The following is a 72,089-nucleotide window of genomic DNA, read 5'->3' on the forward strand; positions in this document are numbered from 1 at the left end:
ACGTGAAGATTTTTTATGTCTTCAGTTAAGGATTCAGATCGAGTCATTTCAGCACCCAACAGATCATTGCTTCTGTCTAACAGTTTTTGAATATGTTCCATAGCTTTCTGTTGTTCAGTTGCAATTTTAGCAAGTGTTTTGTAGCTGGGTTTTGAATCACAGTCAGAGTCATCATCACTAGATGTTTGATAGCGAGTAGTGCGTGTGTTTACCTTGGCACCGCGTGCCATGAAGCAGTAGGTAGGAGTGGAGTCGTTCTTGTCATTTGCATCAGTGTCGGTGATGAAGTCATTGTCTTCAGTGTTGAAGATGGACTTGGCGACGTATGTTGTAGCCAGACTCGCAATGCCAGAATCAGACTCCTCCTCAGATTCCACCTCTGCCTCCTCAGAAGCGGACTCCTCCTCTGAATCCATTTCCTTGCCAACAAACGCACGTGCCTTGCCAGATGAGCTCTTCTTGTGTGATGAAGACTTTGAGGAAGACTTGGAAGAAGACTTTGAGTATTTCATCTTCTTCTTGTCGTCAGAATCATATTCCTTGCTCTTCTTCTTCCTTCTGTTCTCATTGTCCCACTGTGGACACTCAGAGATGAAGTGTCCAGTTTTCTTGCACTTGTGACATGTTTTATTCTTGTAGTCATGAGCAGAAGCTTCATCATTCCTTGAGCTTGATCGTGAAGATTTTCTAAAGCCTTTCTTCTTGGTGAATTTTTGGAACTTCTTCACTAGCATTGCAAGTTCCCTTCCAATGTCTTCAGGATCATCAGAACTGCTGTCAGATTCTTCTTCAGATGAGGAAACGGCTTTTGCCTTCAAGGCACGAGTTCGCCCATAGTTTGGACCGTAGATATCTCTTTTCTTAGAAAGCTGGAACTCATGTGTGTTGAGCCTCTCAAGTATGTCAGACGGATCGAGTGTCTTGAAATCAGGACGTTTTTGAATCATCAGGGCTAGGATGTCAAACGAACTATCAAGTGATCTCAGCAGCGTCTTGACGATTTCATGTTTGGTGATCTCAGTGGCGCCGAGGGCTTGAAGTTCATTTGTGATGTCAGTGAGCCAGTCAAATGTCTGCTGGACATTCTCATTGTCATTTCGCTTGAAGCAGTTGAAGAGGTTGCGAAGAACACTGATTCTCTGATCTCTCTGGGTTGAGATGCCTTCATTGACCTTGGAGAGCCAGTCCCAGACCAGCTTGGATGTCTTCAAGGCACTCACACGGCCATACTGTCCTTTTGTCAGATGACCACAGATGATATTTTTGGCAGTAGAGTCCAGTTGAGTGAACTTCTTGACATCAGCAGCAGTGACACCTTCTCCAGCCTTGGGAACGCCGTTCTCGACGACATACCATAGGTCGATGTCAATGGCTTCAAGATGCATGCACATCTTATTCTTCCAGTAGGGATATTCAGTTCCATCGAAGACGGGGCACACAGCGAAGACTTTGATTATCCCTGCAGTCGACATAGCTAAAACTCCAGGTGGTTAAACCGAATCACACAGAACAAGGGAGCACCTCGCTCTGATACCAATTGAAAGTGCGTTATATCGACTAGAGGGGGGTGAATAGGCGATTTTTATGAAAGTCTTCAAAACGTGGAAGTTATGAAGACAAACAGTAAAGATATACCTATTACTATGCAGCGGAAGTTAGATTACACTAGGCAAGCCATGGTCAAGTATCAACAGAGTGAAGGCATAGTGACAAATAGCTGTAGTGTAATTAGGATCAGGTAGGAAGAATTTATGAAGCCAAACAAATTATTCAGTTACGTTGTGAAGACAAAAGATAGAGCAAGCATGCAATGGCTTCACAATGAGTAACAGTAAGAAAAGGAAGTGAAGATGAAACCGGTGACTCGTTGAAGACAATGATGTGTTGGACCAGTTCCAGTTGCTGTGACAACTGTACGTCTGGTTGGAGCGGCTAGGTATTTAAACCTTAGGACACACAGTCCCGGACACCCAGTCCTAAACACGCAGCTCAGGACACCAAGTCCTCACCGTATTCTCCTTGAGCTAAGGTCACATAGTCCTCGCCCAATCACTCTGGTAAGTCTTCAAGGCAGACTCCCAAACCTTCACAGACTTCGTTCACTGGCAATCCACAATGTCTCTTGGATGCTCTGAACGCGACGCCTAACCGTTTGAGGATTCACAGTCCTCAAGTGTAATAAGTCTTCAGATCACACAGACAAGAAGACTTAAGTGATGCCCAATTTACTCTGGCTCTGGGTGGTTAGGGCTTTCTCCTTGCTAGGAATTTAGTCTCAAAGGCTTCGAGGTGGGTTGCGCTCAAACGACAAAAGCCGTGCACTGAAATCTAAGCAGCCAACCATTTATGGTTGTAGGGGGTGGGCTATTTATAGCCACTTGGCAACCTGACCTGATTTGTCAAAAATGACCCTGGGTCACTAAGGAACTGACACGTGTCTCAACGGTCAGATTTCAAACTCTCATGGCAACTTTACTTGGGCTACAAGCAAAGTTGACTTGTCCGGCTCTGGACAAGATTCGCTCTCATTGTCTTCACTCGAAGACATAGGTTTTTGGTTTAGGCATCACTTCAGTCATTCTGACTGGTTCTCCTGGACCCCAGTTAACAGTACGGTGGTTCCTATGACTTAACACAAAAAAAAGAACTACGAAAGATCTAAGTCTTCAAGCTCCATAGGCTTCATAACATGTCTTCTTTTGTCATAGTCTTCAATGTGAATATCTTCATATACCACCTTTGGCTTCAATGTCTTCGTACATTTTTAGGGGTCATCTCTGGTAGTAAAACAGAATCAATGAGGGACTTCTACCTGTGTTATCCTGCAATTCTCACAGACACATTAGTCCCACAACTAGGTTTGTCATCAATACTCCAAAACCAACTAGGGGTGGCACTAGATGCACTTACATCATGCTAGTTTATTTCCTTTTTATGCTTTCTTCTTGTGTGTTTAATAAACCTTAAGAAAAACCAAAAAATTAGTTGTAGCTTTTAATTAGTTTACTTTCCATGCTTGTAATAGTAATTAAAAAGAAAACCCAAAAAGATTTCTTGTTCTTCTTTTGCTTGTTGGGAGCTTTCCCGTGTAAATAGTTTTATTTCTTTTCTTTTCTTTGGGGGTCGATAGGAGAAGAACATAATTAAATTGTTGAAGTGGCTCTTATATGCATTATTGTTGATTTGACAAAAGAGCCCATATTGCCTTGCTTTCTCATGTTTATTGAATGCTTGTAGATTCCAGCTTAGTCCAATGCATGTGCACTATTATTATTATCCACATCGTTCGGTCGTGCAAGTGAAAGGCAATTATGACGATATATGATGGACTGACCGAGATGAGAAAAGCTGGTATAAACTCAACCTCTCTTGTTTTTGTAAATATGATTAGTTCATCGTTCCTGATTCAGCCTATTATGAATAAACATGTTTGCAATGACAACTAGAGATCATAGTTTCTTGTGCCATGCTTAATTAGCTAGGAGCTTATAATGGTTTACCTTGTGTGCCAACATGCTATCAAAATGGTTGTGATGTGGTATGATAGGGTGGTATCCTCTTTTGAACGATTCGAGTAGCTTGACTTGGCACATGTTCACGCATGTATTTGAAACAAAATCAACATAGCCTCTACGATATTTATGTTCATGGTGCATTATATCCTACTCATGCTTGCATTCGGTGTTGATTAATTTTAATGCATGTTCATGACTGTTGTCGCTCTCTAGTTGGTCGCTTCCCAGTCTTTTTCTAGCCTTCACCTGTACTAAGCAGGAATACTGCTTGTGCATCCAACTCCATAAACCCCAAAGTTATTCCATATGAGTCCACCATACCTACCTATACACGGTACCTACCTGCCGTTCCAAGTAAATTTATATGTGCCAAACTCTAAACCTTCAAATAAACATTCTGTTTTGTATGCGCGAATAGCTCATGTATCAACTAGGGTTGTATGTATCTTCCATGTTAGGCGGGTTATTCTCAAGAGGAGTGGACTCCGCTCCTCACTCACGAGAAAATGGATGGTCACCAGTATGCCCAGTCCCATGCTTTATGCAAATCAAATCAAAATAATTGCAAACAAAACTCCCCCTGGGACTCTTGTTAGTTGGAGGCACTTGTTGTTTCGAGCAAGCCATGGATTAATGCCTGTTGGTGGAGGGGGGTATAAACTTTACCATTCTATTTGGGAACCTCCTATAATGTGTGTAGCATGGAAGATATCGCCATCTCTTGGTAGTTATGTTGACAATGAAAGTATACCGCTCAAAATATTATTCATCTCTATTTTAAAATCAAGCTCTGGCACCTCTACAAATCCCTGCTTCCCTCTGTGAAGGGCCTATCTATTTGCTTTCATGTTGAGTCATCATCCTCTTATTAAAAAGCACTAGTTGGAGAGCACCACTGTCATTTGCATTCATTACTGTTAGTTTACATTGAGTATGACTTGACTGGATCTCTTTTACCATGAATTACAATGTCTAGTCAGTCCTTGATCTTTAAAGGTGCTCTGCATTTATGTTTTGCAATCTCAGAAAGGGCTAGCAATATACCATCTTGACATATCACATTATGATTGTTTTGAGAAAGTGTTATCATCCGTGATTTATTATTATTGCTCGCTAGTTGATTATGCCATTGATATGAGTAAACATTAGACCTAAGCGTTATTGTGAATATGGTTATTTTATAATCTTTGTTGAAAACTTGAATGTTGGCTTTACATATTTACAACAACAAGACCAAATAGAGTTTGTAAAAGTCTTTCTTTATCACTTTTAGTTTATCAACTGAATTGCTTGAGGACAAGCAAAGGTTTAAGCTTGGGGGAGTTGATACGTCTCCATCGTATCTACTTTTCCAAACACTTTTGCCCTTGTTTTGGACTCTAACTTGCATGATTTGAATGGAACTAACCCGGACTGACGCTGTTTTCAGCAGAATTGCCATGGTGTTATTTATGTGCAGAAACAAAAGTTCTCGAAATGACCTGAAACTCCACGGAGCGTATTTTTGGAAATAATAAAAAATCCTGGCAAAAGATCAAGACCAGGGGGCCCACACCCTTGCCACGAGGGTGGGGGGGGGTGCCCCCTACCTCGTGGGCCCCCTAGAGCTCCTCCGACCTCAACTCCAACTCTATATATTCACTTTCGGGGAGAAAACAATCAAAGAGAAGGATTCACCGCGTTTTATGATATGGAGCCGCCGCCAAGCCATAAACCTCTCAGGAGGGTTGATCTGGAGTCCGTTCGGGGCTCCGGAGAGGGGAATCCGTCGCCATCGCCATCATCAACCATCCTCCATCACCAATTTCATGATGCTCACCGCCGTGCGTGAGTAATTCCATCCTAGGCTTGCTGGACGGTGATGGGTTGCATGAGATTTATCATGTAATCGAGTTAGTTTTGTTAGGGTTTGATCCCTAGTATCTACTATGTTCTGAGATTGATGTTGCTATGACTTTGCTATGCTTAATGCTTGTCACTAGGGCCCGATTGCCATGATTTCAGATCTGAACCTATTATGTTTTCATCAATATATGAGTGTTCTTGATCCTATCTTGCAAGTCTATAGTCACCAGATCACACTCAACAAAGTAAAACAAGATGAATTCAATCGCTAAGACCTACCACTGGCTGATTCCATAAGCACAGAAAGAAGGGTTTACGAATAAAAAAGCTGCTCATTAGGGTCTCTTTTCATATCCGGCTATGTGAAAACCCACGTATTCTTCTCTAAAACAGCCTACCTACCTTTTGCTTTTCCAAATAAGTAAATAAGCGGACCTCCTTTCCGGAGATCGAGTTTACTATGTGTTATGATTCGGAAACCCTAAAGTGACAATAATCGGAACCACTCCCGGTGATGACCGTAGTTTGAGGAGTTTGTCACCGTCCTGGGAACGGGGGTCCCCAGGCTTGCCTGCCTGTGGCCCGCGGCGTGGCTAAGCTAGCAAGCCATACGGCCCACCTTCATCAACAAGGCATCCAAGACCATCGCGAGGGGCCAAGCCTCGCGAGGCGGACGACGCAAGACCTCCTCTGGAGCGACCTAGCTAGGCAGGCTCATGAGGAGCGGAGATATCAAGGCAAGGCGAACCTCACGAGGCTCTCGTGACGTGAGCCATGATGATCGACACTAGGCGGGCGCCAGCGGCCACAGCGTCCTTGTTTCCTCTTTGGTGCTAAGGAAACCAACGCAGGTGAGGAGTACCGAGGAATCAGGCAAAGGTTGCCATTTTGGTGCAAAAAGACCAAAACCAGAAGGACGGCAAGATGGAGGTCATCGTGGAGCCCAAGACGGCATCACCACCAGAGCGTTTGGCAGGCGAAGACCACTTTTGCCAGGATAGATTGTACTAGTTGTCCCCCTTTAAATTTGCCCACCATTGTTGGCTCCCTTCCTGCTCAAGATTTGGGAAGAGGACCAGGGCCTCTATAAGTAGGACTAGCCACCACCATAGGCAATGGATGAGATCTTAGATCACTCTCACCCACACAAGTTAGCCAAGCACAAGAATACCTCAACCTCAGGAGGTTGTTCTTCCCATTATATTGTTCATCATCAGCCCAAGAGGCAATCCACCACCACCACACTGGAGTAGGGTATTACACCACAACGGTGGCCTGAACCAATATAAATCTTGTGTCTTTCTGTGTTGCGAGTTCGTCGAGTTCGTCCGCGAGATCTTAGCGAGTTAGGGCGTAGATCGGTGGGAGGAAAAGACTTCGTGCGCACCCCAGTGTTCGAACCTTAAGGGTTTGCCGGAACCCCACATCTGACATTTGGCGCGCCAGGTAGGGGTGCGCCATAGCTTTCCTTCCATCAGTTTGTTGCTCCGTCGCTCCATCGTCTCCATGGCGGACGCTCGCCGTGCTCGAGCTGAGCGTCGGGCTGCCCTCACCGCCCGCGTCGCTCAGACGGCTCCCATAGGCGGGCCACTACGTCGTTCTCTGTCTCTTGCCACCAACGCTGCCACCGGCCCGGTGGGGAATGAGCAGCAAGCGTCTTCGTTGCACCTTCGGTGCGGTAGGACGGCAGCACCTCCACTCCATCGCTGGCCCCAGCCGGCTCTTCATCTCATGCACACCGCGCTCCCATGGAGGCGCGGGCCACACTCATCGCCGCAAACGAGCTCCTGCGCTACCGCCCAGTCGACGACCTCAATGAGGAGTGGCTTGACCGTGCCGCCGAGCTCATCCGTGCCGCAGGGGGCTCCCCGATGCCGTCCCTCTCTCGGCCTCACCCTCAGCCAGCCGCGGGCGACGAGGCCCGAGGCGCGCCTCCACCACCCTAGCCCAAACACGGCACCTTGGCACCAAGGCATGCAGCCCCGCGGTGCAAACCACCACGACCAGTGCCCGCGCATGAAGAGAGAAGCTGCCAAGAAATCCCAAGGCCGCGAGAAGCTGCACCCGCACTTCCCGCGCCGCCTCGTCAAGACCGTGCGCCGCTTGCGGCGGCACCGCGCGGACCTCGACAAGACCAAGCTCCACCTCCAAGGTGGGACCCAGTAACCACGGCCGGCTGCCGCGCCTTCACCCCCGAGCTGCGCAGCGTCGCCTAGCCAGGCAAGTTCAAGCCAAATCTGCCTCCTCGCTACGACGACGCCGCCGACCCCGCAGAGTTCCTGCAGCTCTATGAGCTGAGCATCGAAGCAGCCAACGGCGATGAGAAAGTCATGGCGAACTGGTTTCCCAAGGCTCTCAAGGATGGGGCCCGCACCTGGCTCCTGAACCTGTAGCACGGCTCGATCTCCTCCTGGGACGAGATGCGCGACCGCTTCGTCGCCAACTTACAGGGCACTCGCGACCGCCCGCGACCGCGACCGACCTGTGCCGCATCAAGCAACAACCAAGGGAGACCCTCCAGAAGTACATCCAGTGCTTCAACAGCACCCACCTCAAGATCCCCAAGGTCACGGATGAGGCCATCATCTCCGCATTCTCCATCGGGGTCCGTGACGTCAAGATGAAGGAAGATCCCACCATCCACGAGGAGCTCTCCACGTCTCAGGAGCTGTTCAACCTAGCGATCAAGTGCGCGAGGGCTGAGGAGGGGCGCCTTTCCCTCCTTGAGCTGCCAGCCACAGGCACAGAGGAGAAGAAAGCCAAGGCCAAGGATGTGAAGCGCAAGGAAGCGGTAGTGCTAGCTGCGGAGCCCGACACCAAACGGGGCAGAGATCAACCCGAGTCATCCAAGAACAGCCGACCGTTCTACGCCTTCCACAACCTGAACACCCACAACACCAGCGACTGCCAAGAGCTCCGAGCCCTACGCGAGGGACGCTATGATCGACGCCCCGAGCCCAGCGACCGGGGCTACGGCCATGGAGGAAGACGAGGAGGCGGACGTTGGGACGACCGTGGCCCGTGCCAGGAATGGCGCGACAGGCCTCGTCAAGACCGCTGGCAGGACCATCCTCGCGAGGGGCCCTGGAGGGACCAGCCTCGTGAGGATCGCCCCCAAGTCAATGCCAGTCTTCCTCCACTCCCGCCAAGAAAGAACAACGACCATCATCAGGACGAGGGGGCTGGGGTCTTCCAGGAGCCGCGTGCAATCGCCTGCATCTTGGGCGGCGCCCAGGCCCCAGCCTCTCAGCTCATCTTCAAACGGTTCGCTTGCGAGGTGAACGCGGCGCTCCCCAAGCTTGAGGCCGCTTGCCCGCTCAAGTGGTCCCAGTGCGCCATTATTTTCGACTCGGCAGATCAGCTCAAGTGTGCGGCCACCACCGGCGTCCTCCCGATGTTGTGTTCCCCAGTCATCAGCAATGTGCAAGTTACCAAGACTCTCATCGACGGCGGGGCAGGGCTCAACGTCCTGTCCGCCGACACCTTCGACAACCTCCAAGTGCCATATGAGCAGCTCCAGCCTACCAAACCTTTCTAAGGAGTGACCGACGGCTCCACCACACCGATAGAGCAGGTCCGCCTGCATGTCACCTTCGGCACATGCGACAACTATCGCACCGAGCTCATCGACTTTGACGTCGCGCACATCCGCCTGCCGTACAATGCCATCCTCGGGTATCCGGCCCTGGCAAAGTTCATGGCGGTCACCCACGACGGCTACAACATCCTCTGCCTGGAAGTGGCGGGGTCATCACGGTCCCATGTGAAGAAAGGGATGCGGTGTGCTCCCTCGAGCGCGCCTTCCAAGCTACAGCAATCGACGACCCCGATAGCAGAAGTGAGGGCCCTCCGGAGACCATCCCCAAGAAGAAGAAGCTGCGCCGTGCAGGACCTCAGGAGGATGGCGCGCGGCGGGAGCCTCGTCAGGATCAGCGTCCGTCCCAGGGGCGCCTCCCTCCATCACATAGGAAGGCGCGCCCAGCGCCCTCCTCGGGCAGGGCTCGGGGGCTCTCTTCTGGAGGGCCTCGGGCCTTGCCAACCTCATGAGGGAGGTGCTTGGGCGCCACTTGGAGGCGTGCCACGCGACACGTTTTCCTCAGGAGGACACAGGGCAAGGGGTGCCCACCGCTCAGGAGTTCATCGCCAAGACCACACAGGAACTGCAAGACGCAAGAGCCATGCGCGGCGACAGCCGCTCATAGGGCGCTGCTCACCACCCAGGCGAGGGTGCTGAGCTGCATGTCTGCATCGACGTCCCAGGGCTCAACAGGGCCGTGTCTCAGGAGCACTTCTGGCCTTCGCGTGTGGGCGGTTGCAAGGGCCCGCCACACAACTACGTTCGCATGCCCCTCGGCTTGCGGAGCGTGGCGTCGGCCTATCAGCGCGCCGTGTGGCGTGACCTAGTGGCTCAAGAGGCCAGGCACCGTGTCGTCCTGGAGGAAAAGGAGACGGTCTTCGGGAAGTCTCCTGAGCCCCCAAAGCCTCCTGAGGCTCAGGGCTCCGGTGGCTCATGAGGAGTCCTTTCTCTAACGCACACCTTCAGCTGCACCAACTCTGCTTCGTCTATAGAACCAGGTGACATCTTCCAAGCTCGTTAAGCTGGGAGCGCTGCATTATTCCTAGACCGTGTGGGTCCGTCCCTACGGCATGTATCCCATTTGCTTATGTCTTTAGCTTACCTTGCTGGGGGTGCCCCTCGGGCTGCATCATCCCCAAGCCGTGAGGGCCGGACCTAGTGGCATGTATCTTCCTGCATTTACCCAAGCTAATTTGCCTTCCCTGCTTAACCTGCCTATGGTTATGGCCTGCTCAATTGCCGCCCACCGCGGATACATTCACCCCGTGCAATTCGCTTGGCGTTAAAAGGGGGGCGCCTGAGCATCGCGGCTCAGGAGCTCTTACTGGCTCTCCAGCCCTCACCCCCTGTCCTTGACCACGGCATCGCGACCTGGCGTACCAGCGGCGGCTGAGCTCGCTCGAGGGCCGGGTCCTGAGGATGTAGAGTGCTTGCACCTGACCGCCTTGCAGGAACACACAATCACCAAGACTTAAGACCAGGCGCAACCTGCCTTGAGGTAGGGCCTTGTGAGTCCCGCGTTGGCTCACGAGTGCCCAGATACACCTCGCAGCCCTGCCGTGCAAGCCACGTGTCTGGGCAGGGCTGTACACGCCCCGGGGGCTCCTCCCGAAGGGGGGCCCCCATCCCACGCACAAGTGGAAGCACCATGCTCCGCGCTGGCTGTTGACACTGCCGAGGAGCGGCTATGCCCGTGCACAAGCGGAAGCACTATGCTCCGCGCTGGTGATAAACAACTGAGGGCGGCCCCACGGTCGTACCAACCTTAGGGAGCCCAAAGCTCAGCATCCGGCCTCACCGCAACGCCTCCCTTCGGGAGAGCCGCGCGAGGAGGCTGGGCATGGGGGTTGCGCTCAGGCCACACCTAAGCGCATGCCACCCAACCAGGTCTCCCGGACCTAGGCGTCGCGCGCCCCTCCCGAGGCCTCGGCGAGGGCAGGTATGAAAATTGTTTGCGCGTCAAGGGGGACTCCTGAGCATCGCGACTCAGGAGCCTAACTGGTCACATAGCCCCTCACTCCTTGGTCCGTCCTGGTCTCCGGTCGGCCCAATGGCGGTTGAGGTATGCACGGGGCCGGGCCCTGCCTACGTAGAACATCAGCCTATCCTTGTGAACTCTCCCTATAAGCTGTTTGCGCGTCAAGGGGGACTCCTGAGCATCGCGACTCAGGAGCCTAACTGGTCACGTAGCCCCTCACTCCTTGGTCCGTCCTGGTTTCCGGTCGGCCCAATGGCGGTTGAGGTATGCGCGGGGCCGGGCTCTGCCGACGCAGAACGCAAAGCAAATAGGAAGGAAATCACAAAATCTCAAAGGAAATATTACAAACATATTGTCCTCGCACGTTGTCCTCATGATACCAAATGAAAAGTCTAAACGCCTCCCCGAGGCCTAATGCATGTTGCAGGAACGAAACAGGAGAGTAGCCACAGGTCACCCCTGGACGCCGCCATCACCTGCGGAAGGCGCCACTTCATGAGCGACGTTGTCTTCGGCTTCACCACCAGCTGCAAGATCGGCAACATCGCCGGACATAGGAGTGGAGACGAAGCCGCGGAACTTCTCCAACAAGGCCTCCACCTGACCTTGCACAGCTACGGCGGCAGCCTCGTATTGGTCTTCAACCACAGGCTCCAACAGCTCGTCAAGGCAAGTGTCGGGGTCGCGATGGAGCAGGTGGCTGAAGACGCGAGTCAATGCAGCTGAAGACAGGACACGAGCCTCCGCCTCCGCCATAGGACCAACATCATCAACGACTTCCTCGAGCACCTGCACCAAGAGAGGAAGCAGCTGGGCGGGGCCGTCCTCGTCGGTGGCCAGCGACCTCTCCGGGTCGTGCTCGTAAAGCGTCTTCAGCACCTTGCAGGACCTCTTCTCAAGATCGGCAAAGGCCGCACGGTCTTTGGTCAGGACTCGCGCCTTGGCGTCGAGCTCAGCCTCCCTCGCCTTCGCCTCCCGCTCCAGCTCTTCCAACCGGCTGCGCTTAGCGGCCTGTGTCCGCCCCAACTCCGCCAGCTCGGCATCACGGTTCTAGACGGTATCCTCCCGGGCCTTCATTTCCCCCTCCTTCGCTTGGTGGCAGCGTGCTTCTTCGGCGAGCTTGGTGCACAGGCCCTACAATTCATCCTCCAGCGCCTGGCAGCGGTCGCGGGCGACCTCGGCGTCTTTCAACGCCATCTCACGATCGGCTGCGGCGTTGGCGACACTTTTTTTCTCCTTCTCAGAAGCCGCAGCGGCTTGGCCCAGCGCCGCACGAACCGCCGAGTTGGAATGGAGCCAGCCTAAAGCCAACTCCAGGTGCCCGGCCACAAGGCGTGGATCTGCACCCATGAGATCCGCCTACAGCTGGGTCATCTCCAAGAGAGCACGTTCCAGAGTAGCAACAGGGGCAGAAGAACCTGGAAGTGGAGGTGCGGCAGTGGGAGCAGGCGACATCATCACCAGGACCTGGGAGACCGCGACCTTCGGAGCAGCTGGGACCTCGTCATCCGTGCCAGGCGCCGGCACTTCCGGAGCTAGCAGGGCCATGGGGGCTGGTTCCACATGGCGATGCTCCTCTTGGCCCCGTGAGGACGACCGGGCTGGGGAGATGCGGGCGCTGCTCCCACCTTTTCTTGAGGAAGGAGGCACGGACGCCGCATCCTCCTTCATCTTCTTCGCGGAAGACGTCGGCCTGACCAACCAAGGGCCAGCATCAGGAAATGAAGAGTGCAAATAGGGACAAGGTGAAGCTTGAGACACTTACTGGTCCACCGCGACATACTTTCGCTTAGGAAGCGTGAAGCCTGACAGCATCGGGGCGAAGACGGCATCGCGAGGCACCAATGACGTCCTACCCCTCGTCGGGATGGGGGGCTGCTCCCTCTCCCTTTAGCGGGCGTCGGCCTCGGCATCGTCAGGAAGGGCGCGGAGGATCTCGGCCTTGCTCAGAGGAGAAGTCTCCCCCACCTCTTCCAGAGTCTTCTCCGGGTCCACCTCCTCTTCCCCCTCCCTGCGGGGCTCGCCAGAAGACATCTCCACAGGTTCCGGTGCTGCGGGGGCTCCTAGGAGCACCGGCGGCACCAGCCCACGCACATCGAAGGTCGGCCTGGAGGCGACAAATTCCTCCCAATCCTTGCGCCAGAACAGGGAGACGAAGGCGCTTCGTGGGTACTCCTGGTTGTCCCCAACTATGAGGCGCAGGACAGCGACCAATTCATCGTCAGGCAGGGCCCCTGGCCTCTGGCGGGTCATGTTCCCCTCTTCTTCAAGCTCCCACGGGGGGCGTGAACGTGCCTGGAGTGGAGCTACTCGCTGGGTTAAGAACTCCCTCAGAAGCATGATCCCCATCACCTTTGCTGCCCTCGCGTTGCCCAGTTTTAGGTCGGTCACCATCTACACCAACACTAACATGGCCCGCTCATCAGCAAGCTCCGCCCTAGGCCATCCCCCGTGGAAAGACGGCGCCGCCGTGGGCAACGCCAGACGTGGGTCGGCGCACTTGGCGTCCATCATGACCCATTTGGATCGAATGTTGTCGGCCCTCTTCCCGATGCTCGAGATCGAATTGGCCTTGCTGGATGCAACAAAGTTAGCGCATCCAGAGATGTTACCCTCGCTGACACGGAGGAAGAAGAAATGGCGTAGGAGCGCCACGGACGGCATCACGCCTAGGTACACCTCACAATAGTAGGCGAAGATGGAAAGGAGGAGGATAGAGTTGGGATGGAGATGCAACGCCTGCAGCCCATAGTGGTCGAGGACTTCGCAAAAGAAATCAAAGAATGGAGGAACCAACCCGACGGTGATGCTGCTCGAGAAGAAGGGGAAGAAGATGCTTCACTCGGGCTCCGGCTCGTCGGAGGCAAGCCGGAGCTCGGTCTTCCACCACTCATTGCTCTCGCCCGCCGTCAGCAGGCGCACGGAGGCGAGGCTCTTCTCCGTGACGGTAGGTGCCTCAAGGGCTGGCTCGTACCAAGCTGGCACTGAGGAAGCCTTGGCCTTACGCGGCGCCATGGATCACAACTACGAGATGAGATTGGAGCGGATCTGGAGATAGCGGTGGCGGAGACCAAGGAAGGGGATCTGGAGCAAGGCGAGAAAGAAGCAATGAAGGCAAGTGATGCCTGCGCCAGCCTTTCGTCAGGTCGAGTACTTGCCGAGGCAGCATGGGTAAGTGGAGACGCCCGCGTCCAATCAATCGCCACACATCAACCGAGGCCATAGGCTTTTGGGGCCCGCGGTGCTCCATACTTGGCCCTTGGCTTCGCCGCAAAGCCAATCCCGAGCGCACCTTGGGCCCGGGGGCTACTGTCGGCGTCCTGGGAACGGGGGTCCCCAGGCTTGCCTGCCTGCGGCCCATGGCGTGGCTAAGCTAGCAGGTCGTACGGCCCACCTTCATCAACAAGGCATCCAACACCCTCGCGAGGGGCCAAGCCTCGCGAGGCGGACGATGCAAGACCTACTCTGGAGAGGCCTAGCCAGGCAGGCTCACGAGGAGCGGAGATATCAAGGCGAGGCGAACCTCATGAGGCTCTCATGACGTGAGCCATGACGATCGACACCAGGCAGGCGCCAGGCGGGCACCAGCGCACACAACGTCCTTGTTTCCTCTTTGGTGCTAAGGAAACCAGTGCAGGCGAGGAGTACCGAGGCATCAGGCAAAGGTTGCCATTTTGGTGCAACGAGACCATGACAAGGTGGATGGCAAGGCGGAGGTCATCGTGGAGCCCAAGACGGCGTCACCACCAGAGCCTTTGGCAGGCGAAGACCACTTTTGCCAGGATAGCTTGTACTAGCTGTCCCCCTTTAAATTTGCCCGCCATTGTTGGCTCCCTTCCCGCTCAAGATTTGGGAAGAGGACCAGGGCCTCTATAAGTAGGACTAGCCACCACCATAGGCAAAGGACGAGATCTTAGATCACTCTCACCCACACAAGTTAGCCAAGCACAAGAACACCTCAACCTCAGGAGGTTGTTCTTCCCATTGTATTGTTCATCATTAGCCCAAGAGGCAATCCACCACCACCACACTAGAGTAGGGTATTACACCACAATGGTGGCCCGAACCAGTATAAATCTTGTGTCTTTCTGTGTTGCGAGTTCGTCGAGTTCGTCTGCGAGATCTTAGCGAGTTAGGGAGTAGATCGGTGGGAGGAAAAGACTTCGCGCGCACCCCAGTGTTCGGACCTTAAGGGTTCGCCGGAACCCCACATCTGATAGAGTTCATGTATTCACTATGTGTTAATGCTTTAGTCTGGTACTCTATTAAAAGGAGGCCTTAATATCCCTTAGTTTCCACTAGGACCCCGCTGCCACGGGAGGGTAGGACAAAATATGTCATGCAAGTTCTTTTCCATAAGCATGTATGACTATATTCGGAATACATGCCTACATTACATTGATGAATTGGATCTAGTTCTGTGTCACCCCAGGTTATGACTGTTACATGATCGATCGCATCCGGCATAATTCTCTATCACCGATCCATTGCCTACAAGCTTCCCATATATTGTTCTTCGCTTATTTACTTTTCCGTTGCTATTGTTATCATCACTATAAAACACCTAAAATATTACTTTTGCTACCGTTACCTTTTGCTATAGTTACTACTACTATCATATTACTTTGCTGCTAAATACTTTTCTGTAGATATTAAGTTTCTAGGTATGGTTGAATTGACAACTCAGCTGCTAATACTTGAGAATATTCTTTGGCTCCCCTTGTGTCGAATCAATAAATTTGGGTTGAATACTCTACCCTCAAAAACTGTTGCGATCCCCTATACTTGTGGGTTATCAAGACTATTTTCTGGCGCCATTCCCGGGGAGCATAGCTCTATTCTTTGAGTCACTTGGGATTTATATCTTCTTATCATTATGAAGAACTTGAAAGATCCAAGAACCAAGATTTATCCCTCAACTACGAGGGGAGGTAAGGAACTGCCATCTAGCTCTACACTTGATTCACCTTCTGTTTTGAGTAAGCTTGCGACAACTAAACCTGCTTCTGCTATTGATTCTGATATGTCGCATGTTATTGATGATGCCACTTCTGCTATGCATGATACATATGATGATACTACTTGTATGCTTGATACTACTATGCCACTTGGTGAATTTCTTGATGATCAACTTGCTAGGGCTAGAGAGAATGAAATTATTGAAACTGATAATATTGATGAAAGTGATGATGAAGACTCTCCCCCTAATAAATATGAATTGCCTGTTGTTCCTGAGGGTTATGTTATGGATGAAGAAGCTACTAGAGATATTTTAGCTTTCAATGATAGATATGATCTAAAGAGGTTATTAGCTAAATGGAAGCAGCAATCCCTTCATGCTAGAATGAAACCTGACCCTGCTTTTGCTACTTCACATATATGTGTTACTGATAAGGATTATGAATTCTCTGTTGATCCTGATATAATTACTTTGGTTGAATCTGATCCTTTTTATGGCTATGAATCTGAAACTGTTGTGGCACATCTTACTAAATTAAATGATATAGCCACCCTGTTCACTAATGATGAGAGAACTCGCTACTTTTATATCCTTAAAATATTTTCGTTCTCATTAAAGGGTGATGCTAAGACATGGTTTAATTCTCTTGATCCTGGTTGTGTGCGTTCCCCAGGATATGATTTATTAATTCTCTGCTAAATATTTCCCTGCTCACAAGAAACAAGCTGCCTTAAGGGATATATATAATTTTGTGCAAATTGAAGAAGAGAGTCTCCCACAAGCTTGGGGGAGGCTTCTCCAATTACTTAATGCTTTGCCTGATCATCCTCTTAAGAAAAACGAAAAACTTGATATCTTTTATAATGGACTAATCGATGCTTCCAGAGATTACCTGGATAGTTGTGCTGGTTCTGTTTTCAGGGAGAGAACACCGGATGAAGCTGAAATTCTATTGAATAATATGTTGACAAATGAAAATAATTGGACACTTCCTGAGCCAACTCCTGATCCTTTTCCTAAACCAACTCCGAAGAAGAGAGGTGTTCTATTTCTCAGTCTGGGAGATATGCAAGAGGCAAAGAAATCCATGAACGAAAAGGGTATTAAAGCTGAAGATGTTAAGAATTTACCTCCTATTGAAGAAATACATGGTCTTAATTTACCGCCTGTCAAAGAAATGCATAATTTAAATCCATCTCCTATTGAAGAAATACATGGTCTTGATAACCCGACACATGTATTAAAGGTAAATTCTCTCTATAGATATGATAAAGCTGAAATCCCATTTACTAAGTTTGCTAGCCCATGCTTAGATGAGTTCGATAAGTTTATGGTTAAGCAAGAAGACTTCAATGCTTATTTTGGTAGAGAATTAAAACGCAGTGCTGATATGCTTGAACACTTGGGTGATTATATGGCTAATGTTAAAGGTGAACTTAAACTTATTAGTAAACATGCTTCTATGGTTACCACTCAAGTAGAACAAGTACTTAAAGCTCAAAATGATTTGCTCAATGAATTGAATAGTAAGAATAATGATTATGTTGTTAGAGTGGCTACTAGAACTGGTATAATGACTCAGGAACCTTTGTATCATGAAGGCCACCCTAAGAGAATTGAGCAAGATTCTCAGAGAAATAGTATAGATGCACCTAGTCCTTCTAAAAGGAAGAAAAAGAAAAATGATAGGACTTTGCATGCTTCTAGTGAACCTGTTGCTGACACACCTGAGAATCCAAATGATATTTCTATTTCTAATGCTGAAACACAATCTGGTAATGAACCTGAAACTAGTGATAATGTTAATGATAATGTTCATGATGATGCTCAACCTAGCAATGATAATGATATAGAAATTGAACCTGCTGTTGATCTTGATAACCCACAGTCAAAGAATCAACATTATGATAAGAGAGACTTTGTTGCTAGGAAACACGGTAAGGAAAGAGAGCCATTGGTTCAGAAACCCATGCCTTTTCCTCCCAAACCATCCAAGGAAAAGGATGATGATGATTTTGAGCGCTTTGCTGAAATGATTAGACCTATCTTTTTGCGTATGCGATTAACTGATATGCTCAAAATGAATCCTTATGCTAAGTATATGAAAGATATAATTACTAATAAAAGAAAGATACCGGAAGCTGAAATTTCCACCATGCTTTCTAATTATACTTTTAAGGGTGGAATGCCAAAGAAACTTGGAGATCCAGGAGTACCCACTATACCATGCTCCATTAAAAGAAACTATGTTAAAACTGCTTTGTGTGATCTTAGAGCCGGTGTTAGTGTTATGCCTCTCTCTTTATATCATAGACTTGATTTGAATATGTTGACACCTACTAAAATATCTTTGCAAATGGATGATGAATCAACTGCTATACCTGTCGGTATTTGTTAGGATGTGCCTATTGTGGTTGCAAACGTTACTATTTTAACGGACTTTGTTATTCTTGATATTCCCGAAGACGATAGTATGTCTATTATTCTTGGAAAACCCTTTTTGAATACTGCAGGGGTTGTTATTGATTGCAACAAGGGAAATGTCACTTTTCATGTTAATGGTAATGAGCATACGGTACACTTTCCGAGGAAACAACCTCAAGTCCACAGTATCAATTCTATTAGAAAAATTCCATCAATTATTTTTGGAGGTTTTGATTTTCCACTTCCTACTGTCAAGAAGAAATATGATATTCTAATTATTGGGGATGTGCATATCCCCGTTGAGGTAACCTAGTGTTATTCGAAAATTCTCCGGTTCCATGTTATTCGGAATGAGTTTGTTAACAAGACTTGATCAACCTTGTTAATGGATTCCTTTTGATGGTCATGAGATGGATGAATTTAGAAAGCACAACCTTCTGCACCCTCCTTTTACTTTCTGTTATTTATATTAAATAAAATAAAAATAGTATTTTCTGTCTGTTATCTGAATTATCCGTTCAATATAAAAATACCCCGAAAATAAAAGTTCTCCAAATGCCCTGAAATTTAAATATGATTTTTTCTGGAATATTTGAGAATATTTGGCACTGAGAACACGGCAGGGGGGGCATCCACCTGGCCACGAGGGTGGAGGGCGCGCCCTACCCCCCTAATCGCGTGCCCCTGCCTTGTGGGCCCATGGTGGACCTCCTCCACTTATTCCTGCACCCACACACTCCTTCCTCCCACAAACACCATTATCCAGCTCAAGCACGAGTTCTAGCTCATTTTGCTATGATTTTCGATCTCCTTGCTCAAAGCACCTCTCACAAAACTGCTTTGGGGGATTGTTCCTTGGTATGTGACTCCTCCATTGGTCCAATTAGTTTTTGTTCTAGTGCTTTATTCATTGCAAATTTGTGCTGCCTAGGTGACCATGTTCTTGAGCTTGCATGTCAAATTTATATGGTTCCAAGTAGTTTAGATGCATGATATAGGCTCTAGGCACTTGTAGGAGTCGTTGCTATCAATTTTGTTGAGTTTGGTTCACTTTTATTTTGAAGTTACTAAAAATTTCAGAATTTTTCAGAAAATAATGAAGAGATTTTTGAGGGGCTCATTGAGCCGAAGCTCGAAGGAAAAGCAAAATGAAGAAGCAAAGAAGCCCAAATATAATCTGCCTCGCATCACGGAGGTTCAGCCATGTGAATGGCCTTGTGATGATTTCTTGAGAGCAGCCGGGATTTATGATGATTTCTATGAATTGGCTGAGAATGCAGGCCTCACCGCCTTCCTCCACGACCAGCGCGAATAGTATCTCTTACTCACCAATGTCTTTGTGCAAAACTTTCATTTCCATGCTAGGAGCTCACCACCTACGGTGGAGTTTTATTTATATGATGAGCATAAGGAGATGTCACTTCGTGATTTTTGTCGGGTTTGTTTGATCCCTTTCGAGGGCATCATAGAGGAACCACATCGCGGCGATGTGGATGGGTTTATTGATACCATCGCGGTAGGGGAAAGGAGGAAGGTTTCCGATGCACGAACTACTAGCATACACTTTCCTGTTCTACGTTACTTTCTATATTTGCTAGTAGATGCTTAATTCAGCGTGGAAACTGTGGAAACCTGAGTGCCCCTGATATTGTTATTTTGTGCCACGCCTTATTTCATGATGATACATTCAGCATGGGTGCTAATATTGCAAAGCGGTTAAATCTTAACTGTACTAAGGGCCCAGTCTTTGGAGGCATCTTCGCCTCGCGCCTAGTTGCACATTTTAACATACCTATTAGGCATTATGAGAAGGAAGAAAAATTGTTGCCTCCTATTTATTTAGATTATAAGAGTATGGTAGCACACGATTTTATTGTCAAGAATAGGGGAAATGAGCTCAAATACAAATTGTTCTTTGATAAACATCATCCTGAGACTATTACCCTGCCTGCTCCTTCCTTGTTTGATTTATCTGCAGGCAAGTACCTTGTTCCGTTGGAGGCTATTCACGCCTACCGGAACCCTACATCAGCCACAGAGCCAGAGTCGGAACCACAAGTTGATCCTCCACGACAGTCTAATTACCAGTGGGATCCGGAGATGATTGCCAACCAGTGGCAATCAGAGTCTTCTTCTTCGCAGTACGACCCCAACTATTACTATGGATATCCGCCAGGCCAACCGTGGCCATAGACCAACTTAGGCCAAAAGCCTAAGCTTGGGGGAGTACGTATTGCTCACCGACATTACATTTATGTTCACACACTCATTGCTAGATGTCGGTGCTCATACTTTTTCATTGTAATATCCATGCTAGTTTATTTCCTTTTTATGCTTTCTTCTTGTGTGTTTAATAAACCTTAAGAAAAACCAAAAAAATTAGTTGTAGCTTTTAATTAGTTTACTTTCCATGCTTGTGGTAGTAATTAAAAAGAAAACCCAAAAAGATTTCATATTCTTCTTTTGCTTGTTGGGAGCTTTCCCGTGTAAATAGTTTTATTTATTTTCTTTTCTTTTCTCTGGGGGTCGATAGGAAAAGACCATAATTAAATTGTTGAAGTGGCTCTTATATGCATTATTGTTGATCTGACAAAAGAGCCCATATTGCCTTGCCTTCTCATGTTTATTGAATGCTTGCAGATTCCAGCTTAGTCCAATGCATGTGCACTATTATTATTATCCACATCGTTCGGTCGTGCAAGTGAAAGGCAATTATGACAATATATGATGGACTGATTGAGATGAGAAAAGCTGGTATGAACTCGACCTCTCTTGTTTTTGTAAATATGATTAGTTCATCATTCCTGATTCAGCCTATTATGAATAAACATGTTTGTAATGACAACTAGAGATCATAGTTTCTTGTGCCATGCTTAATTAGCTAGGAGCTTATAATGGTTTACCTTGCATGCCGACATGCTATTAAAATGGTTGTGATGTGGTACGATAGGGTGGTATCCTCTTTTGAACGATTCGAGTAGCTTGACTTGGCACATGTTCACGCATGTAGTTGAAACAAAATCAACATAGCCTCTACGATATTTATGTTCATGGTGCATTATATCCTACTCATGCTTGCATTCGGTGTTGATTAATTTTAATGCATGTTCATGACTGTTGTCGCTCTCTAGCTGGTCGCTTCCCAGTCTTTTTCTAGCCTTCACCTATACTAAGCAGGAATACTGCTTGTGCATCCAACTCCATAAACCCCAAAGTTATTCCATATGAGTCCACCATACCTACCTATATACGGTATCTACCTGCCGTTCCAAGTAAATTTATATGTGCCAAACTCTAAACCTTCAAATAAACATTCTGTTTTGTATGCACGAATAGCCCGTGTATCAACTAGGGCTGTCTGTATCTTCCATGTTAGGCGGGTTATTCTCAAGAGGAGTGGACTCCGCTCCTCACTCACAAGAAAATGGCTGGTCACCGGGATGCCCACTCCCATGCTTTATGCAAATCAAATCAAAATAATTGCAAACAAAACTCCCCCTGGGACTCTTGTTAGTTGGAGGCACTCGTTGTTTCGAGCAAGCCATGGATTAATGCCTGTTGGTGGAAGGGGAGTATAAACTTTACCATTCTATTTGGGATCCGCCTATAATGTGTGTAGCATGGAAGATATCACCATCTCTTGGTTGTTATGTTGACAATGAAAGTATACCGCTCAAAATATTATTCATCTCTATTTTAAAATCGAGCTCTGGCACCTCTACAAATCCCTGCTTCCCTTTGCGAAGGGCCTATCTATTTACTTTCATGTTGAGTCATCATCCTCTTATTAAAAAGCACCAGTTGGAGAGCACCGCTGTCATTTGCATTCATTACTGTTAGTTTACATTGAGTATGACTTGACTGGATCTCTTTACCATGAATTACAATGTCTAGTCAGTTCTTGATCTTTAAAGGTGCTCTGCATTTCTGTTTTGCAGTCTCAGAAAGGGCTAGCAAGATACCATCTTGTCATATCATATTATGATTGTTTTGAGAAAGTGTTGTCATCCGAGATTTATTATTATTGCTCGCTACTTGATTATGCCATTGATATGAGTAAATGTGAGACCTAAGTGTTATTGTGAATATGGTTAGTTTATAATCTTTGCTGAAAACTTGAATGCTGGCTTTACATATTTACAACAACAAGAGCAAATAGAGTTTGTAAAAGTTTTTCTTTATCACTTTTAGTTTATCAACTGAATTGCTTGAGGACAAGCAAAGGTTTAAGCTTGGGGGAGTTGATACGTCTCTGTCGTATCTACTTTTCCAAACACTTTTGCCCTTGTTTTGGACTCTAACTTGCATGATTTTAATGGAACTAACCAGGACTGACGGTGTTTTCAGCAGAATTGCCATGGTGTTATTTATGTGCAGAAACAGAAGTTCTCGGAACGACCTGAAACTCCAAGGAGCGTATTTTTGGAAATAATAAAAAATCCTGGCAAAAGATCAAGACCAGGGGGCCCACACCCTAGCCACGAGGGTGGGGGCGCGCTTGCCCCCCTAGGCGCGCCCCCTACCTCGTGGGCCCCCTGGAGCTCCTCCGACCTCAACTCCAACTCCATATATTGTGTTTCGGGGAGAAAAAAATCAGAGAGAAGAATTCATCGCGTTTTACGATACAGAGCCGCCGCCAAGCCCTAAAACCTCTCGGGAGGGCTGATCTGGAGTCCGTTCGAGGGTCCGGAGAGGGGAATCCGTCGCCATCGTCATCATCAACCATCCTCCATCACCAATTTCATGATGCTCACTGCCGTGCGTAAGTAATTCCATCATAGGCTTGCTGGACGGTGATGGGTTGGATGGGATCTATCATGTAATCGAGTTAGTTTTGTTAGGGTTTTATCCCTAGTGTCCATTATGTTCTGAGATTGATGTTCTTATGACTTTGCTATGCTTAATGCTTGTCACTAGGGCCTGAGTGCCATGATTTCAGATCTGAACCTATTATGTTTTCATCAATATATGAGTGTTCTTGATCCTATCTTGCAAGTCTATAGTCACCTACTATGTGTTATGATCCAGCAACCCCGAAGTGGCAATAATCGGGACCACTCCCGGTGATGACCGTAGTTTGAGGAGTTCATGTATTCACTATGTGTTAATGCTTTGGTCCGGTACTCTATTAAAAGGAGGCCTTAATATCCCTTAGTTTCCACTAGGACCCCGCTGCCATGGGAGGGTAGGACAAAATATGTCATGCAAGTTATTTTCCATAAGCGCGTATGACTATATTCGGAATACATGCCTACATTACAATGATGAATTGGAGCTAGTTCTGTGTCACCCTAGGTTATGACTGTTACATGATCAATCGCATCTGGCATAATTCTCTATCACCATTCCATTGCCTACGAGCTTTCCATATATTGTTCTTCGCTTATTTACTTTTCCGTTGCTATATTGTTATCATCGCTATAAAACACCAAAAATATTACTTTTGCTACCGTTACCTTTTGCTACCGTTACCACTACTATCATATTACTTTGCTACTAAATACTTTGCTGCAGATATTAAGTTTCCAGGTGTGGTTGAATTGACAACTCAGCAGCTAATACTTGAGAATATTCTTTGGCTCCCCTTGTGTCGATTCAATAAATTTGGGTTGAATACTCTACCCTCGAAAACTGTTGCGATCCCCTATACTTGTGGGTTATCAGTCGGCATAATTGTCATAAACACTAAATGAAACAAATAATAATAAAAGATAATATACCACATTCGAATCATAGATAGGTCGAGGGCCGACGGGGGCGGATACCAAAACCATGGCACTATATAATAACAAACAATAATAAAACTAAGAAAATTATACAAGTATCTATCTAAATCATACAAGTAAGATTTTTTTTTCTTTTAAAAAGAAGATAAGAACAAGAGGCTCACCACGGTGGTGCCGACAACGAGATCAGCGCGGGCGATCGACGGCGGTGAGGACGGGGACCGGACAGGACGGACCGCCAAAACTAGACAAATCTTGGGGAAAATGGAGCTTGGAGGTCGAGCTTGGAGAGGAGAAATCTTAAGTGTGGCTCTCATGTGCATGCATAGAAGGGAGAACAGAGCAGCGCATGCACATACCTCCCACACAGCCAAAACAGAGGAGAGGGTGGGCAGGGGCGAGGGTATATATGGGCATCTCTTTAGTCCCTTTTGGTGGCTAGAACCAGGAAAGTAGCCCGCTCTTTGGTCCCGGTTCCAGCCACCAACTGGGACTAAAGGGGCAGCGCCAGGAGCAAGGCCCTTTGGTCCTGGTTCGTGTCTGGAACCGGGACCTATCGCCCCGAAGGCCCGGCCGGTGCTGTCGGATTAAGGGCTCCGCATACCCTTGAGAGGTCTGAATACTGGGGTGCGTACGAAGAACTCCTTCTCCCTGACATGTCGGCCCAATGGTCCCACAGCTTAGCTCAACGAACCCAAGGCAAAAGACACAGCAGTTTATCCTGGTTCGGGCCACCTTGCGGTGTAATACCCTACTCCAGCTTTCTGGTGGATTGCCTCGAGGGGATGAGGATGAACTAGTACAGTGGATGAATAGCCTCAGGAGGTGAGGTGTTCCTGAGTTCGATGAGCTGGTGGGTGAGGGGATGGTCTGAATGATCCGATCCCTTTCTATGGTGGTGGCTAAATCCTATTAATAGTGGCCTTGGTCCTCTTCCCAAATGTTGGTGGGAAGGGATCCCACAACGGCTAAATTCGAAGGGAGACAACTAGTACAAGTTAGCCTGACAAAAGTAGTCTTCGCCTGCAAAGGCTCTGGTGGTGACGCTGTCGTGGGCTCCACGATGACCTCCATCCTGTCGTACTGGCGGTCTTGGTCTCATTGCACCAATATGGAAACCTTTGCTTGACTCCTCGGGACTTCGTGCTTGCGCTTGCTTCCTTAGCACGAAAGAGGAAACTGGTGCGTTGCGCCTGTTGGCGCCTGCCTGGCCTTGGTCGTCATGGCTCACATCATGTAAACCTCGAGAGGTGCATCTTGCCTTGATATCCCAGCCTGGTGAGGCCGCCCCCTAGGGAGGTCTTGGTGTCGTCCGCCTCGCGAGGCTTGGCCCCTCGCGAGGGTCTTGTGTTGTTGCTACTGAAATTGGCCCGTACCAGGCCGCTGGTGGAGCCACACCGTGGGCAGCAGGCAGGCAAGTTTGGGTACCCCTGTTCCGAGGATGCCGACAGTAACCTCCGGGCCCAAGGCACGCTCGAGCTTGGCTTTGAGGCGAAGCCTAAGTGCAAGCGTAGAGCGCCGCGGGCCCCAACCGCCTACGGCCTTGGTCGACGCATGGCGATTGATGGGACGTGGGTGCCTCCGCTTCCCCATGCTGCCTCGGCAACTCCCCGACTTGATGAGACTCCGCTGCATGTAGAGGAAAATCATCATTACGTGCGATCGTGGTGACCGGTGATTGGCCTCCTTCTGGCTATAAATGAGAGGAGGGGCAGAGCCCCCTCGCTCATCCCTATCTTCTCATAGTCCGCTCCTTCTTCTTCCTCTTGGTCCCTCCATCCTGCTATCTTGCCAAAACATCCATGGCACCGATCAGGAGGTTTTCCGCAGCGGAAAAGGGAAAGACCTCCCTCGTGGAGCCTGAGCTACTTCCTCCGAAGAAGAAGTCCCGGTGCCCTCATGACGCCGAGGCGAGGAAGGAGGTGACGCGGCCTCGGTACGAGCGGCCACCCCTGGCTTCCCACTAGCTCTATACGCTCAGGCGCCAGGCTTGGGAGAAGGTAGCAGCGCTCCACGCCACGCGAGCCGTGGCCACGAGGACCAAGCTAGGGCCGCACGGCCGTCTGTCCTGTGAGTCCATGCTGAAGCCTCCTCGTGTGAGTTCGTGATGTGGGCGGTGATGCCTCCGCGCACGTGGATCCGGTCCCGCAGTTCTTCACCGAAGAGATGCCGCCGAGGGGGCCGCTCGAGCTGTGGCTGCAGCATGCTGGGTTCTGCAGCTTAGCCAAGGGGGCGGAGGTTGAGGTCGTCTCCCCTGGCAAGATCTTCATAACTCATGGATGGCGTGAGGTCGCCCGTGCCTGCCGCACGGAGGGGGCCCTCGCCATCCATTTCGAGTATGACGACACCTCCATGTTGTTCTTCAAGGTCTTCGACGAGGAAGGTCATCGCCTGGAGTGCTTCCTTGGAGGAGACCGCCAGTAGGGTGAGGCGACAGACGCAGGGCCTGCCATTGGTCCTGCCGACAGCTCCTCCAGCAGTGACGACTCCTGGGAGACCAGCGACTCTCCTGAGCCCAACGAGTCTCCGGAGTCGAGCGATGACAGATACATGCCTCCAACCTCTTGTCGTGCCCAGAGCATCACAGCGGCCTCCGTCTGGCGCCGGCGATGATCTGGATGGGGTCGGCCTGGGCCTCATGTGGCCCACTGTTGATGATGGCATCTGCGGTGGTGCCCATAGTCGGGGCCTCTCGAGGTTGTTCTTCTTTTGTTCCCTGCAAGGAATCGAAACGAACCCCATGGGGGTATGTAAATAACATGTAATGCTTCTGTTCCAATGTTCTTTGTTCTTAACGTGAGATAGTGGTTACATGTCTCGCTCAGACATCACTCCCCCTTTTCGTTCTTGCGGTAGCTTTAGCACTCTACGCTGTCAGGTCCCAGTCCCCAGGCAGGCTTTAGCCGTCACTGGTATGCCAGGTCGCGATGTCGTGTTCAAGGCCAGGAGGTGAGCGGCCCGAGGTCCGGTAAGAGGTCCCGAGGCGCGATGCTCAGGAGGTCCCCCTTGGCGTGCAAGCAACTCCCTGGAGGCCAAAAAGGAGAGCAGCACTGTTGGAGCGAGTTTATGGGAGCGCGGGGGGGGGGGGGTAAAGGCAGAGAGATTCACTTCATTACGCATGGTGACTTATCTTTTGGAAACCCGGTGGTGATTCCTCACACAACGCCCGACTCGTGCTTTAGCGGTGATGCTACTAGGTAGGGCCACGCCGGTCTCCCCTTTCCTCACTCATCTGAATGCTCTGCGTCCTTGGGTCCCAAACCTCGAGCGAGGCTCAGCCGCCACTAGTATACCAGGTCTCAATGCCGTGGTCAAGGCCAGGGGTGAGGGCTGGAGAGTCAGTAAGGGCTCCTGAGGCGCGATGCTCAGGAGTCCCCCTTAAATGCGCAAGCGAATCGCGTAAAAAGGGGCGGCCGGCGAGGCCTCCTGTAGTTGAGCTCCAGAGATTCCTGCGGGTTAGTTCGAGGGGAGAGCATAACTCATAATTACATTTGCTATCCTGCCACTATTCTTTCCACAAGAAGATAGAGGCACTGAGGATCTGGTGAGGTGACGTGCACGGAGCGGGCCGCGAGCCAGAGCTCGATCACATAGGTTTATCAGCGTTGCAGGGACGGACCCGAGCACAAGCACCGTGCTAGCATGTGGAACCCCCTTTGTGGGATGAGTGAGAGGCTGGTCAGCAACGCGGGGAGCCGCGAAGGGCGTCAGACAGGTAGGTGATAACATAAATCATCATATGGTAGAAGATAAAGCTAGTCCAGACAGATGCAAGAACAATACATGCCGCAGGTACGGACCCAACGCCGCCTTGGGATGATGCAGCCTGAGGGGCGCCCCCAACAAGATAAATTAAACATGAAAAAAGGATACGAGCCATAGGGACAGGCCCATGCGACTTGGGGATAATGCAGCCCAAGGGGCGCCCCCAACTAAATAAACTGGAAAATGTCACCTGCTGCCGTTGCTGAAGAGATGTTGAAGTAGCTGAAGATGCGCCCTGAAGAGGTTGCTCCTCACGAGCCGCCTTGGTCTTGAACCTCAGGAGGCTCTGGTGGTTCGGGAGGCTCGCGAAGAACCATTGCTACCTCCGCCAGGACCGCATGGTACCTGGTTTCCTGAGCAGCCATGATGCTTCGTAGGTGATGCTGGAAGGCGACAGCCGCGTTCGGCAAGCCAAAAGGCATGCAAACGTAGCTGTGAGGCGGGCCCTCACACCGACCAGCGTGCGAAGGCCAGAAGCGCTCTTGAGTTGCGGCTCTGTTGAGCCCGGGGATGTTGACACAGACATGTAGCTTGTTGTCCTCGCCAGGACAAGGAGCCGCGCCAGGTGGTAGGCGGTGGTCGCCACGCATGGCTCTCGCCTCATGAAGCTCCTCGGTCGTCTTGGTGCTGAAGTCCTGAGCACCTGGCACCCTGTGCCTAATGCCCTCGTCAGGGAAGTGTGCAATGAAGCACGCCTCCATGTGGTGCCCGAGCGCCTCCCTTGTGACATTGGCAAAGTCAGAGGCCCTCCAAAAGAGAGCCCCCGAGCCCAGCCTGAGGAGGGCGCCAGGCGTGCCTTCCTATGCGCGAGAGGGAGGCGCCCCATCCGTGGGCGCTGATCCTCAGGTTGTGCCGCTAGAGACACCGCTCTCCTAAGGCTCTTGGCAGAGTAGCTACTTCTTCTTCTTGGGGATATCCTCAGGAGAGTATATGGTGCCTTCATTGTCTAGGTCTTCAATTGTCGCAGCCTAATAGGCACGCTCGAGGGAGCACACCGCGTTTTTCTCCCCGTAGGCGGTCGTGATGATGTCTTGGTTCCCTGGTATCTTGAGGATGTTGTAGCCATGGTGGGTCACTGCCATGAACTTGGCCAGGGCCGGATACCCAAGGATAGCGTTGTATGGGAGGCGGATGTGAGTGACGTCGAAGTCGATGAGCTCGGTGCAGTAGTTGTCACGCTGGCCGAAGGTGACAGGGAGGCGGATTTGCCCTATCGGGGTGGTGGAGCCATCGGTCACTCTTGAGAAGGGCTTGGTGGGCTGCAGCTGATCATATGGCACCTTGAGGCAGTCGAACGTCTCGATGGAAAGAACACTGATCCCTGCACCACCATCGATGAGGGTCTTGGTGACAAGGACATTGCTGATGACAGGCGAGCAAAGCATCGGGAGGGCGCCGGAAGTTGCTGCACACTTGAGCTAGTCGGACGAGCTGAAGGTGATGGTGCACTTGGACCGCCTAAGTGGACGTGTGGCCTCGAGCCTAGGGAGGGCCACGTTCACCTCACAAGCGAACTGCTTGAAGGTGCGGTGTGAGGCTGGGGCCTGAGCGCCACCCAAGATGCAGGAAACGGTGTGAGGTTCCTGGAAGCCCCCAGCCCCCTCGTCCTGGTGGTGATCATCGTTTCTTCTTGGTGGTGGCGGCAACAGTGGGAGGCCACCATTGCCCCGAGGACGGTCCTCATGACACTGGTCTCTCTAGGCACCCTCGCGAGGCTGGCCTTGCCAGCGATCCTCACGAGGCTGGTCGCGCCACTCCTGGCGGGGGTCGCGGTCATCCCAACGTCCTCCGCTTCTGCCTCCACCGTGGCCGTAGCCTTGATTGTTGTGCTCAGGGCGTCGACCAAGGCGTCCGTCGCGGATGGCCCTGAGGTCCTGACAGTCGTTGGTGTTGTGGATGTGTACGTTGTGGAAGACGCAAAACGGGCAGCTACTCTTGGACGACTCTTGGTGGTCGCAGCCGGGCTTCATCTCTGGTTCGGCCGCGAGCACAGCAGCCCTCTTGCACTATAAGTCCTTGGCCTTGGCCCTCTTGTCTTCTGGGTCGGCAACTGGGAGCTCGAGAAGGGAGAGGCACCCCTCCTCAGCTCTCGCGCACTTGGTAGCCATGTTTAACATCTCCAGAGTCATGCACAGGTCCTCGTGAATGGTGAGATCTTCCTTCATCTTGACATCGCGGACGCCATCGGAGAATGCTGAGAAGATGGCTTCGTCGGAAACCTTGGGGATCTTGAGGCGAACATTGTTGAAGCGCTGGAAGTATTTTTGCAGGGTCTCCCCAGGCTGCTGCTTGATGCACCGTAGGTCACCCGCGGCAGGTGGGCGGTCGCGAGTGGCCTGGATGTTGGCGACAAAACGCTCACGCATCTCGCCCCAGGACGAGATCGATCCCGCGGGGAGATTCAGGAGTCATGAGTGTGCGCCGTCCTTGAGGGCCATGAGGAACCAGTTCACCATGACCTTTTCGTCGCCACTGGCCGCCTCGATGCTCAGCTCGTAGAGCTGCCGGAACTCCGCAGGTTCGGGGGTGCCGTCGTAGCGTGGAGGCAGGTCAGGCTTGAACTTGTCGGGCCAGACGATGCTGCGCAGCTCAGGGGTGAAGGCGCAGCAGCCCCCTGTGGTCACCGGAGCCCGTCGTGGAGGTGGAGCCTGATCCTGGCGCTCGCGCACCACCGCTGCAAGAGGTGCGCGATCTTGACGTGGTGGCGGAGGGAGCGCTAGAGCACCTTCTTGCAGCCACTGGACCTCCCGAGAACTTTCTTCTTCACCTGCGAGCGCCTAGCGCAGTGGGTCACGCCGAGGGCCATGCGTCTTGGGCCAAGGGCGACGTCTTGAAGAGGAGGTGGCGGAGGCGCTCCATTGGCTATGTCACCCGCTGCAGGCGGTAGACGAGGCAGCGAGAGGGACGGTGCAGGCGAGCCCCCAGCCATGCTGACAAGCTCGGTGATGCGGTCCAGCCAGTCTTCGTAGAGGTCGTTGACCTGGCGGTAGCGCAGGAGTTCACGCGTCATGAGCAGCGTGGCCTGCGTGTTCGTCGGGCCGTGGCGAGCATGGGACGACGAGCCAGCTGGAGTCAGCGACGGGGTGGCGTTGCGTCCGTCCCGCCGCATGAAGGGGTGCTGCGATGAAGCTTCCTACTCGTGTCCCACCGGGCCGGTGACAGCGTTGGTGGCTGGTGATGGAGAACAACGGGGAGGCCCACCAACGGGCGCTGTCTGGGCGACGCACGCGGCGAGAGCGGCTCGACGCTCAGCGTGGGCTCGGCGAGCATCTGCCATGGAGATGGTGGAGCGGCGGTGAGTCAATCGACGGAAGAGAAGCTTCGACGCACCCCTACCTAGCGTGCCAAATGTTGGATTCAGGGCTCCGCAGACCCTTGAGAGGTTCAAACAATAGGGTGTGTATGAAGAACTCCTTCTCCCCGACCTGCCACCACAACAATCCCACATCTTATCTCGACGAACCCAAGGGACAAGAGACACAATAGTTTATCCTGGTTCAGGCCACATTGCGGTGTAGTACCCTACTCTAGCTTTGTGGTGGATTGCCTCGAGGGGCTGAGGTTGAACTAGTATAGTGGATGAACAACCTGAGGTGGTGAGGTGTTCTTGAGCTCGATGAGCTGGTGGGTGAGGGGATGGTCTGAATGATCTGATCCCTTTCTATGGTGGTGGCTAAGTCCTATTTATAGTGGCCTCGGTCCTCTTCCCAAATGTTGGCGGGAAGGGATCCCACAACGGCCAAATTTGAAGGTAGACAACTAGTACAAGGTATCCTGACAAAAGTTGTCTTCGCCTGCAAAGGCTCTGGTGGTGACGTTGTCGTGGGCTCCATGATGAACTCCGTCCCGTCGTCCTGGCGGTCTTGGTCTCGTTGCACCAATATGGAAACCTTTGCTTGACTCCTCGGTACTCCGCACCTGTGCTTGCTTCCTTAGCACCAAAGAGGAAACTGGTGCGCTACCCCCGTTGGCGCCCGCCTGGCCTTGGTTGTCATGGCTCGCGTCATGTAAACCTTGTGAGGTGCATCTTGCCTTGATATCTACGTTCCTCGGGAGCCAGCCTGATGAGGTCGCCCCCTAGGGAGGTCTTGGTGTCGTCTGCCTCGCGAGGGTCTGGTGTTGTTGCTACTGAAACTGGGCCGTACCAAGCCGCTGGTGGAGCCACGCCATGGGCCGCAGGCAGGAAAGTCTGGCTACCCCCATTCCTAGGACGCCGACAGGCGCCCTGGCCTCACGAATTGGGACTGATGCACCCATTGGTCCCGGATCGTAAGAGAACCGGATTAATGCTCTTATCTGGCCTGGACCAAAGCCATGTTTTCTACTAGTGATAAGGGAAAGTCTCAATGAATTCAACCCATTTAGCATGTCAATGGTTCAGTTTTGCTTGACTTTTAATGTGTTTCGAAGATTTTCATGATCAGAATGTATAACAAATTCTTTGGGCCATAAATAATGTTGCCATGTTTCCAAAGTCCTAACAAGAGCACATAATTCCTTATCATGAGTAGAATAATTCAGACTAGGCCCACTCAATTTTTTAGAAAAGTATGCAACAGGTTTACCATCTTGTCTTAAATAACCTCCGAGTACAATTCCACTAGCATCACATTCAACCTCAAAAGTCATACTAAAATGAACAAGTTGAAGTAATGGAGAATGTGTCAACTTATCTTTCAATACCGTGAAGGCTTTTTCCTGTTTGGTACCCCGAACAAAAGGCACATCCTTCTTTGTAAGCTCATTGAGAGGTGCAACAATGGTGCTAAAATCTCTCCCAAAATGCCTATAGAAACTAGTGAGTCCAAGAAAACTCCTCACTTGTGTGACCGTTTCGGGCTGCGGCCAACTCTCAATAGATTCAATCTTGGCTTTATCAACTTCAATTCCCTGTGGAGTAACAACATAGCGAAGGAAAGATACTCGATCGGTGCAAAAGGTGCACTTCCCACGGTTACCAAACAAATGTGCATCACATAGCACAACAAAAACAACACGTAAATGTTCCAAATGTTCCTCCAAAAATCTGCAATAAATCAATATATCATCAAAATAGACTACCACAAATCGTCCAATGAAGGCACGTAAAAATCCGTTCATTAATCTCATGGAAGGTTCTAGGTGCATTAGTTAACCCAAAAGGCATGACAAACCATTCATATTAGCCAAACTTAGTTTCAAATGTCGTTTTCCATTCATCTCCCAATTTCATACAAATTTGATGGTATCCACTAATGCAAATCAACTTTGGAAAATATGGTAGATCCACTTAACTCATAAAGCATACCATCTTTCCTACGAATAGGATGGCAATAACGAATAGTAATATTATTAATGGATTTACAATCAACACACATACGTGATGTACCATCCTTTTTCGGCACTAGAATAATAGGAACAACACAAGGACTAGGGGATTCGCGTATATAACCTTTGTCGAGGAGCTCATGTACTTGAAGCATAATCCCCTTCATCTCCTTTGGATTGGTATGGTATGGCGCACTATTGGGCAGCGAAGCACCGGGAATTAAGTCAATCTGATGCTCAATCCCTCGAATAGGTGGTAATCCCGGTGCACGTCTTGTGGAAAGACGTCAGTGAACTCCTGCAAAATGTTAGTGATAGCAGGAGGCAAAGAGGGAGGCACGCCCTTGAATGAAAATAATGCCTCTTTGCACACAGAAGCATAGCAAACAGATTTGCTGAAATCTAGATCATCAATATCGGATTTGGTGGCTAGTAAACATCCATTTTTCAATTTAATTTCATAGGCAACATGAGATGATGGTTTATTATTAGGCTTCATTTGTTGCTCGGATTCTTTTGCCACAATCTGATTTTCACTCTTGTTTTGCTCCTATTTTGCTCTACTAGCTCTAGTAAGATGGTGTTTCAAAATGTGTTCAGGAGACATAGGAGGAAAAGTAACATGTTTATCCTTATGAACAAGAGTATACTGGTTGTTTCTACCATGGTTTACAGATTTTTCATCGAATTGCCATGGCCTACCAAGTAATAAGGAGCATGCTTGCATGGGTACCACATCACAACCAACATAACCAACATATGTGGTGATACTAAAATGCACACGCACAGTACGTGTTACCTTAACCTTGCCGCTATTATTGAACCATTGTATATAGTAAGGATGAGGATGTGGTCTGGAGGTGAGAGACAACTTCTCCACCATCTCCATACTAGCCAAGTTGTTGCAACTCCCTCCATCTATGATGATGCGAATAGAATGTTCCTTCACAACTCTCGTTGTATGGAACAAATTGTGCCTCTGGTTTGCTCAGCATGTGTTATCTGCACACTAAAACACGTTGACCAACTAAACTTTCATACCTGTCAGCGTCTTTAGCAGCCATGTATTGTGTATCTTGTTCAGAATCATCTCCACTGTGTCCTTCACTTGCAGTAAGAGCCAAAGTCTCCTCATCATAGGCACTAGTGGACTCATGCCCACCATCCTTAGTAGCAATCATCACACACAAAGATGGGCATTTGCTCGCATAGTGACCTCCACCCTTGCAACGATGACATATAACATCATGTGTTTTCCCTATTGATGCCATGGATGAAGAAGAGCATTGTGCGAGACCGGTAGGTGTGCTCTTGGCGGATGGTGGTGGTGCTTGTTTTCTTGTATCACAGTTGGAATTGGTGGATGAAGTAGGCGGTGCTGCAGCAGGATGTGTGGAAGTAGAAGATGTACGTGGTGTCCATGATGAAGATTGACCTACGAAAAAAATCAGTTCGCGCCAATGCCTGTTGATCCTGCACTTCACGTTCAGCTTTGCAAGCAAGATGGAATAAATGAGTGACATTGTTATAATCCTTATACTCTAATATTGTCTGAACCTCTCTATTTAATCCACCCATAAAACATGCAAGCATAGCTTCATTATCATCAACAATACCACATCCAATCATGCTAGTTTGTAATTCATGATAATATTCCTCTACAGAGTTTTTTCCTTGTCTTAAATGCTACAGTTTTTGGAGCAATTGACGTTGATAATATGGTGGAACCCAATGAGTACGCATAGAAATTTTCAAAGCAGCCCAAGTAGTTGGAATATTATCATGATATAATCTACAATGTTCAGACCACCATACACAAGCAAAACTAGTCAATGCACAAATAATAGCAGCAACACGTCTATCCTTGGTATATTGTAAACATGTAAAACGGTGTTCAGTTTCTAAATCCCAAGTAATAAGATATACATCGAGAACGTATCTACCCTCAAATGGCAGAATATTCAATTTTAGTTTAGGAACATGGTCATGGTATAGTACCTGAGGTGGTGGTGCAGCCCTACCGTTGTGATTATATGCATGTGGACGACGTGGTGGTGCTGGTGGTTGCACGTAGTTCTGATTTCGCACAGCCTCATCGTCGTATTCACCCTCATAATCGTGCCCTCCTCGGCAGTAGCAGCAGTAGCAGCGGCACTAGAATTTTGGCCTTCCTCAAGAGGAACACGATTTGCTCGTCCTACCGGATCGCGTTGTGGAGGTGGTTGTTGTTGTTGTTGCTGCAACGGTGCAGCAGAGGCAACAGGTGGTGGCAGACGCATGTGTACTTCACCGAACTTGGCATTCAACTTGTTGTCAATTGCCTTCTCAATTCCATCTATCCTCTTCAGAGCCTTTCCAAAGCTTCTCATCACGTCTTGCACCTGTTCATCCAACATTTACTGAAAATTATCATGGAGCTCCTTGTTCGTCATGTTCTCCCAGTCTAGCTCGTCCTCTTGTGACCCTGGCATGGTTAGCAGCAAGAGAAACACACAAGAATATGATCCTACATACTACTAGGAAGTGTGGTGGTGGTGATTCACAAATCCATCAAGCGAATCTCAAATTCTCTACTAGTTCTTAACAAGCAGCGGGCGGCGATCGGCAATCGTTGTAGTCAAAACTCTCAAAGCTTGGATAGCGAGATTGCCAAGTGGTGTCAAACGCATGGTGTAGATGTATGTGGAGCTGGGAAGGCTTTAATATATGGTAGCAAAAAGGGACAGTAATAATCAATTCAGAGATGCAAAGTTGAATAAACACTCAACGACGGTACTGTGATGGTCCTAAGCTAGACCGTGCTAGAGACACGAACCTACAGCACTAGCAAAATCACGATGATGCACGTAAATAAAGGACGAGCACACTCTGAATCTTCTTTTCTCTCTCTTTTTTTGCACCTTTTGCCTCTCTTTTTTACTCTACAACAATTTTTTCTGAAAAAGACTACAAATGGTCTAAAAACTGCCTAGCCAGAATTTTCCATACTTAGTTTTTTTTAACTCGAACTATTTTTCTTCTACGGGTGGCATGGAACTTGGGAATCCGACTTGGTCACAACTCGTACTAGTACGTGATCTCGAAATCAATAACAGAGAAGGAAATACTGGACTCAAAGTAGGATTGGTGGCAGAGATGAATCTGGTGGAACTCCGACTAGTGGCGGATATATGTAGCGGACTGGTGGCAAATCTGTGATGGAGGTGGACTCGGATTGGCAATAGATAGGTGGTGGCATATATGGACTCAGATTGGCGGCGGATATGCGATGGTGATATATGACAACGGTGATGATGATGGTGGTATATGGAAGCAGTGATGACGATGGTGGTATATGGCAGTGGTGATAACGATGGTGTGGTAGCGGCATGACAACATGTGAACAAAAATCGAAACTCTAAAGGACTAGACACTAAGACCAGCAACTTGACACGATGATGCAACCACAAATTCAAAAAAGCAAAAACACTGAAAATATTATGCAAAGGCTCAGATTGGTCGGATGTGATGAACTAACCCTAATGTTTTTGGCTTTTTCGTGGACTGTAGGTATGAAGAATAGATACAATCTAGACTATGAAAACTGGTAAAATCTCATTGAGCAACCTACACCTCTCATACCAATTGATAGAGGCAAAGGTGTCCCGTCTTTTCATGAGATGGTGGCTATCATTTTTAGTGGAGTATACTTTGATGATCTGACGACGAACGTGCAAAGACGTCGTGCCTTAGCAATCACTAAACCAACTCCGAGAGGTTATTAACCATGCAGAAACATGATCAACCTGACTATGAGGGTCTATTTGTTGCAGGAAAACAAACAAGAAAGAAACTAAGATTACAATATAGATATTGCGAATATAAGATGAAAGTTTTATTGATGAAAGTGGGGTTCTGTGACGTCTTGGCCTGGTCGTTGAACACAAACGACGGACGGAAGTTGCAGCTATGGCGAACTTTAATCTAAACAAAACCCATGTCTAAGCGACGCCCTAAAGGTTGTATTTATAGAGAGATAGAGGGGATTTCGTCCACCCTTGTCAAGGTGGGACTAAATTTTGTCGTAAGTCGTTTTCCCTATTAATATGGACTCTAAAAACAGCCTATAAAGTGTATATCAGAATTACATGGACCTGGCCCAAAAATAAGGTGGTGCGACACCTATATTAAGCAATGGACGGAATTTATGAAAGGCCATCTTGAATATTTCAGCCATGTCCTTGTATGTCATCATGGTGGCTCCAAAGTGTTGAAAACTCTACCAGACACTCCATTCTTGTTCCCCTTGTGCACGTCAACATCTCCATGCCTAATGACGCTCCAATGTACATAGTTCTTGTCCATGCCGGTCCCTTCATTTGTAAGCCAAATAAATGTACCCAATTTAGGTAGCATCACATTCTCATGAAAATTAGAATCATTACCAAAAAATGTAAGTACCTGGTAATTTAATTGGCGTGTGCAAGCTCTAGTAATTGGTCCAGTATATGTAATAGTAGGGGTTGTGGGTGTAATTGTGGTACGATGTCCTCATCAACCACATATCGAAACCACGACAAATATCTTTGTGTCTTCATTGTGTTTGATCTTCCATCTCTACCCTTTACTTTCTGCACAATTGCATGCTTTACTATTTCCGCTGCCCTATCTCTAGATATGCATGTGTAGGAAGTCTTGGTGTTATATTACCTAGTGCCAAAATCGGCCTAAATTTCAAGGGAACTAAAAATTGCACCTTTTGTTGGTTCAGAGTCTATTGACCCCCCCCCCTCTAGACCTATCTTCTCCAATCCTACAGCTTTGAAGACAAGTTCAGGGGCTACCAACGGTGTCCAAGACTAGGGGTACCAACATAGTTGGCTCGCAGTCCATGGGTCGAGCTTATGGCCCGCTGACCTCAACAAGGAAGGACTCTAGAGGCCTCGAACCTAGGCGTGATCGAGACAAACATTGCTGAAGACTTGGCTTATAATTCAAGGAGAACTCCAACTATCAGTGTGTTAATTCCTAGTTGGCAACCGACCATATGTAACCCTAGAGACCACTTGTGCCTATATAAGCCAGAGGGTTTAGTCCATAGAGACACAATCATAATTACCAGCCTTATGGTTTAGACCACAACACACGATCTCAAGGTAGATCATCCTATACTCGATACTTCATCATCAATACAATCAAAGCAGGACATAGTGTTTTACCTCTTCCAGAGGGCCCGAACCTAGGTAAACATTGTGTCCCTTGTCTCCTGTTACCCATTGTTTCTAGGTCCATAGCTCGGGAACCCTACTCGAGATCTGCCGATTTTAGTACCGACACTAAGGTGCTCAAGTTTTTGCGAAGCCCGACAATACTTAGAATGCTAGTCTCAATAGGTATGAAGGTATTTGCAATGATGGTGGGGATATCAATGTGAAAATAGCAAGGAAGGAAGAGTGTATGACAGAATGGATACCTTCGTCGCACATAACCTTCCACGAAGTTGGGGGTCACCGGCCTTGCTTCCGGTTGAAGATGGTCTCAAAGGACGGATAGTCATCGTCGATGTCGAGCTTCGATGGTTGATGTATTCGATGGAACGATACAATCTTACGATGGTTGATAAAGAAGTAATTGTCCCTAAGTAGCCGATACAACTTAGGAGACTTAAATCACAAATCAAACAACCAAAAATACAATGGGAACCAAAATGGGTTAGGTTGCGGAAGTTTTGGGTGGTTGTCGGCGTTCTGGGATTGGGGGTACCTAGACTTGTCTGCCTGCGGCCCAGCACACGGGCTCATCGATGGCCTGGAATATCCTAGCACCAACACCTATAGGACAAGACCGTTGTGATGTCCCCTGGCCTCGCGAGGTGGACGACGCCAAGACCTCCAGAGGAGAAGCTCGCCGAGCCTGCTTCCCAAGGGGCGGAGAGCTCTATGCAAGCCTCCCGCCTGAGGCTGTGATGATGTGAGCCATAACGACCAAGGCCAGGTGGGCGCTAGTGGGCGCAGAGGGCACAGTTTCCTCTTTGGTGCTAAGGGAGCAAGGGCAAGCGCAGGTTCCCGAGGAAGGCCCCAAAGCTTTCCATTCTGGTGCAACGAGACCAAGACCATGAGCTCAGCACGCGAAGAACACCTTTCGTCGGTATAAGATGTACTCCTTGTCCCCTTTCAAAATTGGCTGTTGTGGAATCCCTTCCCACCTAAGCTATGAGGGAAGAGGACCAAGGCCACTATAAATATGGGCTAGCCACCACCGTAGAAAGGATCTGATCCGACCCCAGGCCGATTCATCCTCACTACCCGAGCCGTCGCGAGGCCGCTCATCCACTGTACTAGTTCATCCTCTACCTCCTCGTGAGGCCAATCCACCAAAAGCAGGAGTAGGGTTTTACATTGCAAGGTGGCCCGAACCTGGGTAAATCATTGTGTCCATCTTCTTCCCTTCTTGCACGAACTCGACGAGGTTAGGCCATGGGGTGGTGAGCTTGAGGCTAGAACTAGTTGGGATCTTCGCACACGCCCAGAGTTCGAAACTTCTTGGGTCTATGGAGCCCCGATTCTGACATTTGGCGCGCCAGGTAGGGGTGTGTCGTAATCCTCCTTCCAATTCCACTTCGTCTCCGCTCTGTCGCTCCCATGACCGATGCACACCGAGTCTGCGTGGAGCGTCGGGCAGCTCGCGTCACCCAGACGGCGCCCATGGGCCGCGGTGTCCGGTGCCACTCTGCCTCTCCTGTGGCTAACGCTGCCACTGACATTGCTGCTCACGAGCAGCAGGATTCATCGCTGCCACCCTCCATGTGGTGCGATGGTGCACCGCCACTCCTTCTCTCACTCCCGCCACGGCATCGTCCTCTCACGCCTGCCGCGGACCGGCGAACGCACAGGCTGCCACTACTAGGGAAATGCCTATACACAGGAGCTTAGTAGTAGCGCTTTTTAGAAGGCAGCATTGTTACTACTTATCAGTAGCGCTTGGCCTCGGAAAGCGATGCTACTACGCACTTACCAGTAATGATGTATTCATAAAACACACTACTACTACAATTGCCAGACCATTGCCGGCAGGCCAGGCATACTAGTATCGCTTGTATGTAGATAGCTCTACTGCTATTGTACGTCGCAGTAGCGCTTTCCACTGACAAGCGCTACTACTACAGGCACCTTATCCACGCTCTCGGTCCGGCCCACGCTCGATCTCACTCTCCCCCTCACACACTCTCATGTGCGTGCCTCCGCCGCGCGCCATTGTTGTCGTCGTCCACCGCGCGTCGCCGTCCCCCACGCCGGTCTTCTCCCGCCGGCTCTCCTCCCCCGTCGGCCACCCTCCCCCGCGCCAGCCTCCTCCCCCGTTGGCCGCCCTCCCGTGCCGGCCCTCCTCCCCCGCCGGTCACCCCCCTGCGTCGGCCCTCCTCCACCAAGGTACTCCTCCTCCCTCCTTCCTCCTCCTCCCTAGTTAATTTTGAACCCTGTCTTGTTGAAAATTTTAGGTTAAATCTTACAATAATGTAGTAGGTTATGATCTTAGGTGTTTAATCTTAGGTGTTTAATTTTAGAATAATGTAGTATGAACCCTAGCTAGTTATGATCGAACCATATTCAAAATGTAGGTTTTTAATTAGGTGTAGTTAATATAGTTGAGGTGTTTTAGGTGTTTAATCTTAAAATAATGTAGTATGAACCCTAGTTATGATTGAACCATGTTCAACATGTCATGTTTGTTGTTTTTTTAGTTAAAGCAATTATTCTCGCATGGACGTCAATGATTCCTATCCCGCATCCTCGTCGTCGACTCAGGGAGGAGGCCTGCTTGATCAGAGGGGCCATGTTCGGGACTGGGCTTCACCGGGCTGGTACTGGGAGGTGCTAACTTCTGGGGGGTGCAGCTTGGTGAGGAGCCAGTCCGTCCTTGACCTGAACCTTCTTTGGTGGCAGTCACATAGGAAGTGACGGTGTAGAGGCTTGAGTACCCCGTAGAGGTGGTACGTCACTGTCTCAGCAAGGAGGACAAGCACGTCCGTCGCTACATGGTTGCATTGGAGGGCAGGTTCTTCAGGGATCTCACTGGAGCTATGATCATGTGATGGTTCCTTCTCTTTGGGTGTCCACCGCCCGCGCCGATACCCGTCTTTTGCGAGGGTTTTAGCTATATTAGTGATGTTATATGTATGATACTATTCAATATGTATTAGTGATAATATTCGGCGATGTACGGATGCATGAGATGATTTAGTTTTTCTTATTGAATGCATGCTAATTTGATACTAATTTATTTTATGATTTTGTTTTGCTTATTGAATGCTCAAATTGGAGAACTACTCCTATTTTGAATGCTCAAACTGGAGAGCACTATGCAAGGCATATGCATTTGATTAGTTGATAACTTACTAGGTTTCACTAAATCCTAAGATGAGGATAATAATGTTTTTGTTTATATTTTGTTTTTGAAAAAATCAAGGAGCCCCTCCATCATCCCCGCCATTGTTCCCGTTACCGACCCCCTTCAACCTCAAGGTGAGACCAGCCGGCCATGTATATCTTGTGTTGCTCAAATAGGATATGTGCTTGCCCAAGTGGCCGTCCATGTTTGCAGGTAACACCTCTGAGTGGCCTATGTTTTGCCGGAGTGTTGATTAATTTCCGTTCCGCCAAATTTCAGGTGCTCGATATGTCCTCTTTTAGCAAAGGTCATGCCGGATTTTTTCATGAATTTTGGCATGACTTGTGCTAGAATATGTAGGAAATATTGAGTGGCCTGGATTTTCTAGAAACATAATTAAACGACATTTTGGGTTGACTTTAAGTCTGTCGAGGCTCCATACATGACAGTCAACAAATGAGTATGGGAGAAAGTATGCACCATATATGAGAGAAGAAGAATCCCCACGGGTCGTTTTTCCTTCTTCTCCTTGTGCTAGACCTTTGTTATGCACTAGGGGAAGGAGGAATAACGACCATCACCGACGGTCGAAAAATCAGTGAGGGAGTGTGTCTACCATATATGAGAGAGGACGAAGAATTCCGACTGTTGTCGTGGGAGTCATTTCTCCTTCTTCTCCTTGTGCTAGACCTTTGTTATGCACTAGGGGAAGGAGGAGTAACGACCATCACCGATGGTCGCAAATGTCAGAGACGAATCAGTGGGGGAGAGTCTCCACCATATATGAGAGGACGAAGAATCCCGACTGTTGTCGTGGGGGTCGCTTCTCCTTCGTTCCCATGTTTTAGACATTTTGGTGTAATGCACTCGGGGACGAAGGGAGGAGCGACCATCACCGATGGTCGAATATATACACCATGTGAGCTGAGTGTTTTCAAGAAAAGACTCGGCAGACCGATAGTCAACCCGTGATGAATAATAATGATCTAATTTAGTTTTTTTAGTACATACATTTAATTGTAAAAGTTTAATATTTAAATTATGAACCTAGGAAATGTTGTCGTCGGACAACGAAAGTCTCCCGGGGAGTGCGACTGGTGCGGCGACGACTGGGGTCTGTGCGACAGGCCTCACCTGGACGAAGGTCGGCGCTTCAGCATTAAGCTCCATGGGACCTTCAATGTTGAAACGGTAGGCAACGACGACAAGTGTTTTTTTCGTAATTAAGCACGACTTCTGCTACTTCAACGTGTAATTTTCATCTTTTACAATTCGACTAGCTTATCCCATGCCATGCAAGACGCTGTGTCTTGGAGAGGATGGATTTTGAAGATCATGAAAGTATGGAAACAAAGATAATTCACCTAATGACCCATCATGGTATGGATTTTGAGGTAAATCTACACAATTCTGATAGTGTATCCCATTTTTGGTTGCCCGAGTTGGGAAGCACTTTGCAAGATGTATGATTTTCATGAGGGTATGCTTGTCACCATGGATCTTGGTGATCCTGACATCGCCCAAGACAATGTGGACATTTGGGTCCTTGTTGATACACTTCTAGTTCTACCGCTATGTGAGTTTCTCAAACATAGTTATTGAGTAATTTATATTGTTTATTTCATAATAGTTGACAGCTTATTTCCATTGATAGCTTATTTTCATTCTTCAAAGAATGTGTGGAAGATGGTAGATAGAACCTACTACACCGATGGCTCAGAATGAACTTATCGGGAGAAAAATCATCTAATCTCATTTATTACTGATCTTGAAAATTACAATATCTATTATCAAACTCCTCCATATTATGGTCAATACGTGCCGCTAGTGCATGTGTTGAACTATGATAACATCCATGGAGATGTCATGGTAAGATTTTTTACTATTATGACATCCGTGCATCTTTTGCATAAATTCTTTTAAAACTCAACTACATTGCTAACTACGAAGTTATTACTATGTTTTTCAACAGAAAATACCAAAGGATAGTGTGCCTCATCTGATGTTTCCGAATGGTCGCCTTGATGTTATGAAATTACGGCCAGGTCATCCTACGCATCACTGCTATTCATACCGGATTTCTAAAACCGATGAAGACATCACAATCGAAGATTGGAAAAAATGTATGGTCAATCATAGGGAGCTACTTGGAAGCAACATTGTGCGAAGGGAAAGAATTGGAGACAGGATAATCTCCATTCTCCATAATGGAGAGTGAGGGCCTATCTTGTTTTATGTTATTTTACCTTAGAAAGGGTATTTAGGTCCTAGCTAATACTCATGATCATGTGCTAATCATGTGCTAAGAACAATTAAGTAGGGTTGGTTAGATGACTATGATGATGATGAGTATGACTTGTTATTATGATAACGAGTAGAAGTTGTATGATGATGATGATGATGATGAGTAGGACTTGTTATTATGATACCAATGATGAGTTATTTATTATTATGATCGATAATGCATGATGCTAAGTTGTTATATGAGCATCATGAGTTATTATATATATCGGTAGGTGAAATGAACATGGATTAGATTCAAGTGGAGGCAACATGTGGTGTACATCGCAAGTACTATTCGATGTGCACCACATGTTGCCTCCACTTGAATCTAATCCATGTTCATTTCACCCACTATTATATATAGTAACTAATCATGGTCATAAAATCATATGATGAAAGTACTATATATAAAACCAACAGCGAAAATAAGCTGCATTTTCAAAAATATAGGAAAAGTTAGCAGCAGCACTTTTCAAAAGAAATGCTACGGCTACTTACTATTATCAGTAGCGCTTTCCCAAGAAAAGTGCTACTGCTAACAAGGTATAGCAGTAGCACTCGCTTTCCAGTGCTACTGCTACCAGTTAGCTGTAGCGCCTTAGTGGCAGCGCTTGTACAAGTGCTACTGCTAGCTATAAAACAAGTGCTACTACTAGGGTTTTCCCTAGTAGTGTGCGCTGCTCATGGCGCGCGAGCTGCTACGCTACCACCCCACCGACGAGGGCTATGATGCGTGGCTTGGCCGCATCATCGAGCTCGTCAACGCCGCAGGCGAGGCGTCGACGCCCTCCCACTCGCTCCGTCCCCGCCATCCCAGGCGAGCAACGTGGCCCGTGGCGCGCCTCCTCCTGCTACCCTGCGCGGGGCCGACCCCGAGCCTAGGCGTGACACTCTCCAGCGCGGCCTGCCGCGTGCGGCGCCGGCACCGGCATGGGATGAGGCAAGCTGCCAGGTGGTGCAGCGGCCACAAGGTGGTGCATGTGCACTCCCTGCACCACTGCGCCAGCATCAGGAACACGCGCCGCTGGAGATAGTGGCGCGTGGACATCAAGACTGAGCTCCCCCCCCACGTGTGTTGCGCCTATGAGTGCAGCGGGCTACTGCGCCTTCACCCTGGAGTTGTGCCGCATCGTTTGGCCCGGCAATTTCAAGCCAGACCTAACTCCATGCTATGACAGCACCCCCGACCCTGCGGAGTTCCTCCAGCTCTTCTCACTGAGCATCGAGGCGGCGAACGGTGATGACAAGGTCATGGTGAACTCGTTCCCCATGGCTCTCAAGGATGGAAGGCGCTCCTGGCTCCTCCACCTCCCGGAGGGATCAATCTCCTCCTGGGACGAGCTTCGCGAGCGCTTCATCGCCAACTTCCAGGGCACCCGTGACAGCGCCCCTGCAGTGAACAACCTGCGGAACGTGAAGCAGCAGCCGAGCAAGACTCTGCATAAGTACATACAGCGGTTCATGAATGTTCGCCTCAAGATCTTGAAGGCGTCGGACAAGGCCATCATATCGGTGTTTACCGATGGCATCAGGGATGTCAAGATGAAAGAGGAGCTTGCCATCCACGATGACTTGTGCTCAGCCTTGGAGATATTCAACCCGGCGAACAAGTGTGCAAGGGCCGAAGAGGGCTGCCTCTCACTCCTCGAGCTCCCAGAGACCGACCTTGAAGACAAGAAGGCCAAGGCTAAGGAGGCGAAGTGCAAGGATCCCGCCGTGCTGGCAGCGAAGCCATAGATGAAGTGCGGCCGTGACCATGATGAGCCTCCCAGGGGTAACCACCCGTTCTACGTCTTCCACAACGTACACAGACACAACACCAATGACTGTCAGAAGCTCAGAGCACTCCGTGAAGGATGCCTCGGCCACCGCCTCGAGCGCAGCGACCGTGGCTATGGTTGTGGAGGAGACTGCTGGGACAACCGCGATGCCCATCAGGACAGGCGCGACCAGCCTCGTGAGGACAGATGGCGAGATCAGCCTCGCGACGGCCCCTGGTGTGATCATCCTCGTGAGGATTGTCCCCAGGGCAATGCCGGCCTCCCTCCGCTGCCGCAGCCACCAAGGAGAAATGACGACAACCGACAGGATGATGGGGGTGGGGCTTCTAGGAACCCCGTGCGATCACCTGCATCTTGGGTGGTTCCTAGGCCCCTGCTTTGAACCGCATCTTCAAGCAGTTTTCTCATGAGGTGAACGCGGCGCTCCCGAAGCTTGAGGCCCCACGTCCCCTCAGGTGGTGGCAGTATGCCATTACTTCGACTCCAAGGATCACCTCAAGTGCTTAGCCACCATAGGTGCGCTCCCCATGCTCTGCATGCCCACCATTAGCAACATCCTAGTCACCAAGACCCTCATCGACGGTGGCACTGGGCTCAATGTTCTTTCTGTCGAGACGTTCAAGACGCTTTAGGTGCCCTATGATCATCTCATGCTAACCAAGGCATTCTCCGGGGAGACCGATGGGTCCACCGTCCCCCCTGGGCCAAGTACGCCTCCCGGTCACCTTCGGCAAGCGTGATAACTACCACACCGAGCTCATCGACTTTGACGTTGCCCACATCGGACTCCCATACAACGCCATCCTGGGGTACTCTGCCCTTGCCAAGTTCATGGCGGCAACCCACCATGGCTACAACATCCTTAAGATGCCAGGGTGCAGCGGAATCATCACGGTCGCCTGCGATGAGAAGGATGTAGTCTTCTCTCTTGAGCACGCTTACCAAGCCGCCGCAGCCGAAAAATCTGACGATGATGGAGGCATCATGCCTCCCGAGGCCACCCCCAAGAAGAAGAACCAGCTCCTCCCCAAGAGCCATCAAGAGGCCGAGATGCCCGCTGGCGGTGCCTCAGGTTGGGCGCCCTCTGCGGGGGTGCCTCTCCCTCTCTCATAGGAAGGCACGCTCGGTGCCTCCCTCAGGGCGAGCTTGTGGGCTTCCGCTTAGAGAGCCTCCGACCTGACCGGTGCGACGAGGAAGGTGCTCGGGCACCACTTGGAGGCGTGCCTCGGTGCATGTTCCCACAAGAAAGGAGCATGGAGGGAGGCGCCAGGTGCGCAAGAGTTCACCACCAAGGCGGTTGAGGAGCTTCAGGAGGCACGGGCCATGCGCGGCGAGCGCCGCCCCGCACGGTCTACCAGTGCAGCTGCCGCCCCCGACACAGGTGGCGGGCTGTCTGCGTCAACATCCCGGGCCTCAACAGGGCCGCTTCATAGGACCTCTTCTAGCCATCGCGCGTCGGCTGGAGGGGGGGCTGCCCCTACAACTACATCCACATGACATTTGGCCTCCTGAACGCGGGCGCCTCGTACCAGCGCAGCATGCTATGGCATCTCACGAGGCCACGCACTTGGCGGTCGCGTCTCAGGAGGCCCCGGACCCTTCCGAGCCCCCTCGGCCTCATGAGCTCCCCAGGCCTCTGGAGCCGCCCAATTCGTGAGGAGCAACCTCCACGATATGTTTCTTCAGCTACCTCGACGTTTCTACAACACCGGTGCTAGGTGACTTTTTGGTTTGTTCAATTGAGGGCGCCCCTGGGCTGCATTATCCTTGGGCTGTCAGGGTCCACCCCTGCGGTTATGTCATTTCGTTCGTGTACCTTGAACCTGTTATGCTTCCGCAAGCTACTGAGATCGTTAACCCTACATACGCTGATGTATCACTTCTGGAGCCACCTTCACGGGCTTCGTGCATTGTCAGCTCCCCTTCTGAGCGTCCCATGAGAGGGGGCTACCGGCACGGCGTCTCTGCTCGGGTCTGTCCCTACAGCGCCGATAAACCTAAGAAACTGAGCTCTGACCCTCGAGTCGGCCCCGTATGCGTCACCTCACCAGGTCCTTAGTGCCTTCGTCTTCTCATGAAACGATCATGAGTGGATCGACAAGTTGCCTTGCCTCTCATGTTGTGTAGTCGTATGATTCGTCAGAACCTCATGAGCTAAGTGTCCGAGCGACACTCCGTCCCCTCATGAGGGATGGCCTTGACCGGGCAGTTTTCTGATCTGGAAAGGCTAAAATTGGAGACGCAAACAGGATCAGAAAGCTCCAGAGATGCGTGCCCTCATGAACCAAGAGCCACCGCGGGCTGCGAACGCACTAAGCTAAGTCACCCTGCTCGCGCCGGACACGAGCCTTACCACTAACTCCTTATTTTCTAGCGACCTCGCTCAGCCAAGGACCCCCCTCCCCCTCTTTAATCTTTTGGGAACCGCTTGCGTGCCAAGGGGGACCTCGTCAGCATTGCGCCTCAGGAGCTCTTACTGGACCTCGGGTCGCTCACCTCCTGGCCTTGCACACAGCATCGCGACCTGGCATACTAGCAACGGCTGAAGTTCACCTGGGGATTGGATCCTGTCGACGTAGAGCAACACGCTACCGTAAGACCAAAAAGGGACCCCCTCCCAAGTGAGAGATGCAAACATATGCGAGCATAGCCGAGAACATAAGCTGGAAACACTAGAAATAAAGGTGCAAGCGCCATGGTTCTTACACGCCCCCACGGGGCCTTTCATGACTTCAATGCAGGAAAAAGAACATCAGAGGCAGCCTCCCGAGGGCCGCAGCTCAAGAGGTGTCGGCTCTGTGTCGCGGCATCGAGTCGGTGTACTCCTCCTCGTTGACCCAAACATGGCGATGCGACGGCTCGTCATAATCGGCGCCGCTCGAGCTTCCCTCGGGGGAGGTGCCGCCACTTCTGGAGGCGACGCGACAATCACCAAGGGCAAGTTCATCACCGAGGGTGTCGCCGCCGCTGTTGTCGCCCTCCGAGTAGTACTCCAGGCGCCCACCGTCTCCCCCGAATACCTTGAAGAAGAGCGTCATCACCCCGTCATACCTAAAGTGGAGGGCATGCCTCCCCTTTGACCCGCAGGCATGGGCGATCGCCCCCCATCCTCGGGTCATGTAGACGTGACCGCGGGAGATGGCCTCGATGTCCGCCTGAGAAGACTGGCGGCAGCACCAGTCGTGCTGCAGCCACAGCTCGACGTGCTCCCTCGCCGGCAAATCCTTCGCGAAGATGCGTGGGAGCTGTATCCAGGTGCCTGGCGGCCTCTCTACCCACACCATGAACTCCCAGGCCATGTCGTTAGAGTGAGCCCATGGCCGAGGTGGTCGAGCGGTCATTGCATGCCTTCCTCTGCGGCTTCCATGGCCGCCCGTGTGGGAAGGGCCCTTCCATGGCTGCGGGAGCCAACGCGGACCCCCAGCGAAGCATGCTCGCGCCGGAGAGGGGCCCCCGCAGGCATCACGGTGGTCTTGCGAAGGCAGTTTCGCCCTCTCCTCGACGGGGACGACTCCGGCTCCTCCCGTGGAGCCTTCCCCTTCTCGGCAGCTGAGAACCTTCTCACCGGCGCCATGGATGCGATAGGAAGAGTATGAAATAGGGGAGCAAGAATATGAAGATGGGCTAGGGGGCTCTGCCTCCCTCGCCTCTTATAGGCAAACAAAGTCAAACCGGTGTCCCTTCGCATTTGAGCAATGATGGCCCGCAGTGTGTGCCAGCCTTTTGTCAGCCTTGGCAGTTGCCGAGGCGACGTGGGGAAGTGGAGACGCCTACGTCCCATCATGTGCCATGTGTCGAGCCTGGCCCGCAGGCGATTGGGGCCTGCATCACTTCGCCCTTGCCCATTGGCTTCGCCTCGACGCCAGCTCGAGCGTGCCTTGGGCTCGGGGACTACTGTCGGCATTCTGGGATCGGCGGTACCCAGACTTGCCTGCCTGCGGCTCAGCACGCGGGCTCATCGATGACGTGGTATGGCCCAGCGGCAAGGCCTCTAGGACAAGACCCTCGCGAGGTCCCCCGACCTCGTGAGGCAGATGACGCCAAGACCTCCTGATGAGCAGCTCCCCGAGCTTGCCTCCCAAGGGGTGGAGAGCTCTATGCAAGCCTCCAATCTCATGAGGCTGTGATGACATGAGCCATGACGACCAAGGCCAGGCGGGCACCAGCGGGCGCAAAGGGGACAGTTTCCTCTTTGGTGCTAAGGGAGCAAGGGCAAGCGCAGGTTCCCGAGGAAGGCCCCAAAGCTTTCCATTCCGGTGCAACAAGACCAAGACCACGAGCTCATTAGGAAGGATGTCATCACCGAGCCCACCACTGCATCATGGCCAGAAGCTTTGCAGGTGAAGACCACCTTTCATCAGGATAAGATGTACTCCTTGTCCCCTTTTAAAATTGGCCATTGTGGAATCCCTTCCCGCCTAAGCTATCAGGGAAGAGGACGAAGGCCAGTATAAATATGGGCTAGCCACCACCGTAGAAAGGATCTGATCCGACCCCGGGCCGATTCATCCTCACTACCCGAGCCCTCGCGAGGCCGCTCATCCACTGTACTAGTTCATCCTCTACCTCCTCATAAGACTAATCCACCAAAAACAGGAGTAGGCTTTTACACGTCCCAGAGTTTAGGTCGTGGGGTGGTGAGCTTGAGGCTAGAGCTGGTTGGGATCTTTGCACACGCCCCAGAGCTTGAACCTTCTTGGGTCTACGGAGCCCTGATTCCAATAGTGGTGGTGGTGGAGGGCCTAGGCAAACTTGCCAAAAAAATCTCGAATACGCATGAGTGTGTGTACTATATATTAAAGGGGGGATGGGGAGAAGAAAACCCCTCCATGTTGGATGTTACATATTATATGCAAGCCAACTCCACGATTGATCTACCTATTACATATCTAACCCCTCGCAATGGCCCATGCAGCCAACACTTGAAACAGTGGTTCCACGTCTCCCTTAAAGATGCCCGCCTACTTCTAGCTTGCGCCTTCCTGTTCGATCCTTTTGACTAGTCTGGTCATGGAAGGTTGGTCCGCGTCAAACACAATTGACTTTCGGTGCTTCCAGATCTCCCAGAAGACTAACATCATAATGCACACACGTCCCTCATGCAAAGCGTCATATTTTGCTTGTTGGCACACCATTGCGTTAAGCTAGATTGGTGGTTAGGGATCTAATCTCGTCTGTTGAGGCCGGAGCAGACAATGGTCCAAAGCTCTCGCACAAAAATGCAGTTGAGGAGGATATGATCAATGGTCTCCTGCTCTTGCTCGCAGAAGGGACATGCCTCCTGATGATCGAGTTCACGCCTCTCTAGTCTGTCAGAAGTCCAACATCTATTTTGGACAGCGAGCCACGCAAAGAAATGGTTGAAGTGGTGCTTTTGACTTCCAAGTGAAATTCATAGTAGGTATGACATGTCTTTCCCAAAATTTTACCGCATAGGCCGATCGCGTTCAGCGTCGACCACTCCCGCTCCCCTGCTCTGAGCTCGCCCTCCCGTGAGCGTCGGCCGCTGCTCCGGCCTCGGCGGCCACTCCAAACGCCGGCTGCCACTCTGGCACCGGCATCCACCTCCCCTCCCCCAGTGCGATATCCCCCTTGTGCATTGGGCATGGCCTCCCGGGTCTCCCTCTTAGCGTCCTCCTCCTCGAGCGGCTTGACACCGCCCCCTGTCGGCGTTCTGGGAACGGGGGACTTGCCTGCCTGCGGCCCTCGGCATGGCTCCATCGACGGCCTGGTGCGGCCCAGCATCAACATCAACAACTCAAGACCCTCGCAAGGGGCCAAGACTCGTGAGGTGGACGACACCAAGACCTCCACGAGGGGCGGCCTCCCCAGGCTGGCTCACGAGGAGCGGAGATATCTATGCAAGGTTCACCTCGCAAGGTTCAGATGACGTGAGCCATGATGACCAATGTAACACCCTCGATGTGACTATATCTCCCACGTGTCGAGGCACAACTTAGAGGCATAATCGCATTGAAGGCATATGTCGCAAGTTAGGCAATCTTCACAACATCCCATGTAATATAAATAATAAAGGGGAGATAACAATAGTTGGCTTACACTCGCCACGTCAATCAAGTACATAAATAACATTACATCATCCAAACACTCATGGCCCGACTACAACGCCAAAATGAAAGATAACCCAACATGCGACACGGTCCCAATCACCCCCAACTAGGCACCACTACTGATCATCGGGAAAGGAAACATAGTATCGTTGAGAGTCTTCGTCGAACTCCCACTTGAGCTCATATGCGTCTCCTAGACCAGAATCATCGGGCCCTGCATCTGGTGTAATAGTAATCTGTGAGCCACAGGGACTCAGCAATCTCGCACCCTCGCGATCAAGACTATTTAAGCTTATAGGTAAGGCAAGGTAAAATATGAGTGGAGCTGCAGCAAGCGACTAGCAAGTATGGTGGCTAACTTATTCGCAAAGGAGAGCGAGAAGAGGAGGCAAGCGCGAGCGAGAAACTAGAGAGCAACCTGCGCAAACATTACTCCAACACCGTGTCCACTTCCCGGACTCCGCCGAGAAGAGGCCATCACGGTAACACACTCAGTTGATTCATTTTAATTAAGTTAAGGTTCAAGTTATCTACAACCGGACATTAACAAATTCCCATCTGCCCATAACCGCGGGCACGGCTTTCGAAAGTTCAATCCCTGCAGGGGAGTCCCAACTTAGCCCATGACAAGCTCTCACGGTCAACAAAGGAATAGACCTCCTCCCAAGACGTTCCGATCAGACTCGGTATCTCGGTAACTCAAGACACTTCGATAGGTTAAAACAAGACCAGCAACACCGCCAGAATGTGACGACAAATCCCGATAGGAGCTGCACATATCTCTTTCTCAGGGCACACTCAGATGAGCGCTCCATACAACTAAAACCAAACCTCGAGTTTCCCCGAGGGGGCGCTGCACAGGACTCTAGTTTGGACCAACACTCAGAGGAGCACTGGCCCGGGGGGGGGGTTTAAATACGATGACCCGCGGGCTCCGGAAACCCGAGGGAAAAAGAGGCTAGGTGGCAAATGGTAAGACCAAGGTTTGGCATTGCTGGAAAAGCTTTAATCAAGGCGAAATATCAAGGGGTTCCCATTATAACCCAACCGCGTAAGGAACGCAAAATCCGGGAACATAAGACCGATATGACGGAAACTAGGGCGGCAAGAGTGGAACAAAACACTAGGCGAGAGGCCGAGCCTTCCACCCTTTACCAAGTATATAGATGCATTAAGATAACATGGCAATATAATGATATCCCAACAAGTAAATAAATGATGTTCCAACAAGGAACGGCCTCCAATCTTCACCTGCAACTAGCAACGCTATAAGAGGGGCTGAGCAAAGCGGTAACATAGCCAATCAAAGGTTTGCTAGGACAATGGTGGGTTAGAGGTTTGACATGGCAATTTGGGAGGCTTGCAAGCAAGTGGTAGGCATCGTAGCATTGGCATAGCAAAAGAGCGAGCAAACTAGCATAACAAAGATAGTAGTGATTTCGAGGGTATGATCATCTTGCCTGCACAGTTGTCAGAGTTGACTGGATCCTCGAAAGCAAACTCAACGGGATCCTCGTTAGCGAACTCGTCTCCCGGCTCTACCCAAACAAGACAAACAAGCAACAAGGACACAATCAACCACGTGCAAGGATCAAGCGATATGATGCAATGATGATATGTTATGCGGGATGCGATGCGGGATGCAAAATGCAAGATATGACAGGAAATGCATGAACCTGGCCTCAACTTGGAAAACCAAGTGTGCCACTGGAAAGATGAGATGAAATCGCTTGAATACGATATAAAGAACGCCGGAATTGGAGTTACGGTTTGGAAATGGCAAGCGATTCAAAAATGACACCGGTCTGCGATTTACAGCAAGTACGCATCTAAATGCAATGAGATGAACATGCTACAGCACCCAAAAATGACAACAAAATACATGGCAGGGATGCATACAAGATGCTTAACAAAAGTCTAGCACTGAGCTACGGCTAATTCATCCATTAACAGGTTCAAACAAGCATGGAAAGAATGCATATGACAAACAGATCTCAGACTAGTGAAATTAACACTTGTGTGGGATTTCAGATCAGATAGCCCTCTTTGGAGCCACAAAAATACAAGCTACAGGACCTTAACATGGCAAAGTAAAGCATGGCATGGATCTACTCAAAGAGCTTAACAAAAGTTCCTTAGTGACCTTGAGCCAAAAGGGATCAGGAAATACAATTGCAAGCATGTGAACATAGCGAAAACATAATCAGTTTTCAGACTTAGTGAAAACTGGCACATGCTGAAACATAACTCAAGTAGGCATGTTTACGAGCTCGATGCAGTCACTACAGTGCAAGTCATGGCAAGACAAGCATACACACATCAAGAAGGCACAAAATACAAGCTAGACATGGCAAGAACAATAGCATAGCATGCACGGGTCAACTACAACATCACCGGCAAAATTGCAAACAAGTTGACAATCTGCCCAGATTCATAAAGTAGCAAAAGTAGAGCTCGATTGACTCAAGCTAGGGTACTCCATAATTGCAAACAAAGACATGGATGGATAGATCACTACATGATTAACAAAACTCCCTCACTGATCATCCTCAAAAGAGGCACGAATCACTAGGAAACAACAAGAACATATGGCATCATGAGATAAACAGCCCCAGGACTTAGTGAAATCACTAAGTCCCTGAAAACAGACTTAGCGAGTGCACCACTTCGCAAGCTTGCACAAGACACCACACACATCCTAAAAATACATGGGTTGCACCTCTGGAGAGATGACAAAACCCTTAACAAAACATATGTAGAACTGACGGGCATATCATGCACACAATAATCATGGCAAAAATGACAAAAGTGCTAAAGGGAGTAGCAGATCTGACAATTATCTCAAGTAGCCCTCTTCTAACAGCATTTCGGGCATCAAGATGAACTCAAACGAAAATTATGCAATGGAATGAAATAATGTACTCTCTGAGATGAACATTTTGATATGCTATATGCATGAATCGGAGCTATGGATGCAGAGTTACAGAGCCGTGAACATGAGCATATGGATCAAGAATTTCGGGACTTAGACGAAGTTTACCCCTAGGGTTTACTGTTCACCGAAACCGGATGTAGCGAAAACACTGTTCACGACGGCGGATCCGGCGCTCGCCGGCGACGAGGACTCGCCGGAGAGGAGGGAGGGCCGGCCGGAGCGGTGGCGCTCACCGGAGTGCTCCGCGGGGGCCGGAGCGAGCGGCTGCGGCGGTTGGCGGCGAGCGGCGAAGGCGACGGCGGCCTGGCGCGTCGGGGCGGCTCGGTCGGCGGCCGGGCCGGGCGGCGGGTGGCGGCCGGCGTCGGGCGAGGAGGCAGGGCGGCGCTGCGGCGGCGGAGGCGGCGGGGCGAGCCGGGTCGCGGGCGGCGGGGCGCGGGCCCGAGTGGCGGCGGAGAGGGGCCCGCGATGGGCCGCGGCGGGCCGGCGGAGGAGGCAGCGATGTGGGGCGCCGGGTTGCCACATGGCGGGCGGCGAGTGGCTGGCGGCGGAGGCGCGCAGGTCGGACACGTCTAACTTGGCGCGGACGTTGTCCGGCGGCGCGAGGAGGAGCGGATCTAGGGTTTCGGGGAGGGGGATCCGAGATATTTTGAGGGGGGCCTATTTATAGGCATAGGAGGAGCTAGGAGAGTCCAAATGAGGTGCGGTTTTCGGCCACGTGATCGTGATCGAACGCTCTAGATGATGGAGCAGAGTTTGGTGGGTTTTGGGCCAAATTGGAGGGGTGTTGGGCTGCAACACACACGAGGCCTTTTCGGTCCCTTGGTTAACCGTTGGAGTATCAAACGAAGTCCGAATGGTACGAAACTTGACAGGCGGTCTACCGGTAGTAAACCAAGACCGCTTGGCAAGTCTCGGTCCAATCCGGAAATGTTTAATCCCCACACATGAAAGAAAGCTGGAAATGACCACCGAGGAGAACGGAGCGCCGGAATGCAAAACGGACAACGGGGAAAATGCTCGAATGCATGAGACGAACACGTATGCAAATGCAATGCACATGATGACATGATATGAGATGCATGACAACGACAACAACACACGGAGACAAAACCCGAACCCGAGGAAATAAATATAACTTAACGCCGGAAACGGCAAGAGTTGGAGTACAAATTGGGAAAGTTACATCCGGGGTGTTACAACACTCCACCACTACGAAAGGATCTCGTCCCGAGATCTAGGACTGACAGAACGCCGGGTACTCAGAACGGAGGTGATCCTCGCGTTCCCAGGTAGCTTCACGGTCGGAATGGTGTGACCACTTGACTTTGAGAAATTTGATTGACTTGTTGCGAGTCTTGCGTTCAGTCTCTTCAAGAATAGCAACTGGGTGCTCACGATAAGAGAGATCTTCTTGGAGCTCAATGTCCTCGAAGTTGATGGTGCGGTCAGGAGTTTTGAAGCACTTTCGAAGCTGAGAGACATGGAACACATCATGAACATTTGCAAAGTTTGAAGGAAGCTCGAGATGATAGGCAAGGTCGCCTCTCTTGCTAACAATCTTGAAAGGTCCCACGTATCTAGGGGCAAGCTTCCCTTTGATACCGAAGTGACGAGTACCTTTCATAGGAGAGACGCGGAGGTAAACATGATCTCCGATCTCGAAAGCCAAATCACGGTGCTTACTATCATAGTAGCTCTTCTGGCGGGATTGGGCCGCTTTGAGGTTATCTCGGATGACTTTGCACATTTCTTCTGCCTCTGTGATTAAGTCATTACCCAAAAGCTGACGTTCACTGGTTTCGGACCAGTTGAGAGGGGTACGGCACTTCCTGCCATACAGAATTTCAAAAGGGGCCTTGCCCGAACTTGCTTGAAAACTGTTGTTGTAGGAGAATTCAGCATAAGGAAGACAATCCTCCCACTTCATGCTGAAGGAGATCACACAAGCCCTGAGCATATCTTCAAGAATCTGGTTGACACGCTCGACTTGACCGCTAGTTTGAGGATGGGAAGCTGTGCTGAAGCGGATGTTGGTGCCCATGGCCTTCTGAAAAGAATCCCAAAACTTCAAGGTAAAGATGTTGCCACAGTCTGAAGAGATCACTTGAGGAATACCGTGCAGAGAGACAATCTGAGAGGTATAGAGTTCCGCCAATTGAGCTGCAGTGATCGACTCTTTGATAGGCAGAAAATGAGCCACTTTGGTGAGTTTGTCGATGACAACGAATATAGCATCATTGCCACGCTTGGACTTTGGAAACCCAGTCACGAAGTCCATCTCAATGTGGTCAAACTTCCATTCTGGAATGGCAAGAGGTTGGAGGAGACCTGCTGGCCTTTGGTGTTCTGCCTTCACTCTTCTGCAGACATCACATTCATTCACGAATTGAGCGATCTCGCTTCATTCGAGTCCACCAATAAGCTTGCTTAAGGTCCTGATACATCTTCGTGCTCCCAGGGTGGATGGAGAGGAGAGAATTGTGAGCCTTGTTCATGATCACTTTATGAAGGTCACCTTTGGGTACAACAATACGATCCTCGAAGAAGAGAGTGTCCTTGTCATCAAGGCGGTAGCACTTGTACTTGGACTGACTCTTGGCAATCCCAATCTTCACCTTTTTCACCATAGCATCAAGAAGCTAGGCTTGGCGAATCTGGTCTTCTAAGGTAGGAGAGACTTGAAGGTTGGCAAGGAAACCTTGAGGAACAACTTGCAGATTAAGTTTGCGGAAAGCTTCACAAAGCTCGGGTTGATAAGGCTTGAGAATCAGACTGTTGCAGTAGGCCTTTCTGCTCAATGCTTCAGCAATCACATTGGCCTTGCCTGGAGTATACTCGATACTCGAATTATACTCTTGAATCATCTCGACCCATCGAGTTTGCCTGAGGTTGAGATTAGGCTGAGTGAAGATGTACTTGAGACTCTTGTGATCAGTGAAAATGTCCACTTTTCTTCCCAATAGAAGATGTCTCCAAGTCAAAAGAGCATGCACAACTGCCGCCAACTCGAGATCATGAGTGGGGTAGTTCTTCTCATTAGGCTTCAACTGGCGAGAAGTATAAGCAACAACTTTCTTCTCTTGCATCAATACTGCGCCAAGACCTTGGAGAGAGGCATCACAAAAGACCTCGTACGGCTTGGATTCATCAGGCGGAGTCAGAACTGGAGCAGTGATCAATTTCTCTTTCAAAGTGTTGAAAGCAATGTCACACTCCGGAGACCAAACGTACTTGACGTGCTTCTGGAGAAGATTAGAGAGAGGCTTCGCGATCTTAGAAAAGTTTTCAACGAATCTTCGGCAATAGCTTGCGAGACCGAGGAAGCTACGGAGTTGCTTCACATTCTAAGGGGGTTCCCAATTCACAATTGCAGACACCTTCTCAGGATTCACGGCAATGCCCTTGGCAGAGATGATATGACCAAGGTAAAGAACCTCATCGAGCCAAAATTCACACTTGGAGAACTTGGCGTAGAACTGATGTTCTCTGAGCTTATCAAGAACCAAACGCAAGTGCTTGGCATGATCTTCCTTGTTCTTGGAGAAAACCAGAATGTCATCGAGATAGACCAAAACGAAGTCATTGGTGTAGGCGTTGAAGATGAAGTTCATCATGCGAGAGAACGTCGGAGGAGCGTTGGCGAGGCCAAAAGACATGACAGTGTATTCATATGAACCAAAGCTTGTTCTGAATGCTGTCTTGGGAATATCTTCTTCACGAATGCGAATCTGGTGATAACCCATACGGAGATCAAGCTTGGAGAATACTTGGGCACCTTTGAGTTGTTCAAACAGCTCATTGATGTTGGGAAGTGGGTATTTGTTCTTGATGGTCTTCTTGTTTACTGGACGGTAATCAACACAAAGTCGGTCCGTTCCATCCTTCTTCTTCACAAAAAGAACACCACAACCCCATGGAGAAGAACTAGGCCGGATGAGACCCATTTTCTCTGGAATATCGAGTTGCTTCTTCAGCTCCTTCAACTCTTCAGGTCCAAGCTTGTAAGGACGTTTGCACACAGGTTCCGTGCCAGGCTCAAGATCAATAACGAATTCAACTGGCCGGTGCGGAGGCATTCCTGGAAGTTCTTCTGGAAAGACGTCTTGATATTCGCAAACGACTGGAATTTGAGAGATGGCATCCAATTCACCCTTCTCATTGAGAGAAAACAGACGGATGGTATCATCACGAGCGGCAAAGACAATTACATCCTCAAACGAATGAGTCAATTGAATCTGCCTGGCAGCACAATCAAGATGTGCCTTGTGCTTAGAAAGCCAATACATTCCGAGAATAAGATCAATATCCGAGTTACCAAGAACAATTGGGGAAGAAAGGAACTTGTAGTCACCCAATGTGATAGTAACCTCCGGGGCGCAGGTGTTAGCTGTCATCTGCTTGCCCGGTGACACAATTTGCAAGGAACTTTGCAGATACTGATAATCACACTCATACTTTGATGCAAAAGGTTTGGAAATGAAGCAATGCGATGCACCCGTGTCAAAAAGAACTTTTGCAGGAATATCATTAACAGGAAGGTTACCCATGATGACATCTGGTGAGTCCTCTGTCTGAGCTGCATTCACCATATTGACCTTGGCGAACTTGGGGTTATGCTTGACCACAGCTGTACTTGCCGATCTGACAGGAGAAGGAGGAGGAAGACGCCTCTGGTTGAAACACTTGTTAGCATAGTGACCCTTCTGTTGTCACATGTTGCACGTGACCTCTGAAAGCGGACGGTGATACGGAGCACTCGATCTTGGAGGTTGAGACGAAGTCTTGTTCTGAAAGCCAGGGTTGGGTGGGTGGGAATAACCACTGCCACCTTTGCTCTTCTACTAATACGGCTGACGGAACGGAGGAGGAGGAAGCCAAAACTTCTGCTGCTTGGCCACTTGAGTATAGGAAGGAGTAGCATCTCTGACTCGCTTCTTGGAAGCATCACACTTCAACTGAGCAGCCTCTTGCTTCAGTGCCATGTTGTAGAACTCATCGTATCTCAAGGGCTCGAAGAGAACAAGAGCTAGCTGGATTTCTTCTCTGAGACCACCCCTGAACTGGTATATCATGCTCTTCTCATCAGGGACATCCTGCTTGGCAAAGCGGGCGAGCTTCTGAAACAACTTGTTGTAGTCATAGACAGACAAAGACCCTTGCTTCAGATTGCGGAATTCCTCACGCTTACTTTCAACCACGCTCTGAGGAATATGATGAGCTCGGAAATCTCGACGAAAATCATCCCAAGTGATAACACGTCCACCTCTGGAGTCCTTGTACTGCTGGAACCATTCTGCAGCTTGATCTTTGAGTTGGAAGGAAGCGAACTTGACAAAGTCCTCAGGCCTGACGTTACTGCACTCGAAATGCTTGCACAGATCCACTAGCCAATCGTCAGCATCGGTTGCCTCAACACAATTGCTGAAAGTCTTTGGCCCATTAGCAAGGAACTGGTTGAGTGTAGCAAAGTGATTCTGATTGCTGCCTTGATTCCCTTGACTGCCTTGATTGCGCTCTTGGAGAATTTGCATGATCAACTGTGTATTTGCATTGGTTGCGGCCATCACAGCTTGCCATGCCTCCGGAGGAGGTGGAGGTGGGGGCGGATCAGGATTCGGAGTCGTGCGCGTTGGAGGAGCCATTCTGAAGAGGTTGACCACCATTAGCACATTGATAGACAAATATTGAAGCTGAATCCAACGTTATGAAAATTGCAACATATAGTCTTCACATCCGAACAAAATGAACGAATGCATTCCTCTTGAAATGGTCACATATCCATAAATTGAGAAGCCACGTAGAATTAAGGTAGAGAAAAAAATCAACAAGGTACAGATCAAGAATGAATAATCGGTAAGAAATCCCAATCTCAAACCAATATCCGTGGAAGAAGAACTAGAGCTACTAGAATTCCCACCTATGAAACTCCCGAACCTTTCCGGTTATGCAATCAGGTGTTGGGGATACAAGGGAAGCATAATATCTCACCCAAACTAGCAATTCCTACATCCAGCTGTATCCATCCTTCAACACATAACCAAGAAACCTTCGGAAACCATCTACCTCAACCTTCGAAAAGCATCCGTTATACAAGTTATGGCGATACTCCCGAACTCCCGCCCCAGTACTGGGTGGCGTCGAGGTTATCTCACCAACGAACTACATAAAAGAGATTTTCGATGTCGGCGTACTAAACTCAGGTATTCCAGAACTGCAACGATAAAATTATGATGGCAACACCTCAGAGCTCAACTCCTCGGGACACTTCCACTAAACCCCTGACAGGAGGCACCAAGACAATGTTCTCATCATAAAACCATCAGAACGATTCCAAGATACCCGCGTGATCCTAAAAAAAATTAGTTAAATTTGAGAAGAGAAGAGTCAAAACTCTACGTCAGGATGCATTACCAGAGCGATGAGGAGACTGGGAAATAAAAAGAATTCCTAAACTCTCCGATATATAATTCCTAAAAGACTCAAAACATTTTTCTAGACACAACTCGGCAGCTAAAAACGATCAAGCAGTGGGGCTCCTGAGGTCGGGGAAGGCTCTGATACCAACTTGTAACACCCTCGATGCGACTATATCTCCCACGTGTCGAGGCACGACTTAGAGGCATAATCGCATTGAAGGCATATGTCGCAAGTTAGGCAATCTTCACAACATCCCATGTAATATAAATAATAAAGGGGAGATAACAATAGTTGGCTTACACTCGCCACGTCAATCAAGTACATAAATAACATTACATCATCCAAACACTCATGGCCCGACTACGACGCCAAAATGAAAGATAAAGCAACATGCGACACGGTCCCAATCACCCCCAACTAGGCACCACTACTGATCATCGGGAAAGGAAACATAGTATCGTTGAGAGTCTTCGTCGAACTCCCACTTGAGCTCATATGCGTCTCCTGGACCGGAATCATCGGGCCCTGCATCTGGTGTAATAGTAATCTGTGAGCCACAGGGACTCAGCAATCTCGCACCCTCGCGATCAAGACTATTTAAGCTTATAGGTAAGGCAAGGTAAAATATGAGTGGAGCTGCAGCAAGCGACTAGCAAGTATGGTGGCTAACTTATTCGCAAAGGAGAGCGAGAAGAGGAGGCAAGCGCGAGCGAGAAACTAGAGAGAAACCTGCGCAAACATTACTACAACACCGTGTCCACTTCCCGGACTCTGCCGAGAAGAGGCCATCACGGTAACACACTCAGTTGATTCATTTTAATTAAGTTAAGGTTCAAGTTATCTACAACCGGACATTAACAAATTCCCATCTGCCCATAACTGCGGGCACGGCTTTCAAAGTTCAATCCCTGCAGAGGAGTCCCAACTTAGCCCATGACAAGCTCTCACGGTCAACGAAGGAATAGACCTTCTCCCAAGACGTTCCGATCAGACTCGATATCTCGGTAACTCAAGACACTTCGACAGGTTAAAACAAGACCAGCAACACCGCCCGAATGTGACGACAAATCCCGATAGGAGCTCCACATATCTCTTTCTCAGGGCACACTCAGATGAGCGCTCCATACAACTAAAACCAAACCTCGAGTTTCCCCGAGGGGGCGCTGCACAGGACTCTAGTTTGGACCAACACTCAGAGGAGCACTGGCCCGGGGGGGGGGGTTTAAATACGATGACCCGCGGGCTCCGGAAACCCGAGGGAAAAAGAGGCTAGGTGGCAAATGGTAAGACCAAGGTTTGGCATTGCTGGAAAAGCTTTAATCAAGGCGAAATATCAAGGGGTTCCCATTATAACCCAACCGCATAAGGAACGCAAAATCCGGGAACATAAGACCGATATGACGGAAACTAGGGCGGCAAGAGTGGAACAAAACACTAGGCGAGAGGCCGAGCCTTCCACCCTTTACCAAGTATATAGATGCAGTAAGATAACATGGCAATATAATGATATCCCAACAAGTAAATAAATGATGTTCCAACAAGGAACGGCCTCCAATCTTCACCTGCAACTAGCAACGCTATAAGAGGGGCTGAGCAAAGCGGTAACATAGCCAATCAAAGGTTTGCTAGGACAATGGTGGGTTAGAGGTTTGACATGGCAATTTGGGAGGCTTGCAAGCAAGTGGTAGGCATCGTAGCATTGGCATAGCAAAAGAGCGAGCAAACTAGCATAGCAAAGATAGTAGTGATTTCGAGGGTATGATCATCTTGCCTGCACAGTTGTCAGAGTTGACTGGATCCTCGAAAGCAAACTCAACGGGATCCTCGTTAGCGAACTCGTCTCCCGGCTCTACCCAAACAAGACAAACAAGCAACAAGGACACAATCAACCACGTGCAAGGATCAAGCGATATGATGCAATGATGATATGTTATGCGGGATGCGATGCGGGATGCAAAATGCAAGATATGACAGGAAATGCATGAACCTGGCCTCAACTTGTAAAACCAAGTGTGCCACTGGAAAGATGAGATGAAATCGCTTGAAAACGATATAAAGAACGCCGGAATCGGAGTTACGGTTTGGAAATGGCAAGCGATTCAAAAATGACACCGGTCTGCGATTTACAGCAAGTACGCATCTAAATGCAATGAGATGAACATGCTACAGCACCCAAACATGACAACAAAATACATGGCAGGGATGCATACAAGATTCTTAACAAAAGTCTAGCACTGAGCTACGGCTAATTCATCCATTAACAGGTTCAAACAAGCATGGAAAGAATGCATATGACAAACAGATCTCAGACTAGTGAAATTAACACTTGTGTGGGATTTCAGATCAGATAGCCCTCTTTGGAGCCACAAAAATACAAGCTACAGGACCTTAACATGGCAAAGTAAAGCATGGCATGGATCTACTCAAAGAGCTTAACAAAAGTTCCTTAGTGACCTTGAGCCAAAAGGGATCAGAAAATACAATTGCAAGCATGTGAACATAGCGAAAACATAATCAGTTTTCAGACTTAGTGAAAACTGGCACATGCTGAAACATAACTCAAGTAGGCATGTTTACGAGCTCGATGCACTCACTACAGTGCAAGTCATGGCAAGACAAGCATACACACATCAAGAGGAGCACTGGCCCGGGGGGGTTTAAATACGATGACCCACGGGCTCCGGAAACCCGAGGGAAAAAGAGGCTAGGTGGCAAATGGTAAAACCAAGGTTGGGAATTGCTGGAAAAGCTTTAATCAAGGCGAAATATCAAGGGGTTCCCATTATAACCCAACCACGTAAGGAACGCAAAATCCGGGAACATAACACCGATATGACGGAAACTAGGGCGGCAAGAGTGGAACAAAACACTAGGCGAGAGGCCGAGCCTTCCACCCTTTACCAAGTATATAGATGCATTAAGATAACATGGCAATATAATGATATCCCAACAAGTAAATAAATGATGTTCCAACAAGGAACGGCCTCCAATCTTCACCTGCAACTAGCAACGCTATAAGAGGGGCTGAGCAAAGCGGTAACGTAGCCAATCAACGGTTTGCTAGGACAATGGTGGGTTAGAGGTTTGACATGGCAATTTGGGAGGCTTGCAAGCAAGTGGTAGGCATCGTAGCATTGTCATAGCAAAAGAACGAGCAAACTAGCATAGCAAAGATAGTAGTGATTTCGAGGGTATGATCATCTTGCCTACACAGTTGTCAGAGTTGACTGGATCCTCGAAAGCAAACTCAACGGGCTCCTCATTAGCGAACTCGTCTCCCAGATCTACCCAAACAATACAAACAAGCAACAAGGACACAATCAACCACGTGCAAGGATCAAGCGGTATGATACAATGATGATATGTTATGCGGGATGCGATGCGGGATGCAAAATGCAAGATATGACAGGAAATGCATGAACCTGGCCTCAACTTGGAAAACCAAGTGTGCCACTGAAAGATGAGATGAAACCGCTTGAAAATGATATAAAGAACGCCGGAATCGGAGTTACGGTTTGGAAATGGCAAGCAATTCAAAAATGACACCGATCTGCGATTTACAGCAAGTAGGCATCTAAATGCAATGAGATGAACATGCTACAACACCCAAACATGACAACAAAATACATGGCAGGGATGCATACAAGATGCTTAACAAAAGTCTAGCACTGAGCTACAGCTAATTCATCCATTAACAGGTTCAAACAAGCATGGCAAAAATGCATATGACAAACAGATCTCAGACTAGTGAAATTAACACTTGTGTGGGATTTCAGATCAGATAGCCCTCTTTGGAGCCACAAAAATACAAGCTACAGGACCTTAACATGGCAAAGTAAAGCATGGCATGGATCTACTCAAAGAGCTTAACAAAAGTTCCTTAGTGACCTTGAGCCAAAAGGGATCAGGAAATACAATTGCAAGCATGTGAACATAGCGAAAACATAATCAGTTTTCAGACTTAGTGAAAACTGGCACATGCTGAAACATAACTCAAGTAGGCATGTTTACGAGCTCGATGCACTCACTACAGTGCAAGTCATGGCAAGACAAGCATACACCCATCAAGAAGGCACAAAATACAAGCTAGACATGGCAAGAACAATAGCATAGCATGCACGGGTCAACTACAACATCACCGGCAAAATTGCAAACAAGTTGACAATCTGTCCAGATTCACAAAGTAGCAAAAGTAGAGCTCGATTGACTCAAGCTAGGGTACTCCATAATTGCAAACAAAGACATGAATGGATAGAGCACTACAAGATTAACAAAACTCCCTTACTGATCATCCTCAAAGGAGGCACGAATCACTAGGAAACAACAAGAACATATGGCATCATGAGATAAACAGCCCCAGGACTAAGTGAAATCACTAAGTCCCTGAAAACAGACTTAGCGAGTGCACCACTTCGCAAGCTTGCACAAGACACCACACACATCCTAAAAATACATGGGTTGCACCTCTGGAGAGATGACAAAACCCTTAACAAAACATATGTAGAACTCACGGGCATATCATGCACACAATAATCATGGCAAAAATGACAAAAGTGTTAAACGGAGTAGCACATCTGACAATTATCTCAAGTAGCCCTCTTCTAACAGCATTTCAGGCATCAAGATGAACTCAAACGAAAATTATGCAATGGAATGAAATAATGTACTCTCTGAGATGAACATTTTGATATGATATATGCATGAATCGGAGCTAGGGATGCAAAGTTACAGAGCCGCGAACATGAGCATATGGATCAAGAATTTCGGGACTTAGACGAAGTTTACCCCTAGGGTTTACTGTTCACCGAAACCGGATCTGGCGAAAACACTGTTCACGGCGGCGGATACGGGGCTCGCCGGCGACGAGGACTCGCCGGAGAGGAGGGAGGGCCGGCCGGAGCGGTGGCGCTCACCGGAGTGCTCCGCGGGGGCCGGAGCGGGCGGCTGCGGCGGTTGGCGGCGAGCGGCGAAGGCAGCGGCGGCCTGGCGCATCGGGGCGGCTCGGTCGGCGGCCGAGGCGGGCGGCGGCCGGCGTCGGGCGAGGAGGCGGGGCGGCACTGCGGCGGAGGAGGCGGCGGAGCGAGCCGGGTCACGGGCGGCGGGCCGCGGGGCCGAGTGGCGGTGGAGAGGGCCCGCGATGGGCCGCGGCGGGCCGGCGGAGGAGGCAGCGATGTGGAGCGCCGGGTTGCCATGTGGCGGGCGGCGAGTGGCTGGCGGCGGCAGCGCGTAGGTCGGACACGTCTGACTCGGCGCGGACGTTGTCCGGCGGCGCGAGGAGGAGCGGATCTAGGGTTTCGGGGAGGGGGATCCGAGATATTTCGAGGGGGGCCTATTTATAGGCATAGGAGGAGCTAGGAGAGTCCAAATGAGGTGCGGTTTTCGGCCACGCGATCGTGATCAAACGCTCTAGATGATGGAGCAGAGTTTGGTGGGTTTTGGGAGTATCAAACACGAGGCCTTTTCGGTCCCTCGGTTAACCGTTGGAGTATCAAACGAAGTCCAAATGGTACGAAACTTGACAGGCGTTCTACCGGTAGTAAACCAAGGCCGCTTGGCAAGTCTTGGTCCAATCCGGAAATGTTTAATCCCCACACATGAAAGAAAGCTGGAAATGACCACCGGAGGAGAACGGAGCGCCGGAATGCAAAACAGACAACGGGGAAAATGCTCGAATGCATGAGACGAACACGTATGCAAATGCAATGCACATGATGACATTATATGAGATGCATGACAACGACAATAACACACGGAGACAAAACCCGAACCCAAGGAAATAAATATAACTTAACGCCGGAAACGGCAAGAGTTGGAGTACAAATTGGGAAAGTTACATCCGGGGTGTTACAACCAAGACCAGGCGGGCGCCAGCGGGCGCAGTGTACCAGTTTCCTCTTTGGTGCTAAGGAGGCAAGCGCAGGCGTGGAGTCCCGAGGAATCAAGCAAAGGTTTCCACTCCGGTGCAACAAGACCAAGACCGCCAGGACGGCAGGATGGAGGTCGTCGCCGAGCCCACCACGGTGTCACCACCAGAGGCTTTTGCAGGTGAAGACTACTTTTGTCAGGATAGCATGTACTAGCTATCTCCCTTTGAATTTGGCCATTGTCTGATCCCTCCCCACTTTCATTTGGGAAGAGGACCATGGCCACTATAAATAGGACCTATCCACCACCATAGGGGGAGAGATCATCCTTACGGAGCGGACGAAAAGGAGAGATCATCCTTATGGAGGGGACGGATCATTCAGATCATCCTCGCACCCACCAGCTCATCGAGCACAAGAACACCTCTCCTCTTGAGGTCGTTCTCCACTATACCAGTTCATCCTCAGCCCCTCGAGGCCAATCCACCACAAAGCAGGAGTAGGGTTTTACACCGCAAGGTGGCCCAAACCTGGGTAAACTGCTGTGTCTCCTGTCCATTTAGTTCATCGAGCTAGGCCGTGAGATTAGCGAGCAGGCAAACTAGGGAGGATGAGTTCTTCGCACGCACCCCAGAGTTCGAACCTCTCAAGGGACTGCGGAACCCGAAATCCAACATTTGGCGTGCCAGGTAGGAGTGCGTCGGAGCCTCTTTTGCCGGTCGACTCGCCATAGCTACACCGCTTCCATGGTTGACGCCCGTCGAGCCCGTGCTGAGCGCCGGGCCGCCCTGGCCGCTCGTGTCGCCTTGACTGCGCCCGCCGGCGGGCCTCCTCGTCGTTCTCCATTGCCTGCCACCAACGCCGCCAATGGCCCGGCAGGGCACGAGCAGCAAGCTTCGTCGCTGCACCCTCCGTGCGGTGTGATGGGCACACCGCCACCCCGTCGCTGACTCCGGCCGGTTCATCGTCCTATGCTGGTCGTAGCCTGATGGACGCGCAGGCTGCACTGCTCATGGCGCGCGAGCTCCTGCGCTACCGCCCCGTCGACGACCTCTACAAAGACTGGCTGGACCGCATTGCCGAGCTCGTCAGCGCCGCCGGGGGCTCTCCTGCACCGTCTCTCTCGCTGCCTCGCCTGCTACCTGCTGCAGGCGACATGGCCCACGGGGCACCTCCTCCACCTCCCCGTCAAGAAGCCATCGTCGAGCCAAGGTGCGAAGTCCTGCGGCGCGACCCGCCATGCAGGGCACCAGCATGTGAAGAAGAAAGCTGCCAGGTGGTCCAACGGCCGCATGAAGATGCTCGAGCACTCCTAGCGCCGCTTGTGGCAGTGGCGTGCGAGCGCAAAGATCAAGCTCCACCCCCACGACGGGCTCCCGTGACCACAGCGGGCTGCCGCGCCTTCACTCCGGAGCTGCGCAGCGTCGTCTGCCGGGGAAGTTCAAGCTTGGCCTGCCTCCACACTACGACGGCACCCCCGACTCTGTTGAGTTTCCGCAGCTCTACGAGCTGAGCGTCGAGGCAGCCAACGGCGACGAGAAGGTTATGGCGAACTGGTTTCCCATGGCCCTCAAGGACGGCACACACTCATGGCTCCTGAACATGCTCGTAGGATCGATCTCCTCCTGGGGCGAGATGCGCGAGCGTTTCGTCGCCAACTTCCAGGGCACTCACGACCGCCCACCGGCTGCGGGTGACCTGAGGCGCATCAAGCAGCAGGCAGGTGAGACCGTGCAGAAGTACATCCAGCGCTTCAACAACGTTCGTCTCAAGATCCCCAAGGTGTCGGACGAGGCCATCATCTCCGCGTTCACTGATGGCGTCCACGACGTCAAGATGAAGGAGGAGCTCACCATACACGAGGACATGTGCACGACCCTGGAGATGTTCAACATGGTGACCAAGTGCGCAAGAGCTGAGGAGGGACGCCTCTCCCTCCTCGAGCTCCCTGAAGCTGATCTAGAGGACAAGAAAGCCAAGGCCAAGGACATGAAGCGCAAGGGGGCAGCCGTGCTAGCGGCCGAGCAAGAGATGAAGCGCGGATGCGATCACCCGGAGTCGTCCAAGGGCAACCGCCCATTCTGCCTCTTCCACAACATGCACAGCCACAACACCAACGACTGCCAGGAGCTCAGAGCCATCAGTGATAGGCGCCTCGGTCGTCGCATTGAGCACAATGATTGAGGCCTCAGTAGCGGAGGAGGCCAAACTGGAGGACGCTGGGACAATCGTGGCCCCTGCCAGGAGTGGCGCGTTCAGCCTCGTGAGGAACACTGGCAGGGCCAGCCTCGCGAGGGCCCCTAGCGGGACTAGCCTCGTGAGGACCGTCCTCAGGGCAATGCTGGCCTCCCTCTGCTGCAACCACCACCAAGAAGGAACGACGACCGCCACCAGGACGAGGGGGTTGGGGGCTTCCAGGAGCCTCGTGCCATCGCATGCATCTTGGGCGGCGCTCAGGCCCCTGCCTCCTATCGCATCTTCAAGCAGTTTACCCGTGAGGTGAACACGGCCCTCCCCAAGCCCGAGGCCACGCGCCTACTCAGGTGGTCCAAGTGCACCATCACCTTCAGCTCATCCGACCAACTCAAGTGCGGGGCAACTGTCGGCGCCCTCCCAATGCTTTTCTCGATCGTCATCAGCAATGTCCTCGTCAACAAGACCATCATCAATGGCGGTGCGGAGCTCAATGTTCTGTCTATTGAGACATTCGACCGATTCCAGGTGCCATATGACTAGCTGCATCCCACCAAGCCCTTCTCAAGAGTGACCGATGGCTCCACCACCCCGATAGGGCAGATCCGCCTCCCTGTCACCTTCGGCACCCGCGACAACTACCGCATAGAGCTCACCGACTTCGACGTCACCCACATATGTCTTCCTTATAACGCCATCCTTGGGTATCCGGCCCTGGCCAAGTTCATGGCAGTGACTCATCATGGTTACAATGTCCTCAAGATGCCAGGAAGCCACGGCATCATCACGGTTGCCTGCAAGGAGAAGGACGCGGTGTGCTCTCTCGAGCGTGCCTACCAGGCTGCGGCAGTTGAGAATCCAGACGATGAAGGCGTCATCTACCCTCCTGAGGTTGTCCCCAAGAAGAATAAGCAGCTGCCCCACCAAGAGCCTTAGGGGAGCGGTGTGTCCAGTAGCACCACCTCAGGATCAGCGCCCACGGATGGGTCGCCTCCCTCTCTCGCATAGGAAGGAGCGCCCAGCTCCCCTCTCAAGCTAGGCTCAGGGGCTCTCCTCTGGAGGGCCTCTGACCTAGCCAACGTCATGAGGGAGGCGCTCGGGCACCACATGGAGGCGTGCTTCAACGCGTGTCTCCGCCAGGAAGGCACAAGGCATGGGGCGCTAGGTGCTCAAAGGCAAGCTTGCCCCTAGGTACGTGGGTCCTTTCAAGATCGTCAGCAAGAGAGGCGATCTCGCCTATCAACTTGAGCTTCCCTCCAACTTTGCAAACGTGCACGACGTGTTTCATGTCTCTCAACTCCACAAGTGCTTCAAGACCCCTGACCGCGCCGTCAACTTCGAAGACATTGATCTCCAGGAAGACCTGTCTTATCATGAGCACCCAGTTGCTATTCTTGAAGAAACTGAGTGCAAGACTCGCAACAAGTCAATCAAATTCCTCAAAGTCAAGTGGTCACATCATTACGACCGTGAAGCCACCTGGGAACGCGAGGATCACCTCCGTTCTGAGTACCCGGAGTTTTTTTGTCCAGTCCTAGATCTCGGGACGAGATCCTTTCATAGTTGTGGAGTGTTGTAACACCCCGGATGTAATTTACCTTATATGTATCCCAACTCTTGCTGTTTCCGGCCCTAAGTTATATTATTTCCTTGTTGTCGGGTTTTTTTCTCCGTGTGTGTTTGTCTTTGTCATGCATCTCATATCATGTCATCATGTGCATTGCATTTGCATGCATGTTCGTCTCATGCATTCGAGCATTTTCCCCGTTGTCCGTTTTGCATTCCGGCGCTCCTATGTCCTCCGGGGCCCCTTTTTACCTATTTTCATGTGCGGGTGTTAAACGTTTTCGGATTGGACCGAGACTTGTCATGCGGCCTTGGTTTACTATCGGTAGACTGCCTGTCAAGTTTCGTGCCATTTGGACTTCGTTTGATACTCCAACGGTTAACCGAGGGACCGAAAAGGCCTCATGTGTGTTGCAGCCCAACACCCCTCCAATGTGGCCCAAAACCCATCTAAACCCCTTCCATCATCTAGAGCATTCGATCACGATCGCGTGGCCACAAACTGCACCTCATTTGGAGCTTCCTAGCTCCCTCCACCTCTATAAATACATCACCCTCTCGAAATCCCGGGTCTTCTCCCCCCGAAACCCTAAAATTCCTCTCCGCGCGGCCTGACACGTCCGCCCGCGCCGGACGAGACCGCTGCCGCCAACCAAGGCATGCCACGTGGCACCGTGCGCCCACATCGTCGTCTCGCCCGCGCCGGACCGCCCGGGACCAGGCGCCCCCCCCCCCCCCCGGCCCGAGCCGCCACCGCCCGAGGCCGTCGACCCCCGCGCCTCCTCACCTGGTTCCCTGCCGAGCGGCCGCCGTCTTCTCCCTCGCCGGCCGCCGCGCTCAATTCCACCGGCAAGCCACACCGCCACCGGACAGCCCCGCGACGGCGCCTCCTCACCGACCGGCCTCCTCTACCTCGCCGTCGCGCTGTCATGGTCCGGATCCGGCCTCCTCCGGCCTTCCCCACGCCCTCACCACCTCACCGGAGTTCAGTACCTCGCCGGAGACCTCGGGCGCCGCCACTGCTATAGTGCATGTCCCAGATCTGGATCGGATCGGTTCGGTTGACTTTCCCCCGAACCCTAGTTTTCCAGTATTTTTGTGCATACTTTGACGCATCATAACTCTGTCATCGTAGCTCTGATTCGTGCGTGTAGCATATCAAAATGTTCGTCTCGATGAGTAAAACATTTCTTCTCATTGCGGCATCTTCATTAGAGCTCATCTTGATGCCCGAAATGCTGTTGGAAGAGGGCTATGTGAGGAAAGTTGCAGATCTGTTTCAGCAAATGGCCTTCTGTCATTTTTGCCATGATTATTGTGTGCATGGTATGATCCTGAGCTCTAAATGTATTTTGATGTATGCCATGCCATCTTTACAGGGGTGTATGCCATGTATTTTTGTGATCTTTGTGGTGACTATCACAAGCATGCAAAGTAGCTTACTCAATGATGCTGATTTCAGGGACTTACAATTCCACTAAGTCCTTGTCCTGATATTGTTTTTATGCCATATGTTCA

This window comes from Triticum aestivum, chromosome 6A (assembly GCF_018294505.1).
Source record: "Triticum aestivum cultivar Chinese Spring chromosome 6A, IWGSC CS RefSeq v2.1, whole genome shotgun sequence".
NCBI classification, from domain to species: Eukaryota; Viridiplantae; Streptophyta; class Magnoliopsida; order Poales; family Poaceae; genus Triticum; species Triticum aestivum.